The following is a 72,089-nucleotide window of genomic DNA, read 5'->3' on the forward strand; positions in this document are numbered from 1 at the left end:
ATCTTCAATGGGGACCACTTCTCACGTCTTCTCAGACAGCTGAAAACAGCAAGCACACAATTTTGATGTGATGCAGTGGTGCTGGATTGTGATCTTAAGAAGAAAATATTTATTTATATATTTATTTGATGAATGTTTTACGCCTCAATCCAGATTACTTATACGACGGCGGCCAGCATTGTGGTGGAAGGAAACCGGGCAGAGCCCGGGAGAACAAACCACATATACAGACTGTGTTAGAAAGGCCAACGTTGTCACAAATTGATTTCCCGAACAAGATACATAGACTGTGGTATCACCATTTGACAGACTGTGGTGTCACGGTTAAAACATGCAGACTGTGGTATGATAGACTGCGGTATCACGATTTGAAATGAAAGCTTTGGATTGATGATGAAGACTGAGTTAAAGTCAAAAGCAGCAATGTGAAAATGACTGTAGTAAAAGTCATTAACCCATCTTCTCTAGTTTTAGGAAATTCAAATTAATCATTTTGGACTCATGTTCATCGCTATATTTGTCAGTGCATTGAGGCGAAATTTCAGAATCCATCTATCAACTTTCCTGTTCATCAGATAAAAAAGCACACAAATCATTACAGCGCACTAGAGGTAATAATAACACCAATGGCTTATGAGGTGGCAAACGGCCGCTCGATGACTATGCAGAGGGCAGATTAGAGACCTTACCTAGGGTCAAGTGCTCGGCTGTTAGGAACTCCTCCTCCGACAGTACGTAATCCCCTGGAAAAAAATAAGATGCATTAATGTAAGATGATAAATGATATTATTCACCTAGAGCATGATGTTTCTGTGTACTGAAATCGGATGGAGAAGGCTTCAATACGCTCAGTGTTAGTAACTGTCACGGAGAAGGTTTGTGTGCATTTAATGTCGGTATCTGTCAAGGAGAACTATACACTTACTGTTAGTATCCGTCACGGAGAAGGCTTCAATACACTTACTGTTAGTATCCGTCACGGAGAAGGCTTCTATACACTTATTGTTAGTATCCGTAACGGAGAAGGCTTCTATACACTTACCGTTAGTATCCGTCAAGGAGAAGGCTTCTATACACTTACTGTTAGTATCTGTCCAGAGGAACGCTTATATACACTTACTGTTAGTATCTGTCACGGAGGAGGCTTATACACGCTTACTGTTAGTATCTGTCCAGGGGAAGGCTTCTATACACTTACTGTTAGTATCAGTCACGGAGAAGGCTTCTATACACTTACTGTTAGTATCTGTCACGGAGGAAGCTTATATACACTTACTGTTAGTATCTGTCAAGGAGAAGGCTTTTATACACTTACCGTTAGTATCTGTCAAGGGGAAGGCTTATATACACTTATGTTAGTATCTGTCCAGGGGAAGGCTTCTATACACTTACTGTTAGTATCTGTCCTGAGGAACGCTTATTTACACTTACTGTTAGTATCTGTCACGGAGGAGGCTTATACACACTTACTGTTAGTATCCGTCAAGGAGAAGGCTTATATACACTTACTGTTAGTATCTGTCAAGGGGAAGGCTTATATACAGTTATGTTAGTATCTGTCAAGGAGAAGGCTTCTATACACTTATGTTAGTATCTGTCACGGAGGAAGCTTATATACACTTCTAACAACAAATAGCTGCTTTCTGCATGTCTATACTTACTGTTAGTATCCGTCAAGTTGAAGGCTTCCTGTAAACCAGGTTCGTTGACATTTTGAGCCAAGGCGACGGCAAACTCTTCTATTTCAATAACCTTGTTCTCATTGCGGTCGTAGAAATCAATGTTTGCTGGCAATGGTGTCATGTGTACGTTAGGATCCAGGACCTGCCACAGCAAACAGCATTTATCATATTTATAAACTAAAGAATTTCAGCAGTGCCTGAAGAAAAAACACAGCCCCCTAATAGAAGTTATGAGAAGGTAGACGCGTTAGATGAAGAAGCTAAAAAAGAGTCGCCAGCCAGATAATCAGCAGATCTATTCAAGTTTGCCATATTCTTTGGAGTCAGTGGTAGGCTCCTCGTATCTTAGAGCATGGTTTCGCTCTTATGGTCAGCGGGTCCGTGTTGACGATAAGCCGTCGACGAAGCTTGTACTTTCCTTGAATGGACACTCGTCCTCAATCAATATGGTGTGCGCATGTGTACGTCACACGTGGAAAAGTTGGTCAGTACCTTGCCCACTGTGGGTGATTTACTCAGGGCACCCCGATTTCCGCCATCAATACAACTGACCGCCATTGGATAAGAAAAAATTCTTATAACATGGCCTTAAATAACAACCAATTAATCACTCTTGGAGCATGTTTTCCGCTAGCTTAATTCAAGGTCCGGAATGCAAGATTTAGCAAACTGCCATCGCAAATGCAAACATTCCAAGGGTCATTTAATCTCAATTTTGCTTGTTTGTAATATATAGCCTGGCCACAAAAAAAGCCTATAAATTCGTTGAGCCAACATATTCAGTCACCTAACTACAGAATGTCAGAAATGAATTTTTATGGATATGTACATGATAATTCATAATGCGCATATGTGCATATGGTGACGCATGCTTTCAATCTGGCTTTACTAGTCATACAATGCTCACGGTATATGTTAAATACTCCAGAACGTCAAGCTCAAATGATAAAATTGGCCGATGTTTTTGATTTCTGATGTTGTAAAATAACTTAGGACCTACCATACGTTTCTTTCTCCCACAAAGTTTTCCACATCCGAACTTACAGGCTTCTCCTAAGATTTTGGGACAAGCCCGAGGACAAACTTTTTTGCAGGCATCACCTAAGATTCGGCGGAGACGAATACGGATTCGGCGGAATCTAATAAACCAAGCGTCCATTTCGGCCACCATCAACATGGACACTAGCAGCAACACGATTAAAGCTTTCTTGTTCATCTGGGAAAGAGAAAAAGATATTTAAATTTAAGTGCTATACTTAATTGTTTAGGTCATCATACACGGGCTTCAACTGTTAATGCCAGTACTATAGCAATTTGTCCATCCGCTCCTACATGGCGACATTTGTTTTAAAGGCGAAGAGAACAAAGGCGAACATGAAGTCCATGCCCAGTAAAAGACCATTGCATGTGAAATGCATGTGATAGTTTGGATTCTAGAGTGGCCTTTTTGTAACAATATTGGGGCCAGTGACGTAACATCATGTGTTTGACACTTAACACATACAGACTTTTGGATTTCACTTTTGAAAATGCATATATAATCAGACTTATGAATACATTCGACTTTAAAAACGAGCTATTTCAAGCAATATATCAAAAAATATTTGATGTGACATCACTAACACTATCTGGTTCACTACAGACCACCGTAGAATCTGATGTTTTAAAACTATTTTAATCGGTTGGAAACATTCTAAAAATATAAATCGAACCGTTTTCCTGGACAATTTTTAGTGCTCTTTCATCTGATATATATTTCATTTTTTTTTAGCTTTTAAACATGCATCAAAATACCACTGGTACCACACCCGTCCATGAACATGGGCCTAAACTTGGAAGTACTTACAGGGAAACATTTTTATTTAGCTTTCTGCTCAACAAAATCTTAACAAAGAGTGGGTATAAGTGTTCTGGCCAGGCCAGGAAAGCACACGAGACTTCACTACCGAGTCGCGAAGAAAGACATCTCAGAATGACATTTTTGTACATCTCCACAATATATAAACAACAAAAAGTGGTTAGCATGCCAGAAGCATACACCGTCTTTTATGTTTGAAATATACAGTTAATCATTGCGGTTTACAGGCTACAAATATATTGCATGAACATAGTGGCATTGATGCAACAGGTATACGGCATGGATAGGAATGTCTTCATGCTACAAATATATCTTTCCATGCTACAAACATGCAAAATAAACGTGTGGGTCTTCCTGTTACAAAAATATAGAATGGGCCGAAGGGTTATAATGCTACAAATATACAGCATGGATATTTAATCTCCATACTACATAGGGGTCTTCTACGTGGGTACGGCGTAAAACACCAATGAAATAAATAAGTAAATTAACATAGGGTTCTTCTGTGAGTCTTACCTTGGCCAATGCTTTTCCCAATGCTAGTCGTTTGTATCAGTCTGAACCCCGGTCCGATGATGTTCAAACATCAAACCAACCCTTTATATAGTAGTCAGCATGTCCGGTCTTTCTCTCATATTTCCTTGTGAATCGAACGAGATCTGCAAGAAACAGGATTTTCCTTAATTACCAAGGTAACATAATTCTTGTGGCTGTAAACCATTTATTTCCTTGTATATTAATTTTCTTGTTTTATTGAAGGATATGAAACCACAAAAATGAAAGGAAAAACTGTTTCCGATGGATGTCATGACTGAGCTGTAAGTGAGAAATGAACAACGCCATCGAAGTAAAAAAAGAATTCTGATAAAAATCCACTTCACAAGGACGCGTTTCATTAGAAGCCATCGCACCACAACATACCACTAAAACACCTTTAATTGTAGGGAAATTTAGTTTCCTTAAGTACAAACGGCCAACTTGTTTCATTTAAGTCCGCAAAGTTCGACAGCTGACCATCGATTAATATCTATCTCATTTTTATTATACTGTTATTTCAAAAGACATTAGAAACTTGTGAAAAGAAATGTGGAGCGGGTTGGTCATAGGTCAATTAAACTAAACCTAACTGTGAATGTAAATATTTTATTTATTTATTTGGTTGATGTTATACGCCTGTCTCAAGAACATTTCACTTGTACGACGGCGCCCAGTATTATGGTGGGAGGAAACCGGACAAAGCCCGGGGGAAACCCACGACCATCCGCAGGTTGCAGACAGATCTTCCCACGTATGGCCGGAGAAGAAGCTAGCTGGGCTTGAACTCACACCGACTGCATTGCTGAGAGGCTTTTGTATCATTGTAAATAGGATGCTGAAACCAACACTATTTCTATATAAGTTGTAGCGCAAATAAATACGAAAGATTTGAATTTCTATGGTAACATATTATGTAAAATATCAGAAACGTGTCAGATATAACCAACAAGGATAAACGCTAACTCCAGAGCTTATACAACAGAGAGCTAGGAACGTACAAGAGAAGCTTGCTTTCGTTGCTCTTGGGGCATTTGGTGTCAAGCAAAAATAGACAGTGCACCCTTGTGTGGATTTACATGAAGTTCACCTGATCAGTATCAGTATCAGTATCACGTACATCACCAGTCATATACATGTTAAAGCACTTTGGTTTCCTCCACCAATATAAAATTGGCCATCAGCGTTATAAATACAAACATGAAAGCATGAATGGTGTGAAACAATACTCAGCTGTATGAAAAAAATTACAAAAGATTTCTGAAGATGTCATACTCTTATACTGATGCATTAATAGTATCATTAGTAGTGGTAGTAATAGCAGTAGTGTTTACTTCGTTTTCAACACAATTATTTCACTTTCACCACGACAATGGATACCGAAGCAACCACACTCGCTAATGAAAAGCCGCATAGCCCATCCAGGTAACCTGCAGGATTCGTATACGAGATGCCTTTGATAAAGGACTAGCACAGGGACTTTTACAGGGAACAGATATGTATAATTTCAGCACTAACAAATTACAGCAATGTAACAGGACTGGTTGATTTAGTGGAAGTTTATGATATGAATAGGTAAGGTGTCATGTATGGTGTCTTCTGCATAACACTTCAGTGGCGACGGCACTTGGCGGCATAAAACACAAACCTATTGACCCTTCGTTGCCATATGAATGAAAAATTGTACGTCGTAAAAACCCAAACATACATATCTACACACATACTTATGTATAATTTTACCAGTGCAAATGGACAGTTTGCCACAAACTCCAATACAAGATGCAAGTTCCCTGACGTGTGTATTAATTTTTCTAACAACCTATAAAAAATGCATGTGTGTATGCTTAGGGTTTACGTCGCATCTAACAATCATATGATGACAAGGAGTCAACAGGTGTGTCTACGTATACTGTGTCTTCTTGTGGCAGGGCGAGTCCATCCCGCCTAAGTGCTGCCGCTACATGTAAAAATGTGAGTATGCATGCACTTGATCATACAGACTGTTACATAACAGACACATGACTTCATTATAGCCTCAGGCTACTTGATAACACAAGGAGCAAGATGCGTCATAGATATACATTGAGTCTATCGAATTTAACTTTACTATGTGGCAAAATTCAAAGGTGAAAGGACTTCAAATATCAAGTTTTCATACAATTTCTCGTAAATGACGTCGCCTTAGCGAGCTATGACCTCATTACTTCATTCCTTAGGGAAACTGAACCCGTTTACGAAACTTTGTGAACGTGAGCCCTAGGGCCATTTTCATGAGGTAGGCACGTGTTAGTACGGGCAAAACCTTTTCTCTTGCACTTGCAGCATTTGCAGCATTTGCAACATTAGCTTGTGTTGATTTTAATCCCCACGCTAGCTTTACCTGGTGTGGTCTCCATGTTTAGCTAACAACTGTAGAGTGCATTTGAAAACGTGCATTTGGGGACCATGTGTTTCCTTTGGTTTTTTAAGCCTTGTATAATGTTTAAACCCCAATCACTCACTCACTCACTCACTCACTCCTTATATAATGTATCAATCACAAAGCTTGCTGTTGTACACGAAGAAGTTTTACTGGGAAGTAAGATGAAGTAAATTATCTTCGCATTTAATCAGAAGGGCACAGGAAATTGCGGAAAAAATGGAAAAGTTTTAGCAGTAATGAAGTGAACACGGAAATATCGATCGTGTGACTATTTTACGCTGCGTTGTCAAAAGACGCCAACGCGCACGTTACCTGGCAGTTTTCACTTTTCTCCGATTAATTGATAAAACGTAACATAAATAGAATAGCGAATGTATTAGGGTATAATACAGTTTTGGGAGCTCAGAAGCGACTTCATGTCAGGAAAATAAACAAATGATATAGCGAAGAGGGCAGATGACAATCATGAATCCAGTCGTAATGTTGGTACATTCCTTGAAGAACACTGCTTGCTAGGACGTCCTAATATGAAATATACAGCTACATGGAATTAATTTACTTCATTCACGTTGTATGACTAAGTTGTGATATATGTCATATTTGGGCTTTGATGCCCGGCATTCTCGTCGTCCCGATGCGGCTTTGAGCTTTAACAGCTTGTATGTAGTGCACATTCAGTTCATTGTGCAGCAGATTGGGACGGGATCAGATGCACTAGACCGTGACTGCCAAGGCCAACAGTTACATTATGACTGACATGGCGGATACTGATCTGCAGAAAACCAATAGGTTCTCACATCCAAAGGCCTCTTCTCACTCATAGATAAAATACATATCTTTAATGTTTAATAAACATTTTTGACGTGAACGTATAAAAGTTCACTGCATGTGTGGTTAATATATGGATGTTTACCATGTATACATTTGCATTGTGAATATTCGTCGTATAAATGTTTGCTGCCTGGATGTTTACTGTATGTGTATGTACTGCATGTATGTATATGTGTTTTATGCCGTAGTCAAGAATATTTAACTTATACGACGACGGCCAGCATTATGGTGGGAGAAAACCGGGCAGAGCCGGAGACGTAAAATAAATGTCCATTTATACATTATACAGGCATGTATTCAAACATTAAGGCAATGTTCACAAAGTAAAAACTAGCAAAGTAAACAGCCAAGCAGTATTGAAATGTAGTGTAAGCTTCACATAGCATCCAATTCATAGAGTCTGCATCCAAAGAGCAAATACCCAGAAAGGAAATATCCATACAGTACACATCCATGCAGTACACATTCAGACAGTACACATCCATGCAGTACACATTCAGACAGTACACATCAATACAGTAAACATGCAGTCAGTAAACACGCAGAAAGTAAACAAAATAACATAGTACAAATCCATGCATTACATACACATATTATAAACATCCAGGCAGTAAACATTAATATAGTACACATCCATGCAGTACATACACATACAGTAAACACCCAGGCAGTAAACATTAATATAGTACAATCCATGCAGTAAATACACATACAATAAACATCCAGGCAGTAAACATTCATACAGTAAACATCCAGGCAGCAAACACTCATACAGTAAACATCCAGGCAGTAAACATTAATATAGTACAATCCATGCAGTAAATACACATATAGTAAACATCCAGGCAGTAAACATTAATATAGTACAATCCATGCAGTAAATACACATACAGTAAACATCCAGGCAGCAAACATTCATACAGTTAACATCCAGGCAGCAAACATTCATACAGTAAACATTCAGGCAACAAACATTAATATAGTACAATCCATGCAGTAAATACACATACAGTAAACATCCAGGCAGCAAACATTCATACAGTTAACATCCAGGCAGCAAACATTCATACAGTAAACATCCAGGCAGCAAACATTTATACAGCAAACATGCAGGCAGCAAACATTTATACGATGAATATTCACAGTGTAAATGTATATATAGTAAACATTTGTAAATTACCCACATATGCTGTGAACATTTATACGATGAATATTCACAATGCAAATGTATACATGGTAAACATCCATATATTAACCACACATGCAGTGAACTTTTATACAATGAATATACAGCATGAATGTTAACATCGTGAATGCTGGCTAAATGGATGTATACTTTATGGAGGTTTCGTGTATGAATGTTTAATGTAAGGTTGTTTACTGCATGTAGGTTTACTTTATGACTGTTTAGTACATGAATTTCTTCGTAATGAATAATGAATTACTATATTAATATTTACTTATGAATTCTGCACGGACTATATGAAAAGAAAAGACGACACAACACTAAATGTAGACTCAAAAAAACAATCTGTTAAATTAATCAGAAAGCCTGGTGTCTGAGCGAATACATTCTGCTTTGCAGCATATTATCTTCTTAAATATAACACACATATTCTATTAATTCAGCATGAAGATTCTATTAAGCTAACAGAACATTATGTTGCATATGACAGTGTATCGTGTTATCATAATAGAACATATTCTAGCATCACTCGAACAAGAGGCTTTCTGTTAAAATTAACAGAAATTTTTTTTAGTGTCATAAGTATTGATAAAGTATCGCACATAATGTTTAAAATGCATGATTTTTTGTCTTGTGTTGCATAAATGATATTTCGCAGTTTAAATTCAATTTAAGCATGGTTCGCCTTTTAACTATATGAACGTGGAGTACGCGTCGGCATCACGTTTGCGGTTGTTTTAACACGGCACATCCCATGGCCTCATAAGAAGTCCACATCAGAAGTACATTCAAACACTAGACAGTCATATACAGTAAAATCGATATATTAACGTATGTGGGGAAGTTCGTCAGTGGCTTGCCAAAGGTTAGTGGTTTACCCCCGAACACTCCAGTTTCCTCCACCCTTAAACTGACCGCTAAGGTAGAAGTGCATAATTAATGGATACATGTGACCTTAAAATACACTCAGATATATCCATGGAACAAACATCTCCACAGTAAACATAGGGCTTACGCAGTTAAACCCTTGTCTAGACAAATGTAGACTTGTCTGTACCTTGCAAGCGGCCTTGAACGAACGTTAGACTGGGCAAACGGCCACACGAGCGTCGACGACCGCTTATTGTGACTAACGAACATCAATGATGTAGGCTTAACATTAGATCCACAAATTACCAGCCCATGGCCGGGACTGAACTCCCGCCTCACGTGTTCTCCCTTTGACTATTTATGTTAATATGTTAACATTGTCACCGATGTACAGTAAATGTCATTGACATTTTTAGTTTGCAGATTAAATCGACTAGGGATCTAATTCAGTTATGCGCCGAATTTGTCAGTGCCACATTATTTATTCCACCCATGCGTGAAATTGTAAACTAGGGAGCGACTACTTTCCGTGGCTTTTTTTGCCAGAGTCACCTCCCTTGGTTTGAAATTTCGATTTTGTGAACACATGGACGGCGATTGCCATGTATATGGCATGGGGGCGTCATTACGTGCATATCCTGTCCCCTGTATGATACATGATAAGTCAATAAAAACGATCTATAAGGTTAAACTGGCTTCAGAGTGGAGGAAAACCTGACACCAATTCGTGAAATTGACTTTTAGTTCGAATGCAAAGAGGTATTTTATTGGCTATGAAATATGAAGGCTGTTTCTGAACAGCTTTAATAAAGTGAAATACCCAGGAAACATTTTTATTTTACCACTGAAGGCCCGAAACGGTTGGGGGCATGTATTTTCGGGCGAACGAAATTTTTCACGCCAAAATGTATATTGCAGTACCTGTCCACTTTTCTCTTTCTCATTCACCTGTGTGATCAAAAAAAACACGTATGAACAACAACCGGCATGACTTTGTCAGAGTGTCATATTTTATCCTCATTCTTACAACTTGTCACCTGGCCGGCAGATGAGCTCTTTGTATTGGAGACAAAGGGGTTCTCCTGACAACAAACTCTGTTTTGTTTGTGGTTTTGATGGTGGCTGTTGCCTTTTCTGGAACTCAAATAGAGTCAGCCTGAACTGCTGCTCTGTTTCATCTACAACTACATACAGTTTGATCATAGATAGCATTAAACAAATTCGCTCCGGTAGTCCATACATAGGCTTCCGTAATGTGTACGGACGGCATTGAATGTGTCTGTGATTATCTGAACTAAACTATTCACGTTTGATTATTAGGAAAAACCCCTGCCATTACCACACATTGTTCCGAGAAAATGATAAATATTAATACATGTACACTATTCACTGATTCCCATGACAATTATGGTTTCAATATCTGCATTATTATTTTTTATCTTAATTATATTGCTTTTATACATGAACATTGGTCAAAACATAAAACATTATGAATGGGAGCTTGTCAAAGGTCATTGGTTTACCTAGGTGGCATTTACTAACCTTAACACAATAGTCACTTTTCTCCAGCTATGTGGATAGTGTTTATATTGCACTTGTTTCACAGACACTTCAGACAGACGACTCCGTCATGTCGGCCAATTGCGCAAGCGTACACTCTCAAAACTAATCTGTTAAATTAACATAACATTTAACATAAGATTTTTGAGTGATGCTACATCAGATTATTCTACCTCAAGACGACAATATCCTGTTGAACCAAAAAAAGTATTTTTTTGCAACAACAGAACAGGTATGTCATATATTGTATAATAGTTTGTGACAATAGCACAGTCTTTCCGCTCATCGCTCAGAAAACAAAGTACTCTGTGAATTTAGCAGCTTAGTTTTTAGAGTGTGTTGGAGTGATGAGTAAGTGAGTGCTTGGGGTTTAACATCGAACATAACAATTTTTCAGTCATATGACGACGAAGGAATCATGTAACGTGCCTCCTTGTTGCAGGACCGATTTCCACCGCTCTTTTATCTCGTGTTGCTTCACTGAGACGACTTACCGAAGGCAAGTAAGCTGTCTCGCCCGAGCCATTATACTGATAACGGAACAACCAATCGTTGCACTATGCTCTTCATGCTGGACGCCAAGCGAGGTTGGAGTGATGAAGACTGTAACACTAAGCACTGGGTCTTCCTCAAGGATATCACCCTGGTGCCAGTTGGTCTCATGACAAACAGATAAATAGTAATACGAGTAGATGCCGTGTTGTAGATGTCTAGAGTCATGCATGTCATGTGGTCGAACCTCCGAAAAGGACGGAAACAAGAATATTTTCAGTTTTTCGCCAGCTTGGTCATATCACGGCGTTGTATTTATGTACGAGGATGATTCCAGTATATGATGGTCTGTGTGTGTACAATGGTACATGTCGCCAGATATGCTGCCTCACTGTAGCACAAGCCAAACACAATGTGATACAGGTATCGTCAGTAAGCCCACTACCCTGTGTTGTTGGAGATGCCGTGAGTTTGATATGCCTGCTAATCGAGTCCGCACTACCTACCTATTGAGTATATCTATTTACAATAAGCAGTTTTGGACAGGACAAATCCAAGTCATATGGTTTGTGTATAAAGCCGTGTGTAACAATCACAGGGACATTTATCACCTCCAAGTTACATTTATTTATTTATTTATTTATTTATTTATTTATTTATTTATTTATTTATTTATTTATTTATTTATTTATTTATTTATTGTATATTCCTTTACATGTGTATCGTTGCTGTGCAACTTATTTTCGGAAGAAATCCCAACTGACCTTTTACAATCTTCTAAGCGTGACACCATATTATCCCTTGCAGCGATTGCTTGAGTTAAACACACCATCCCCTGGATGAAAGGTTTAAGGTGAAACTGTGTAGATCACCCCACCTGGAAGGCCTCACCGAACACATTGTGAACGTCCCATTAAAATCCCTCAGTACAAGACTATTTACTGTTCCAATCGTAGAGTCTGGACAAAGCTCATTTTACTCCACTCACTCACCTGCCTACCATCCCATGACTCTTAAGTAAGTACACGTACTAATAATGATGGTTGAAAGGGACATTGTTGAGCATGTTTTTATCAAAACATAAATATCAAATCAATAAGCTTTTGATGTGCCCCGGTATTAACAAAGATCTAGAATTGACAAGCTCCGCCTCGTAGGTAGTGAAAAAATACATTATCTGAAAGCTGTCTCCATCATACACCAGTTCGGCAAATTCATCAGCGTCTGTCACAATCTAACATCTAAGATCGACAGGTGAGCCAGAAATCAGAGGGTGTACATCCTCAATATTAATAGGTGCGTTCCGCGACAAACACACCAATAAAAACTTATACATCATAAATATTTACTTTACTATTTACTATTTGTATGTCCGTGGCACTAGCACTCAAAGGCTTCTGGGTATTACTGTATTATTACAAAGCGTTCTGGCTCCTTTAACACAAACCTGAACACTTCAATTTGTACAAGTATTAATGTTATCCACTGAACACCGACGTGGAAACTGTTCGTGAGCGACTACTCACCTAATTGCCTTCCGGATTTTCAAAACGCTTATAATAGTCTCAGGCAACAATTGATTTTCCCATTTACATATTTATTAACGTTCAGGGTCTCTGACAAGTCCCTAAATCTGCAAGCCTCAAACATTCTTAGCCTCTTGTTGACCAGCATTTCACACCTTTTTTTCCAAACTACTGATGGACTAGGACGGGGTGGGTTTTTAGCTTGAAACTCTAAGCACAGGAGAGTCAGAAGGTGGCAGTCTGATAATAGCGACGTGGGTTTTAGCCCGTTTCCAAGTGTGTTCATTCGCCAAGTGTGTTCATTCGCCAAGTGTGTTCATCCGCCAAAATATAACTAGCAGTAAAGTTCAAATTCTTTATTGCAAATGACATAATACAAAAAAAAACAGCGAAGAAAAATGCAAAAAGCAAGGTCAGGTCTAAAACTCTCCACCTAAATGCAAAAAACTTGCAGGAATAATATTCCCGAACCAGAAAATGTCAGCTGTGGTTTGTACTCGCTTTGTTGATCTATTCTGTGATGGGATATCTTAATTCTTCAACTCCTGTCCTTGTTATCGGCAAGGAATCGGCTGTACAGTCGCTAACTATTTGATCGAGATTAACATAACTGACATGATCGCTCAACATTTCCTGTCTACAGAATTCGGTTCCAAGCTGTGTAATGACACATCCTTCTCAGCAACAAAGCTAACTTTTCTACTGTACGGGCACAACACTACAAAAACAGTGACACGTACATTACAGAAGCGAACAAACGAACATACCGGTTAAACCCACTTGATTGTGCTCACAATTGGTACTGGATACAGTTAATGACAATAATTCACGGACTAAAATGCAAGCCTACAGTTATCAGCATTTAAAATTTCGTTTATATTATTAAATGTAGAGTCGTGTCGACTTTATTTCCTACATTTTTTTTCAATCATTCCTTCCGTCTCGCTGATTTATTTTTTACGATTGGTTTGCAGATAAGAAAGTAATCTCAGCAAGAGAACATGCACTCTCATAATGATGTGAAATGGGTTACACGCTCTGGCATTATAGGCCACAGGTGACGGGAGGCTGAGCAGATTGCGGCTGAGCAGTTCTGTTTTTTGATCCATTGATAATTGACACAATGGAGTGAGTAGGATGCCCCTATAGAGAATCAAGAAACATTTACATCCCTTTCCCTGTTGAGATCATATTATCATGACTGTACTTATGCTCGACTGGAGATTCCAAAAGACGTCTTGGTGAGTTGGTGCCTTTGTTGTTCCTATGAATAGAATTGCAAGGTCGTTCTTCTCAAGATAAGGAAAGGAGATAAAAAAAACACAATGTTTATTCTTCATGACGTGACAATTTTCCACACTGAACTTTTACAGGTCATATTTGCGATGTTAGAAACTATTCGACACAGTCTGAGGGAAAACGTGTTGCCATGGGAATCTTTTCCTGCTCGTAAGTATGCCACTGTGGATGTGACAGGTAAGATTTGGGACTTGTATGGACAGAGAACAAACACTGAGTTAGGAAAGCACCTTTCAGCCATGAGAAACTTTTCTTACTCGTAAGTATACCACTGTGGATGCGACAGGTAAGATTTAGGACTTGTACAGACAGAGTACAAACACTGAGTTAGGAAAGCACCTTTCAGCCATGAGAAACTTTTCCTGCTCGTAAGTATGCCACTGTGGACGTGACAGATAAGATTTGGGACTTGTATGGACAGAGTACAAACACTGAGTTAGGAAAGCACCTTACAGCCATGAGAAACTTTTCCTGCTCGTAAGTATGCCACCTTGCATGTGACAGGTAAGATTTGGGACTTGTATGGACAGAGTACAAACACTGAGACTGGAAAGCACCTTACAGCCATGAGAAACATTTCCTGCTCGTAAGTATGCCACAGTGGATGTGACCGGTTAAGATTTGGGACTTGTATGGACAGAGTACAAACACGGAGTTAGGAAAGCACCTTTCAGCCATGAGAAACATTTCCTGCTCGTAAGTATGCCACAGTGGATGTGACAGGTAAGATTTGGGACTTGTATGGACAGAGTACAAACACGGAGTTAGGAAAGCACCTTTCAGCCATGAGAAACATTTCCTGCTCGTAAGTATGCCACAGTGGATGTGACAGGTAAGATTTGGGACTTGTATGGACAGAGTACAAACACGGAGTTAGGAAAGCACCTTTCAGCCATGAGAAACATTTCCTGCTCGTAAGTATGCCACAGTGGATGTGACAGGTGAGAACTGGGACTTGTATGGACAGAGAACAAACACTGAGTTAGAAAATCACCTTACAGCCATGAGAAACTTTTCCTGCTCGTAAGTATGCCACAGTGGATGTGACAGGTGAGAACTGGGACTTGTATGGACAGAGAACAAACACTGAGACTGGAAAGCACCTTTCAGCCATCAGAAACTTCTCCTTGCTCGTAAGTATGCCACTGTGGATGTGACAGGTAAGATTTGGGACTTGTATGGACAGAGTACAAACGCTGAGTTAGGAAATCACCTTACAGCCATGAGAAACTTTTCCTGCTCGTAAGTATGCCACTGTGGATGTGACAGGTAAGGTTTGGGACTTGTATGGACAGAGTACAAACACGGAGTTAGGAAAGCACCTTACAGCCATGAGAAACTTTTCCTGCTCGTAAGTATGCCACTGTGGACGTGACAGGTAAGATTTGGGACTTGTATGGACAGAGTACAAACACGGAGTTAGGAAAGCACCTTACAGCCATGAGAAACTTTTCCTTCTCGTAAGTATGCCACAGTGGACGTGACAGGTAAGATTTGGGACTTGTATGGACAGAGGACAAACACTGAGACTGGAAAGCACCTTACAGCCACGAGAAACTTTTCTTGCTCGTAAGTATGCCACTGTGGACGTGACAGTTAAAATGTGGGACTTGTATGGACAGAATACAAACACTGAGATTGGAAAGCACCTTGGAGCCATGAGAAACTTTTCCTGCCTGTAAGTATGCCACTGTAGACGTGACAGGTGAGATTTGGGGCTTGTATGGACAGAGTGCAAACACTGAGACTGGAAAGCACCTTACAGCCATGAGAAACATTTCCTGCCTGTAAGTATGCCACTGTGGACGTGACAGGTAAGATTTGGGACTTGTATGGACAGAGTACAAACACTGAGTTAGGAAAGCACCTTTCAGCCATGAGAAACATTTCCTGCTCGTAAGTATGCCACTGTGGATGTGACAGGTGAGATTTGGGACTTGTATGGACAGAGTACAAACACGGAGTTAGGAAAGCACCTTTCAGCCATGAGCAATGTTTCCTTCTCGTAAGTATGCCACTGTGGATGTGACAGGTAAGATTTGGGACTTGTATGGACAGAGTACAAACACGGAGTTAGGAAAGCACCTTTCAGCCATGAGAAACTTTTCCTGCTCGTAAGTATGCCACAGTGGATGTGACAGGTGAGAACTGGGACTTGTATGGACAGAGAACAAACACTGAGTTAGAAAAGCACCTTACAGCCATGAGAAACTTTTCCTGCTCGTAAGTATGCCACAGTGGATGTGACAGGTGAGAACTGGGACTTGTATGGACAGAGAACAAACACTGAGACTGGAAAGCACCTTTCAGCCATCAGAAACTTCTCCTTGCTCGTAAGTATGCCACTGTGGATGTGACAGGTAAGATTTGGGACTTGTATGGACAGAGTACAAACGCTGAGTTAGGAAATCACCTTACAGCCATGAGAAACTTTTCCTGCTCGTAAGTATGCCACTGTGGATGTGACAGGTAAGGTTTGGGACTTGTATGGACAGAGTACAAACACGGAGTTAGGAAAGCACCTTACAGCCATGAGAAACTTTTCCTTCTCGTAAGTATGCCACTGTGGACGTGACAGGTAAGATTTGGGACTTGTATGGACAGAGTACAAACACGGAGTTAGGAAAGCACCTTACAGCCATGAGAAACTTTTCCTGCTTGTAAGTATGCCACAGTGAACGTGACAGGTAAGATTTGGGACTTGTATGGACACAGTACAAACACTGAGTTAGGAAAGCACCTTACAGCCATGAGAAACTTTTCCTTCTCGTAAGTATGCCACTGTGGACGTGACAGGTAAGATTTGGGACTTGTATGGACAGAGGACAAACACTGAGACTGGAAAGCACCTTACAGCCACGAGAAACTTTTCTTGCTCGTAAGTATGCCACTGTGGACGTGACAGTTAAAATGTGGGACTTGTATGGACAGAGTACAAACACTGAGATTGGAAAGCACCTTGGAGCCATGAGAAACTTTTCCTGCCTGTAAGTATGCCACTGTAGACGTGACAGGTGAGATTTGGGGCTTGTATGGACAGAGTGCAAACACTGAGACTGGAAAGCACCTTACAGCCATGAGAAACATTTCCTGCCTGTAAGTATGCCACTGTGGACGTGACAGGTAAGATTTGGGACTTGTATGGACAGAGTACAAACACGGAGTTAGGAAAGCACCTTTCAGCCATGAGAAACTTTTCCTGCTCGTAAGTATGCCACTGTGGATGTGACAGGTGAGATTTGGGACTTGTATGGACAGAGTACAAACACGGAGTTAGGAAAGCACCTTTCAGCCATGAGCAATGTTTCCTTCTCGTAAGTATGCCACTGTGGATGTGACAGGTAAGATTTGGGGCTTGTATGGACAGAGTACAAACACTGAGTTAGGAAAGCACCTTACAGCCATGAGAAACTTTTCCTGCTCGTAAGTATGCCACCTTGGATGTGACAGGTAAGATTTGGGACTTGTATGGACAGAGTACAAACACTGAGACTGGAAAGCACCTTACAGCCATGAGAAACTTTTCCTGCTCGTAAGTATGCCACAGTGGATGTGACCGGTTAAGATTTGGGACTTGTATGGACAGAGTACAAACACGGAGTTAGGAAAGCACCTTTCAGCCATGAGCAATGTTTCCTTCTCGTAAGTATGCCACTGTGGATGTGACAGGTAAGATTTGGGACTTGTATGGACAGAGTACAAACACGGAGTTAGGAAAGCACCTTTCAGCCATGAGAAACTTTTCCTGCTCGTAAGTATGCCACAGTGGATGTGACAGGTGAGAACTGGGACTTGTATGGACAGAGAACAAACACTGAGTTAGAAAATCACCTTACAGCCATGAGAAACTTTTCCTGCTCGTAAGTATGCCACAGTGGATGTGACAGGTGAGAACTGGGACTTGTATGGACAGAGAACAAACACTGAGACTGGAAAGCACCTTTCAGCCATCAGAAACTTCTCCTTGCTCGTAAGTATGCCACTGTGGATGTGACAGGTAAGATTTGGGACTTGTATGGACAGAGTACAAACGCTGAGTTAGGAAATCACCTTACAGCCATGAGAAACTTTTCCTGCTCGTAAGTATGCCACTGTGGATGTGACAGGTAAGGTTTGGGACTTGTATGGACAGAGTACAAACACGGAGTTAGGAAAGCACCTTACAGCCATGAGAAACTTTTCCTTCTCGTAAGTATGCCACTGTGGACGTGACAGGTAAGATTTGGGACTTGTATGGACAGAGTACAAACACGGAGTTAGGAAAGCACCTTACAGCCATGAGAAACTTTTCCTGCTTGTAAGTATGCCACAGTGAACGTGACAGGTAAGGTTTGGGACTTGTATGGACAGAGTACAAACACTGAGTTAGGAAAGCACCTTACAGCCATGAGAAACTTTTCCTGCTCGTAAGTATGCCACAGTGGACGTGACAGGTAAGATTTGGGACTTGTATGGACAGAGGACAAACACTGAGACTGGAAAGCACCTTACAGCCACGAGAAACTTTTCTTGCTCGTAAGTATGCCACTGTGGACGTGACAGTTAAAATGTGGGACTTGTATGGACAGAGTACAAACACTGAGATTGGAAAGCACCTTGGAGCCATGAGAAACTTTTCCTGCCTGTAAGTATGCCACTGTAGACGTGACAGGTGAGATTTGGGGCTTGTATGGACAGAGTGCAAACACTGAGACTGGAAAGCACCTTACAGCCATGAGAAACATTTCCTGCCTGTAAGTATGCCACTGTGGACGTGACAGGTAAGATTTGGGACTTGTATGGACAGAGTACAAACACTGAGTTAGGAAAGCACCTTTCAGCCATGAGAAACTTTTCCTGCTCGTAAGTATGCCACTGTGGATGTGACAGGTGAGATTTGGGACTTGTATGGACAGAGTACAAACACTGAGACTGGAAAGCACCTTACAGCCAGTAGCAAGTTTACAAGTACATACCACATTATAAATTATACGTTATTTTTGCGACATGTACATACAATGCACAAACACTGCACGAGGGAACAAGAGTTATAGAAAGCAACTGTGCCCATATTTTTCTTTACATATATATATATATATATATATATATATATATATATATATATATATATATATATATATCTGAATACATTATTTCATGGAAATTTTAATTAACGGTTTATATCAATATTGTATATAATTTTTATATATAATATAAAATATTATATCAATAGTCATATCAATATGTAAATAACTACACACAACAGCTTACATCGGCGACTTGAACATACAAATTGAGGGTGGGATATACTTGCAAGTATACTACCTGCATGCCACTGGTTAATATGCACCATGTTTGCAAAATACCACTGACCGTGTGAAAAATAAATGACCATGCAAACAACTGTTCTTCCTCATGTACGGCGGCATTGCACAACGATAAGCTGTATACTGGCAGACTACATCTGTGACATGTACAAAATGTTCGATTAAACCGCGAGACCAAAAGATAGTGCTATAAAATCATGGACAATATCCCATCCCCAGTACACATGTGTGACACGTATACCGTTTAGATTGATGCGGACGACATATCTGTGAATAAAAATCCTCCTGCCCATTCAACAACATTACGAATTATTTAAATTTAATGTTCAACACCCGCTGTATGGGAGGAATCATTTCATAAATACGATTCTAACAGTTTTCTCAGACTGTTTTTTCGGTAAGGCCTACGTATTACGAGCGCTATCTGTGGCTCGATATCAATGGTTATATCTTGTCAACACCAAGCAGTAAATCAGGGTACGCTACATGTTCTTAGACCTAACAGACGCTAGATAAATGCTATCGCCCCTACCACACCCCGCTACCCGGCCTAAAAAAATGCACAAGCAGTTAACTTGACAAGTTCTATATAATTATGAAACAGTATGGTAATAAAGACTAGACCTGTATTACACATGTTTGAAACTTAATTTGGTCAGTATTAGTCAGGCTTAGGAAGAACCCTGATTCGCTTCAGTATTAGTCAAGCTGAGGAAGATCCCTGATTCGCTTCAGTATTAGTCAAGCTGAGGAAGATCCCTGATTTGCTTCGTATTCTGTACAATAGATGATTTGGTAAGCATTAGTCAGGCTGAAGAAGATCTCTGATTGGCTTCGTATCTTGGTCAGTGTTAGTAAGGCTGAGGAAGATCCCTGATTGGCTTCGTATCTTGGTCAGTGTTAGTCAAGCTGAGGAAGATCCCTGATTTGCTTCGTCTTCTGTACAATAGGTGATTTGGTAAGTACTAGTCAGGCTGAGGGAGATCCCTGATTGGCTTCGTATCTTGTTCAGTGTTAGTAAGGCCGAGGGAGATCCCTGATTCGCTTCGTATTTTGGTCAGTGTTAGTCAGGCTGAGGAAGATCCCTGATTCGCTTCAGTATTAGTCAAGCTAAGGAAGATCCCTAATTCGTTTCGTATTTTGTACAATAGGTAATTTGGTAAGTATTAGTCAGGCTGAGGAAGATCCCTGATTCGCTTAGTATTTTGTACAATAGGTAATTTTGTCAGTATTAGTCAGGCTGAGGAAGATCCCTGATTGGCTTCGTATCTTGGTCAGTATTAGTCAGGCTGAGGGAGATCCCTGTTTCGCTTAGTATTTTGTACAATAGGTAATTTTGTCAGTATTAGTCAGGCTGAGGAAGATCCCTGATTGGCTTCGTATCTTGGTCAGTATTAGTTAGGCTGAGGGAGATCCCTGGTTCGCTTAGTATTTTGTACAATAGTCGACAAGAAGATTATGCAATCATCAGCCATTTTCATATAAAAAAAAGGTCATTAGGTAAAGAATTACACGTTTGTTTTGGACATCGACTGGATGAATTATTGGTTGTTTATTTAGCGAATAACAACGCAAAGCATTCTACTGAGTGACGCAATGCCTTCTCTGGGTCTTTCCAAGGTGGGTTGAAACTGCGAAACATGCGGGGTAATGCGTATCATTGTGAGATTAGCTTTATGGCATGCTGTAACAAATCTTGATCTATGAAAAAAGATAACCTCATAAAGCATGGATGATAAAATCTGAACAGAATATTTGTCTCGTATACAGATATGAATAATTTATTACATTTAGTGATGTAATACTTTAACATTTAAATATTTAATTAACCTTGTCGACATTGCAAGTTTAAAAATCTGTTGTCAGGGTTCCATATCTGCAAACCACGTCTGATATGCGTATCGCTATCTCATATGCGGAATAAATCAATGATAATATCATAGACAGTGAAGGTTTATCTACTATTGTAGTAGTATGCTGCTATCTCCATACATCCTTCCCTGATCACCAATTTGTTAAATACTTCCTGTGTACCAGGTTCAATAATTCACCGTATTTGTTTCCTTGTTCATATTAATAGTTTGGCAGAGTGACTGGCAGAATAATTGTCTTTGCAATGCCTGCAGATATTGAACATGTTGACTTGTTGTTCTGATTGTAGTTCGTTTCACATCCTGAAGTCAGCTTGATAATTTCACTTTAGCCACTATACTAACACTCTGGGACATGTTCCCCACAATATCACAAATTAACTACCAATTACGCATTATAACAGTATGCACAGTATGCATTTTAACAGTATGCACAGCTAATGAAAAGTACAGTAATGAAAAAGAAAAGTTATCCTGCTGTAAACAGTGCTGCTATGAGACATTCAACACGTGGCCCTTTAAAGGAATCCACATATATCAGCTTTGTTTTAATGTTATTGTATGTTAAATGCGATGACAACACGGCCTTTTGGGTATTTCCAGAGCAGTAAGGCCTAATAAATTGCAATTATCATCACGGCATTTCTTTTACCTAATTCTGCTGAAGCCATCCTGCTCGGGGGCGTGTGATTTACTAATATTTGAAGATATGGACGAACAGTTAGAATAACACCCTAACTGAGGTAAATTGACAAGAGGGCGTATTTCTCCGGTTTCGTGTGGCCATTTGACAGCCACAACACTGTCATCCTTGCTCTGGTTTACCCTGTGTTCTTGTACGTCTTCGATCCTATTTAATACATTTTTCAAGTAGAAGGATGGTGACGATGCTTATAAGAATGGCGTTTGGCATTGCTTTGAAGGAATTTGGTTACACCATAACCAGGCTGTGTAAAACTGCTATAGTTCAGAGAATGATAATCTTTAAGTTATTACCACATTAATCTGCAACAGCCACCAAGACCTGTGCCTTATTATTTCCTACCAAGTCACAGAGCATTTGACCTTGTTTCCGTAAGCCCTATACTTGGTCTTAGTCCACCTTTAATAGTAGATAGTGGTAATTTCTCATGCACTTGACACGTGTCATAGAATCCTGTAGGATGGAGTTGGATTTGACAATGGTGTGAACATAAAGGACAAATTTCCACGTTGTCCCGCGCAGCGTCTTGTTTCCTGCTTGACTGCTGGATGGAGGGAAGTCATATTGATCCCCGTATAGAATGATAATCAGTGGCTGTCATAATCACTTTGCCGTAAAGAAAGATACATCTGAGGCTTTTGATATCATCCCTCCACATCAATATAATTAAAGACGTACAGCATAGAGGGTAAAAACAAAACAACGACGACAGTGTGAGAGTTGGCAAACGGTCACGGCCAAATCGCGTAACAGGTGAAAAACGCTCTCTCAGCAATTTACGTCAGTCTCTTCGTTGGCTGAAATCCCTACATGTGCTGGAACCCATGTCAGACATATGTCTATTTCACTCAAAAATAAAGTAGTATTAAAATAAAGATATCAAACAAAACATGATGACAGCTATGTCACTAAGGTTTCAGTTGACGACAACGCAGAAAATATGGCTACCGTGATTGGACGAAAATCAAACATCACAGACGGGTCTTGGTGCTATCGCTGAAGCAAATCTTACATATCTTATCCCACTGCTTTATCCGTTTATTACGGGGCCAAAAAAGGGACATGGCAGTTTTCTTCTCTTTTTTAACTGAGTTTTCTTTTTTTTTTTCACTTTTGCAGTCAAAGTTTTACTTTTTTTAAGCAGACTCCAAAAAAGTAAAACTTTGACTGCAAAAGTGAAAAAAAAAAGAAAACTCAGTCTAGGGCCCCGAGATAATCAGCCTATCGGATTACAGCTCAATTCGTGGTGTTGTCTAAATAGCGATACCTGCGGTCAAATCATTGGTAGATTATCTCGAGCCCGACTTAGTTATCTCGAGCCCCGCCGACGCCAAACGTAATCCGATTGTTTTTTATCTTTAAAAAAGGGAAAAGCGTGCTTAAAAAAGGGAAAAGCACAGTTAAGAAAAAGGGAAATCGACATGTCCCTTTTACGGCTCCGTAGGTTATTGGGCTGCATTAGTTCTTTCATTTCAGGTTTAAGAATGGCATCTTTCTACAAAAGAAATATTTCAACATTGATCTCATTCAAACCCTGCAGAGGGCGAATCCTGAAAAAAGAGAGTAGTTCCAGTCTAATAACTAAATTAATTTCAATCCAATTAATGACCTTTGAGCACTTTACGTTTCATCTTCAGGTTGCTGCACATGAGGATAAGACCCATATTAATACTGAGTTACTTACTGCTAGATTGACATCTGAATAAAGAATGGATCATTCATTATGCATGCTTAAAGGTCTGCATTAAGAAGATTCTTCTATAGTATCCTACTTTATTTTGACGGACTGATTTATCTGATTGATACTTGCTCAATACTATTACCGAAGAATTTCTAAATAATACAGGCGGCCAGTGTTACGTATGGAAGAAGGATAAGGACACTTTGTTTCGCGCTTCGCGGGTACGAGGACGGTGGGCCGGACGAGATGTCCTCAACCGGCTTCCATAATTATGGGTGGGGTAAAGCGGAGAGCCCATACAGTACACAGGTCCTCTCTAGCGACCAGGGGTATAAATGATGGTTTAACAAAGAGGTGAGGACACGTCCACAGTCTTAGCAAGCCTTCCATAATCACTGTCTCCCTCGCCGCTCCATCCCCAACACTTCTCTGAAAGTGATCGTCAGTTTCATGGATTACGCATGCGCAAACGGAGGCGTGTTTGAGCTTTGGATACTAACGCAACATATACATGTAAACTGATGATTCTCTGTTCAGTGCTAATGCCATCATGTAACATTTATGAAAATTAAAAGCTTGTTTGCCCCTAGCCCCCTAGGACAAATGATGATTAGTGGTCTCTTTCCAAGATTAGGCTAGAGAAGGAAAGAGATTTTTAAGCTTAGCTTTTGACATGGTGAACACAAAAGTGCTAGCAACAGGATGGAAAGTTTACATATATATATAATTCGGGATTTACAGTGTACAAATTTTACTAAGTAACTATCAAGACGTCGTAATCAGAGTGTGTAAGAGAGAGGTGGGGATTACTAATTGAAACAAAATATATTCCCCATCCATTTTCTGACAAACAGCTTAAATATGCAGTAATCCCAAGTTTGTCTCGCAATGTTTAGCATTAGCATTATTAGAAACATTCTTTGAAAGATAAAACAGTGATGAAACGTGACAAAATGTTTTATATAACATTGACCAAGATAGATATCTGATGTGGGACAAACGACAACAAAGAAGTTAACATGAAATTATTGTATAACCTTAGTGTGGTTTTGCACAGTTTAGGCAAACTTGGAATTATTCAGTCAAGCTGTAAGAACACGTTAGAAATAGAAATTATTTTTAGGGGAAGCTTACGGAGTATGAGTTATAGACGGAGCAAAGTCGACAACCTGAGCTACAAACAGGGTCCTATTCTAAAAAGTCATTTTTGACCAAAATCAAAATTTGAAACCCTCTTTATGGGCTTATTTTTGGGGCTTATATATATTTTTTTTAATTTCAACAATGTTATCTTGACACAAATGTGCCAAAACGTCAACTTCAAGCGTCAAAAACTAAACATTTTAATGAGGTTTTATATTTTGACTCGTCAGAAATGGCTTTGATCATGGATGTTTCTTCATTTCAAAGTCTTTATTTTCTTCCAAAAAGTAACCAAAAAGTTGATTGGCATGATTCATCAGTCAATGAAATCATTATTACTAATAGTCTGAATAAAATACGATCATACGGAAAAAGGACAAGAGCAAAGTCAACATCGATGTTTATTGTATAACTACAGACATTCAATTAAGGTATTAACATTCAATTCACACATTAAGGTTTTGTAGACCAGTATTACAACAATTAACCAGAACTGTACGATGCACATGTACGAAAATAGAGATTTATATTATATAGGTAATAACAGGAGAACGTGGAAAATAGATTGTCATATCTGATAAATACCCTCCTGTAGCTGTCAGATCTAGAGAGTATCTGAAGCTGAGTGTTGTAATACTGAACATAAAACATTCAGACATCAAAGGGTTTTTCTTTAGAGAGTATATCACATGAAGGCCTCAAAACTGTGGTCAAAGATATTGACCGAAATCCTGTTCTGACGGAATTAGCACCGTAGCTCACATTTATGAGTACCATTAAACATTGTTGATTAGAACGTTTCATGAGAATTCACCATCTGACATTCTGCCAATTTATCCATAATACTCACGCCAAGAAAATAACAACAACAGCAAAAAGATGACCTCAACAAGTAAACAAGAAACAACAACTTACATTTACAACCTTACTGAAATTATGAGTCTTGTTCCGGTGGGAAATGTTGAATAGTGTTGTTTAACGCACGTGTACACATAACACGACCCCCCACCTCCCATCCCCACCCGACCCCGCTCCTAAAAACAGCAAATGAATATGGTTATCATTATTGCTCATAAATTCTGACTACCGCTTTACAATGTGGCTTGATTTTGAATTTCACAATGTTGTAAAATGGTCATATTATGATTACATTTAAGAAATCACTATTGAAGCTATACATTTATAAAAGCTGTGTGTCTGGATAAGTCGTGAGATCACCTATTAAATAAACTTAGAGATAAATGATCACAAATGTGCAATAAACCCCATCAGCAGTTAACAGTATCATCCATTTTGTGACTGACCTGACAAAACCAAGGTGAATAAAGATAGTAATTCTTAGAAGAGAAAGCTATCATCAGTTCGCACAGCAAGGATTTTAACTACTTTGGAAAACATTAGTTTCCGTATTCAACGCGAGAAAGAAGTAAATCATAAATAACGAATCAACAATAATAACAACAACATGTATTCACATAGAATTTGGTTATGTCTCTGAATTTCAAATTCTCTGGAAACACCTGTTCATATTGAATATTTCATTATGCCCTTCGCAACATAACATGAAAGGGCTTGTTATTTAGTTACATGTCTAATCAGCCACACATATCATTTTGTTCCTGCCACCTACTGACAATGCCATTCTTATGTCGTAAAGACCGAGAAGAATTGGCTCTTGTTAAATACACTTTATTCACTATCATCACAAAAGCACAGTTACGGAGGCCACAGCAAATATGAATTCACCACACCAGATTTTCATAAAAGAAGGAATTGTCCATGCCTAATTGGCAATGCTAACAGTTCACGTGTCTCTGCGATGAAATGCTTTGGAACGTGTGTCAAGCAGTCAAGCAGAACTGTAATATACAGAATGAAAATACATTCGATCATCTCAAATCCTTGTTCTCAAATTATCGATTGGATCAATGATGAGGCGTTTCGTATTGTACACATCTGCAGTCGAATAATTGTGTAAAGGTTTGTTCCATAGTTCAGACGAGTGTGGAACACTGAGGGCTAAAGCAGTTCAATCGTCAGTTGAAATGGTCGTCTACCACACTCCCTAAACCTGGTTAGGGCGTCAGAAAACAAAACATATTAGAAAGCAACGCTGAATCTAATCCATACAAGTGAAATACACTACATTGAACTGTGCATGTCATTAAAGACCTAATCGTCCCTCGATTTTGGTCTCACAGATGGACAATATTCTAGGCATGGAGTCATATCATATTGTAGGCAATGTTTTATGTCTGATATTTAAGTGCATCACAGATATGAAATGTGTTTCATCCGGGTGGTGATTGCAACTGTTCCTTAAAGCACAATACAGATATGTGTCACACGAATCCATTGGCTGCAGAGAAAAAACTGACAATGTGACTAAGAGGTTACGTGTCTGTTGGTGGCAGGAAATTACAGCCTGTATTATTTACCGTTATCTGTTACTGACTGTTTGCCATCAGAGCGTTAGAGGCAGAAATGTTGACAGATGACGAACGTGAGCATCATTAACACAGTGAAAGGTTACTTTAGCCCAAAAGCAAAAACGGCAGTGTCAAGACAGCAGATGTCCATTGCTTTAAAACTTTGCAATAATAACTTGGAGTATCTATGTAAACATCTGGTCATTACTTTGGCCTTACTTTTAGCTTGCAATATTATAAACTACACAGATTTTCAGTCTATGAGGACGAGGAGTCATTAGGTGTGTGTATATATACTGTGTCTTCTTGTGGCAGGGCGAGTCCATTTCACCTAAGTTCTGTCGCCACTGAAGTATCATGCCGAAGACACCAGACATGACACCCCACCCAGTCACGTTATACTGACACCAGTCAGACCAGTCATGTTTCCTTGCTCTAACCTCTCAGCGCTGAACGTCAAGTTAGACAGCAACAAATACCTTTTTTAAAGTCTTTAATATGACCCGACGGGGGTTTTATCCCGGGTCTCACCACTTCAAGGCCGACGCCCTAATCATTAGCCCACCGAAGCGGTAGGGGAAACAGAAATCAAAGCCATAATAAAATATTAAAAGGTCAGCACATCAAACATTTAGATTATATACAAGGCATCCTGTATTGTGCAATGCTACGAATGAAATAACCTTAAATAACCTTTATTTAATGAATTACCTTTATACAATATGTCATACGTTTGACTATATTCTTCTGTCTTATCCAAACAATTGGCAACATTTCTCCATTCTTTGGATACAGTATCACTTGGGATAATTATTTGCGGAAGTTTCTTTTATGTATGACAGAAAATATATTATTATTTATGAAATAAAATGTGATTGACTTCTCGTGACTGGGTATTTTATTATGATGGGTTTCGGTGATTTAATACAGAGTTATCATTGAATATGATTGTGAATAATGTCTTATCAAAAATACATATCTGGCCATCACTTATGTCGAACTCTGAATATGATGTTAGCGAGTAGCGTGAGATCGTGAAGGACATATTTTAATTAAAGATTAGTAATTTAAGAGAAAGCGCTAATCCAGCACTTTTTATAATTATGATGTACGTGAGCACAGCCTTTTTTTAACACTAACATCAGTTATTTTATGAACCATGTACCTAATCATAAAATTCGTGCTAAGATTATGTTGTGTCCATAATACGAAGAGTCTAGACTTATTCTTCAGACATCGTCGGCAGAATATGCACAGCAGCCCGATCTGTCATTATACAGACAGTTTGTCACCGTCTCCAGGTTTCTGGAAAGGCTCTACGCTGGCAGCACAGACAAGATGGTCATTCATCATTTACTATTCAGTTCTAAGATCAGTGTTTGGCTACACCCGAGGGCCTTCTGCAGTGGCGCCTCTGGCGACCTCCGTGGAGGAAACTGGGGACCCATCGCAGTGGCGCCTATGCTGACTTCCGGGAAGGAACATGGGAACCTCACACAGTAACGCCTCTATTGACACTATTCCTCGGTAAGGAACCCAGGGACCTTCGCATTTGCGCCTCTGTTGACCTCCAGGGAGAAACCCGGGGACCTTCCGCAGTAACGCCTTTGCTGATCTCCAGGAAATTTTAATGGTCAGTGAAGAAAGAATACAAAACATTTAACAGACTGTTTTAGACATTTCGTGACAAGTGTCGTGACAAGTGCCATGTCAAGCGTGGAGATGCCAAAAAGTCATAAATACAAAGTCTATAAGAAACCTGGATTAAAAAGCAACCATTGTCGTACAACAGGAAATACCCTTGATGGAACTGCGCACCAGTGCCTAAAATTCTTACATACCAAACCATATTCATTTAAACAAATATAGACTGGGTTTACAAGGGGTTCAGATACACAATACGGTGAAATCACTTTAATGGCACTTTAGTTTTGCTCTTCAGTTTAGATATGTTCCTGACAATGGTTTAGCAAAGAGATAAACACTTTTACATAGCACTAAATGATTCACACCGTTTCAATGAAGTAACACAGGCAAAGTTAAGTGACCGGTTTCCACCTTGTTGATTCACCAGATCTGATGTAGGGAGCCTGACGGTGAGTAATAGTCCATGAATCTTGAGGCAGCATGGAATCTCAACCCGGCTAGAAGATCAGAAGAGACAACCGGATTAGCATGACGGCAAGGGCTATTACAGCTGGCTCGTATCTCATTTTCACTTCAGAGACGTTATTTCCACTTGGTTGGAGAAACTGGATCTCATATCTACGGACATTATTGTTTCCACCAGTGGTAACATCTGTTTGGTATTCATGGTCGCCTTTAAGCTGCTCGAATCACTCTGTTCAACACGTTTGATGGAGTACCTGCAGGGAACAATTCAGTACCGTATACAGTAGCATTTATGAAAAGTAAAACGTCTCAATTTACCTTTACACAGAATCAACATGGCAAACTGGCACAACAGATCAACAAAGATTATAAACGCAAAGAGATATATTGACGAAATGCATGCGACCACGTAAGATGGACATAGAAAAATGCATTTATAAATAATAAAAAATAAATACAATAATAAAAAGAGATTTAAGAGAGAATAAAAAGCAAGTTCAACATGAGTATGGCCTGTAACTGATGAAGAGACTTAAAATATCAGCCTCTACGGCTGACTCCAGACGGGGGAGACTAGGGTTACCTCGTCGGTGGATGGCGGCTACTGCATCAGGAGGGACCAGGGCATCCCTAGGCATAAGTTGGGCGTGTCCCTCTGATAGAACCATATCACACACGTACCTGAGAAATCCCAAAACAAATATAAGCACTATACCATTAGGATTTATGAGCATTGCGTTAAATCCCTCCGAGTGTTTAGTCTGCGGGCCCCAGCGCAAAGGGCAGATCTACCCAGATCAACCCTGTGTGATCATATCTGATGTAAGCTGGACTCGTTTGAGTGATGAATGACATTGCATTTCCAGTGGCTGTCTTGATAGAGAGCTTGATAGAGGTCACATGAACAAAGTTAAATCAGAATCCACACATTGCGTATCTGGCATCAGTGACAGCAATAAGCATTTCTCTGACGTAATTTGTAACAGCGTTTCACTAGCAACTGTCGCGCCTTTTGTAGAATAGTGCACATAATAGGATTTCCCCCTTTTTATCTGCTTTTGAAAAATCAGTATCTCTCCGGCTGTACGTGGGAGGTCTTCAGAAACCTGCGGATGATCGTGGGTTTCCCCCGGGCTATGCCCAGTTTCCTCCCACCATAATGCTGGCCGCCGTCGTATAAGTGAATATTCTTGAGTACGGCGTAAAACACCAATCAAATAAAATCAAATCAATCACTCAATATCCGAATTAAAAAAATAATCATGCAGAAATCTTCGCGATCAGTTGCACAAACAATCCAAGGTTAAATCTTACAGCCGTAGTAGTTAAGCTGTCTTCTTTAGAAACAAGGGTTGTTTTTTTTTCTGTGCCATAATCTACGGGGGCTATTTTCTACGGGGGGGATTTTGTGCGCAGGCATTTTCTGTAGGGGTGTGTTACTGGAACATTATCATGCAAGCGGAATCAATATGTAGCGTTCAATAGGTTGTGTGAACTGGAGAATTTCGGTTACAAAATTGTGAGAAATGAGCAAATGGTTATTCTGTTTTTCTGTGTAAAGTCGTGTGCACTGCAGGGAACAGCAAAGAATAACTCGTTAAACAGTACAATGCATGTGAGGAATGGTAACACCATACAGTAAGCAGAATTTGTGTTACTATTCCATAGTAAACTAGTTTAATGAGTCAATGTCGCAAAAAAGGCACTAGAATTAAGATGATATCATCGAATGCAGGAGCAGTAATATCATTGTCACAGCAGGCATGAGATGACGAGGGCAACTGGAAAAAAAATAGAGTTCATCTTGGTTTCTAAAAGAATAGCATAATTTCAAGTATATCATAAAGCAAACTGAGATGCATGGGTGTGGAGGTGCAGCTTATTCCACATTGCTGGCGGTCAACGTCTCAAAATGGACAGAAGACGACTTTACCCTCAAAACCCTGACCCAGGGTCGAAATTTAGACTCAGAAGGCAACTATTCCCCAGCAATATTGTCGAGTTGGCGCTAAACCATAATTATTAATAAGCTTCACCAACTGTTATATGTGGTTTCAGTAACTGAACTGGCAAGAAAGAAGAATTTCATCTGAGGATCTGAAAACCGATTTATAAGCAAGCAAATTGTTCACGGCCTTTGTTGACACAAATTACGTTTACAGGAAAAATAAAGGCCTGTAGTTATGCCAGCTTTGAACTGCCATTGCTATAGTTTATCGAAGCAATGCAGCTAACGAGTGCCTGCATATTGATGAAACATATTTCCAGAATATGTTTGTCAGCACGTCAGCTATAGTTATGCGATGGGTATAATCAATAAATTACATAAAACATGGAAAGAGAATCAAAACATCAAAGACCAGATATTCTTTTGTTCTCTTCACAACAGCTTGTAACAGTAACGAATATTCTAAAGCCAATAGCTAATTCCTGCACAGAATGTACTCTAATAGTTGCTATTCATGAGTACGTGACACGAAATATAACTAAATATGCCTGACTACAGCCAAGCCGACTGATTGGTATTCAGATTTGGTCCATAAAAAAACATGACATCACTGACTGACTTGATCAAAGAGGAAGCCAAAGCATTAATACCATGCCTATGATAACAAAAAAATTACCAAAAGTGCCTCCAATTTTTTTTACTCTTGCCCTTTCTATAAAACAAAAATATAACAAAATAAAAGGGGTAATCAGGGAATGTTATTTGAAATGTGTTCTGCCTTGGCCTATGAAAATGTTATCTTTATTCACAATTCAACCACTGAATGGTACAAGTACTGTTTGCTCTATGGTGACTTGTTCGGATCATATGTCATCCAGAACCAGACCTTTTACCACGAGGATTGGGTAAAGAGTAAAATAAGAGCAGTGACGTGGCAAAAGGTAACACGCTTGTCATTTTACATCGGTTGGGGTCTTATTCTAACGGTAAATGCTGAAATAATAGCATTTTATACAGCCCCTATCGCCGTATTAAAGAACAGCAAAGAGATAGATGCAGCCCCCAGGGGTTTCTTTTCCAGCCAGTTACTCTTTAATGCAATTTTATTCGTTACATAATCCATTGTTTGTAACAAGTTTGGCACTTTACCTCTTTTACTGACTTACTTACATGTAATTGGTGAATAATGAATTCAAGCAAAAATCAATTAGAGTAAAATCAGATAAACGACTTTAGTGTGACAATTGGCAAATGGTCACACGAAACTGGTGAAGTTCAGCCTCTTTTCTCAGCTAGGGTATTTTTGTAAATGATCATGTAAATGTTTAAATATGGCTTCAAGCAGAATTAGATTTAACTGCAATTTATTAGACGCCACTGGTCTAGAAGTACACGTTTTATGCTGGCCTACTGGGATCATACATTAACCAGAACTACAAGTTCTGCTGTCGGGATCGCACATTAACCGGATCTACTTGGTATATGGTGGCCTACTGGGGTCATACATTAACCAGAACTACAAGTTCTACTGTCAGAATCGCACATTAACCGGATCTACTTGATATATGGTAGCCTACTGGGGTCATACATTAACCAGAACTACAAGTTCTGTTGTCAGAATCGCACATTAACCGGATCTACTTGATATATGGTGGCCTACTGGGGTCATACATTAACCAGAACTACAAGTTCTGCTGTCAGAATCGCACATTAACCGAATCTACTTGATATATGGTGGCCTATTGGGATCATATATTAACCAAAGAATTAATTAGAATGTTTACAAGGGAGATAAATGTGATTAAACGCTGTGTCCGTCAAATAGAATTAATTTACATAACCTATATAAGGGGTTATGTAAAGCGTTTTATATTTGAATATGAGTAACTACTTACATTCCACAACGGTGTATTGTCACCTACACGTAACTGATACACTCCTGTTCATAACGTATTACATTTAATGGGCGCTAAGTGTTTTACGCAACTTTATCAGTATTTCATATATATTACGGAGATGTAACCTCTGCGCATGTTAGTAGAGGGTTATAACCAATGATTTATTGAACTTATTACAGAACATGCGCAGTTAATGGTTTGTCACCGACAGTGTAAGCTTAGGTGACTTTACTGGGAATAACAGCTCTCTGGAGCAATGGAGCCAACGCTGCTGAGTACACGGAGCTCAGTATGACAGTCCATGTAAATCTCTTATTACGTGTATTCAATTGTCTTGGTGTCCTTGTGAACACCCTTTACAATGTGGATCGAGGGCCACGACCACGCGATCACTCGTCGACCACAGAACGGATCACTCCAGCCAGACTGAGAATCTGCGGAAATTGAGAATAATAGCCGGCCAGATTTCAAGGACCCATTAGTAAAGTAACCCCCTGGCCCCAGGGATAATGGATTGTCATCATAGTCACCGTACGCAGTGTTCAAAACCACTGAAGGAATAACAAAACCCAGTCGTAAACCTGCTGAAAACATTCGAAATATTCGGATTCTAGTCCGGATTAACACCACTTGTTAACCTTTTTTCATGACCTCCAATACCATAACACTACACTAGAGGCAACACGATAAAGCGGTCGACACTTATATCTTGAAAAGATTCCGACCTTTGTATGCATACATAACATGCCACTTTCTCGTGCAGGGATTTGGTTAAAAGCCCTTGACAAACGAGTTTTAGTTGGATGATTTATATTGCGGGGTTTTAATAAAAGCAAACACAAGGCTTTCATCGTGGATGCACGGTGTAAAGATACAATTATTTATGTATTGTAATGCGTGGAGGGCAGTGAAACAAAAGATGATGTCAGACGAACCTCGGTCTCAGTATAATCCTAATCCGATGAGTACAGCTGGTACAGCTAGTAGCAAACAATTTCAGTACAGGATGGAATACCTGTTAATAACCAGTGATGTAAAGAGCTCATAGACTCTTGGTAGATTCATTTGATAAAAACATTTGAAACAAAATGGCGATGCCCTTGTCTGAACTAATACTTGGTATTTGGTTTCAATGAGCTGCACTTTTTCGTTACAGACAACATATCAACCTTACTTGCTTACAGATAACTAGTGAATCTCACTTTTTCGTTACACACAACCAGTGAACCGCACTTTTTCGTTACAGACAACAAATCAACCGTCCTTAGTTACAGAGAAGCATTGAACCGTCCTTAGTTACAGAGAAGCATTGAACCGTACTTGCCTACAGATAACCGACGAACCTTACATGCCGTAAACCTTATTTTTGGGTTACAGACAACTAATGAACCGTACCTTCGGGTTACAGACAACCGGTGAACCGTACTTTTGGGTTACAGAGAAATAATGAGCCGTACTTAGTCACAGACAACTAGAGGCCACTTGGTAATTGCTATACCAGTGTTTCATCCTGACAAAATATCCAGGGAATACATGGCAGACGAATTAGGTCAACCTACACCTCGGCGCCTTTGAAGCGCGAGTAACATGTAATGGATGTGCGTGACTGACCAGACCGATTTGATCGATCTGTATCACAAATTGCTGGTAATCTAACGTCTTCTAAATCGAGAGCCGATCGCTTAACTCGTCTTAGTTAACACGAAATAGGATCATCGGCGAATGGAACGGCGTTGTGTTTTATCATCGTTGGATGGGCCGCCCTATAAAAGTCAATGTATCACAAGTAGAAGGTTAACAGATGTAAGAAAACCGTGTGTTATACAAACGGTGGAAAGTGTCGTTAAGTGTCGTTAAGTGTCGTTAAGAGCCGGAGTGTAAATTGCTGCTATTTATGCACTGACATGAACAGTTAGAATAAATCCCTGGCTGAGGCAAATTGTAGTGAGTCGTATTTCACCGCTTAAGTGTAACCATTTACCAGCTATGACACATTCTCAAAGCACTTCTCTACAATATTCCCCACCAACCCACTCAAGAACGGTTGACTGTAGTATTTACAGTTATGTTATTTTGTTGGAATCCATGCATCAAAACAGACATTCGTATTTCAGCCGTCAACCATTAAGGACGTTCAAGGTCAATACTCGCAAGGCCAATTCACAAAAACGACGTATAAGACAAACCACCAAAGAACTAAGAATTTACGAAAATGGCACGAAATCATGTAAAGAGAAGCAGTCAACAGTTTTCATCGAAAGTGTCGGGATATGTTCTAGGCGACTGAGTGAAATTCGTATTCAAATCGTGTCCCATGCTAAAATATCAGTTGTCGATAACAAAATATGTATCTCAGTTACGCTTTGATTGCAACTCTTCATATATCCAACGTGTCGATCTAGTTCAACACGATGAACATACCGCCCCTAGTCCCGGGTTAAGCGGAATTAGACACAATCATGAAGCAGAGCGCCAGAGATTCTGGACGCTCTGCCCATATTTACTTACAAGAAAATTATACTCATTGTAAAATCATCAGGACTGGTGAGGATTGATTACTCCTTAATAGTTTCTGCACATAGTCGCATTCGTACAAGAGCAGGTATAAGTAGGACATATATGGTATATGGTTTCCCCGAACTTCACATAGATGTTATTTATGAGAAATTCAAGCCACTAAATGAAAATGGAAACATTCCATAAATGGTAACCTCTGTATGTAATGGAAGTGAAGTGGGCCTTGTTGCCTCGGAGTTAATATAGCGGGCTGACCGATTTTTTAAACACCGAAACAATAAGTAATGGAATTCCATCCATTAAATCCGTAAGAGAAATTGTAGTATAGAGAGTGGAGAAATCCCAAGTACACATGTCCTTTTACGGTATGTATACAGCGTCTAGTTCTTCAGTAAGACGTTTGGAGTTTTTAAGTATCCACATACAGCTGACACCTGAATTTTTCGCAAGTGCACAACAGTACTTATTCCAAAATGACAGTACTTCTTGCAGAGCTTTCTTTAAGAGAGTTGATACAAGTTTGGTGGTACAGATTCTCACGTCACTGTTACATGACACCAAACCTTAAGTGTTCCTTTGAGATTACACAGCTTAAATGATTCTATACTGATTTTGTTACACGCAAGGCCGTTTCCTAAGGTGAACGATGATGTAGGAGGCGGATCAACCTTTATGCCATCTACAATCGCGTTTGGCGATTAGAGAATCTCCCTTTTAGGTCATATAACTTATTAGCAAATCCAAACAAAGTTACATTCTTCTTCAATCAAACTACTCAAAGAGAATCCAAAGATACTATTTGGCGCCTGTAGTGAGGCAAAATAATGGTCTGTGATGGTGATTAATTTGTCCCGTTTAGTAAGTGATTGACTGATTTGAAGGTGTGTATATGCCGAGCCATGAGCCATAACTCCCTGACACGGAAACCAAGCAACCAAACATGTCGGTGTCCAATGGGCTTGATGTAACTATAAAAATTATATCGCCTTCGGGTTTCCTCAATAACAGCCCATCTTCTACAAAGACGAAGTGAACTGACGCCACCAGGAAACTGATGAAGACATAATAAAGTCTACATGCATCAGTTTGGAATGTAAAGTAAACATTCCGCCGCCTACACGAAAACCTGTAGCCATAAGTCATAAATTCTATTATGACGCTTAAGTCAATCGGTTGTTTTAGTGCCATTGCATCGGCTTTAATGACCAGATATAAAGAAGTGGGATTCCCATGACAACAGGTGACAGCAAAACACTTTGGTTGAAAGGTCTTTATCAAGCATTACACCCAAGGGTTTGGGGCTACTGTGGAATTGGTCAATCTTTTCATCTTTCCCGAAGGTTTTATGGTTCACAGTGTTTGCTAAATCTTTCCTTGATTTGCGAGAAAAATGTTTGTTTAAGTTCCAAGATAACAGTTAACATGATTAAGAATAAACTAAATCACGGGTTGCCTCAAACAGACACCTGTAATGAATCAATACTGATTCTGACCGTCACGTCCGAAATTTGTGTACCAGTGGCTTTCCAAGCCAATAATAAGACCCATTTCCAAACACAACGTAAAGCACCGGTTCCCAAGGGAATTTGTAAAAAATAATACATGAATAACAACATGTGAGAGACAAACAGGCAACGGTTTTCAATGACTCAAGGGGGATGACTGAGTTAATATACTCAGGTATGACATCCAATTCAAATTTCAAACTTGTATTCTGTGAATACTTTCCACGTCGAATACATGAGCTGAATTAGATATACAAATATGACACTGATCACCAAGGTGTTGAACGCTATGTTCATATTTGCCAACCAGAGTGTTATTCTTACTGTGGAATTTAACAAACGAGTGGCCTCCGTGGCCGACTAGGAAAAACGTTTCGAGGCAGCGGACTGACTGGGGAGCCTCTCACCAATGCGATCCCTGAGAGTTCAAGTACAGCTCGAGCTGGCTTCCTCTCCAGTAGTGCGTGGGAAGGTCTGCAGAGACCTGCGGATGATCGTGTGTTCCCGGCTATGGCTGGTTTCCTCCCAAAAGAATACTGGCCACCATCGTACAAGTGAAAATATTCTTCATTCCGACGAAAAACACCAATCGAATACATTACTAAATTTAAGATACTTTAAGGCCGTCCAAGGGTACTAACACGAAATATATGTAAATGTGTGGTATCAGGATCAAGGATGTCAAATATAAAAGACTACAGCATGGACAGTAAAACGAGAGCTGTGGTAGTTTCTAAGTAGTTCATATATTAATCAAAAGACACACAAACAAAAATTTTCATCTTTGGAATGTCTTGACTTGATATGGAAGCTGGGAACCCAGCATTGCAAAACAAGCCCATGTAGTCATTCTTACAAATGAGAGAGGCTTTATACAATTGTCAGTCAGGGATAAAAGTTCCCTGAACCTGGCTTTTGTTTTTATCTCGTCTGAATCAGGCATGATTTATATCTGTAGAGATATTTGCCGGAGGTTTTACTTCAAAACGACTTCTACGGCACTTTAATCATATACACACAGGTGGAAGAGAGCATCCATGGCCTAAACCCATCACCAACCGTTTGTCCCCGGGACCAGTTTGTTAACGAGACAGTCTCCATACAAGCCATGGAAGAGATCAGATTCCGTCTGGAAGCCAGCCACAATTTCTCACAAATTCCCGTCTCCAGAGAGACTGGGTACCATAAAAAGACACTGCAGATTTTTTGCCAGAGACGAATTATCGTCATGGTGATGCCACGTGATCTGACACGCTGCCAACATTCGAGTCCTGAGTTAGCTGGTGATCAAAAGCAGTCCCACGTTGCGTGTACAAAAGTGAATGGACAAAAAGCAATTAAGGTAACATAGTGCTCTAGCAAATGAACAAATGAAAACATGAAACCTTTCGCAGTCCTACGGATTCGGGTAAAATAAGGCGAGAAAAGGTCAACGCTAACGATTTATTGGTTGACATAGTTTGCTCTTTCAGGTAAACAAGCGCACTTCATAAAGAGCGAAAAAATGGTGTTCATTTACACAACTTGATGCTACTTCATATAACTGCTTTACCGTTTCCGGACACTGGTTGTCCTTAAATTATTACATGTGACGTTATCTCCAAAAAAATAGACAAGTTTGCGCATTTGTGGTTGGAAATGGTAGAATACCTTGTTTATATGGGTGTTTTCATGCTTAGATAAAAACTCCTGTCTGAGAGACATATCTTGTTTATCAATACAATTTTCCTTCAAAATGTCCCAACGGACATGTAAGTTTATTCTGGCGTAGTTAGAAAAGACTGTGTTAAATGAAACCAACACTGGATTTTGTGTGCACAATTGAGTATTTGTCACATTGTCGTCGCTGATCTAGTTTTAGTCTCTATGCGGTCGTCTGTGATATTGTCATAGAGTCAAAGTCGGTACTCATGTTCTTATAAGTACGATATTCATTACCTGTACATCTGGCATATTTTGTAAATTAATATAACTTTCTGATGAGTCTAGCAAGCGTCGCGTCAGGTAAGTTAATAAAAAAGAAGCTGAAAATTCTAACGCCTAAGTACAATGCCTAAGTATAACGTTAGTCTCATGTCGCCACCACGATGAATCCGTAAATTTCCACATAAACATCTTCGAAAATTTAAAGCAAAAGTGTTTTCAGAAATACTAGACCGCATGCTTAGTTTTGTATTTACCACAAGATACTTCGGCAAAAGCTTTACCACTTTCGTTTCCATTTTATTGGCAATGGGTGCGCTTGAAACATTTACAAGTGATGTGCAGGCTTAAACCGAGTTCCCAGTGACAGCGCGTAAATATAAGCATAAATGTAAAGCAATGTCACCTAAGCACTATTTTAGAAAAAAAGGAGACCTATGTCCCAATCCGTTGCTGAATGTTAATGCGATCCAGAGTCAATTTTGTGCCAGAGATATCGCAGAGCAACTCAACGCTAGTTTTTAAATTTCACAAGGGTACATCAAGAGTTTTTTTTTTTGGGGGGGGGGGACAGATGCTTTTAGCAGACCCTTTGTTCTTGCCCCCGTGTGACCTTTTCACGAATAGTTTACCACAGCACTATTGGTTGAAGTAGTCAAAAATTTGGAGTGTCCTCGTTCTTTCAGGGTTAAACCAACAGATGTTGGTCCTAGCGGGGAAACCAAACGCACACCGATGTCAAAAACGCGGCATCTCGTAATCTAAAAAGCAGTCTTTCCGCTTATTTGCTCTCGGCATATAAATGGGGTTTTATTTGCTCGAAAGTGTGGGCCATTATTTCACCTTTACCAAATGGCGATGGTACTCCAACATAATCAAATAAAAGCGAGTGAGGAGGAATAATTCCACACTTTTGAGTAATATTTTACTGCTGCAGATTTAAGCACTTGTCCAGCTTAGTCGTTATTACGGCTGGGGTCACTGATGGATTTCCCCAGTGATGATTTTCTCGTGATCAGAATGTTTGGCCGGCGGGAATTTCCCTTTCTCTTCTGTATATTAAGCTCAATTAAATTTTGTGTGCTAAATTTCCTCTCCGGAAGCAGACGGCACTTAGCACAATCAGGTCGCTGGAGACTGAGGACATTTTTCCTCTATAAGAGTTATAAAACACAGAGTGCTCTACTTCATGCCACGGCTGACTGAAGGTTGGGTATGAACCAGGTCACCTCGATATTTACATGATTAAAAAACGTAAGAAAACGCACAACGTTCTTGTGATCTACTTGATCTATGAGCAAAATTGTCAAAATTTAGCGCTTGCATTGACCAGCAAAGTTTCGGCAAAGTCAACATAACCCTTGACAAACCATTTTGGCGACGGCTGTTGAAACATACATGTAATTATAAAAGCCTCACAGGGACATTCTTAGGGTACAACCACTGTCGGAATGCGGTGCTTAAGCCTCACTGGTTTGTGGCAAGAAAGGGTGTGTTGACATGCACATTATCTCATTGCTCCAAACAGCACAGTATCGAACCACATGATCAATGGTCTCCTACATTAGGAAGCGGAAACAAGCAGGGTCTATAAGTTTATCGTTGTCGTGAAGTGCAGTCGAGCTTCAGGGGTGGTTCTCAGACACTTCGCCATCAACATGGCTGAGTATGATGAAGGGAAGATGATCGTCATTCACCCATACACATGGGCCATAAGGGGCAGTGCCCTGAGGGGCAAGTAGGAATACGTCTGATAAGCCTTACAAATAGACAGTGTTTATATTTGCAGGCAAGCAATCCTTCTCACAAACATGCTGGTACTTATCGTGCAGAGCATACCAACATAGTCTAAGTCTTATTTATCTAGCTGGTCAGGCGCTCTATACACTCCTAATCAAAAACAAACCAGTAATAACGTGGTCAGACGTGGAGTGAAAAAAGAAATACTCTGCGCTAGGTAGGTACCAAGCTTCCTAATTGCTGGGCCTGTTCTGCATTCGAGCCTGTGACCTCACTGTTTAATGGCCGAACGGCGGAAGGTTTAGGCAAATGAGGGCAACAACACACATGTATCACCTAAGCTAGTGCACTTTTAACGGAGTACGACATGTAGTGACCTCAAGTGACCTACAAGTCTATTTATATATACATATTTCTTTAGTTATAACAGATGTAGAACATGCGAAATGGCATGCGATTCTTAGCATTTGTCTTATATCGCACCAGTGTTCACACATAGCACGTTGAACACTTGAAGTGGCAACGTACTGTAAACAATCTCACGCGCCTTAGGCGAATAGACAGTCAGTTAAGGTGTCTGTGTTTGTGGTAGCCATGTGCTAGTGGTTTGGAGTTGTCTCGGGAGGAGCTCTTTCGTTACATATAATGACGTTAATTATTTAACACTTGTATAATAATGTTTGGATGGATTACGGGAAACAAAAACAAAAATAACTTCTAAGACAAATAATGAAAATAACTTCGAAAGGTTATATGCGTGGCTTAGGGCTTTTCCATTTACACAATTGTCAATGCGTCAATCGATGCCAAGAGATTACATGACCAAGAGTTTAAACAAATGGCTGGAGATGCGCTCCAAGCTCCTATAATTACTTCAGCGAAATCAATATACAAGACTACAGCGCAGAGAGCCAAGACAGAGCAGCGACGACTGCCATTACTGATAAATGGTCACAAGTGACCGGTGAGTCCGGCCTCTTGGCGATTGACCTAAGTTAGGGTTTTATTCTAACTATTCTTGAAAATGCTTCACATCCTCGCTGGTACCATGATGTTAATTGTGATTTTTATTAGATGTCACTTGTATAGAATAACTCAGAATGATGTGATGCCATCAGACTTAATAAACAATCACATGAAAACAATGTAAATGAACCAGTCCTCCGGGATGCTTAGTCCACCAGCAGAATCCTGGTGCATGCAGGGGATGCTTAGTCCAATAGCAGAATCCTGGTGCATGCAGGGGATGCTTAGTCCACCAGCAGAATCCTGGTGCATGCAGGGGATGCTTAGTCCACCAGCAGAATCCTGGTGCATGCAGGAATGCCATATAAAAGACTACAGCATGGGGAGTAAAACCAGACGACATTGTGACAGTTGGCAATAATCACACGCTGTTGGGTGAAATACATGAAAAATTACCACTAATAGACGCGTGGTTTCCATTTCCTTATTTTCACCATAGCCCACAGAGTGTTTACTAATGGGTGGTCAGTTGTTCATATTATTGTTTGGGGAAAAAAGTGTAAAAATACATTACGGGTATTGCATTCAGGCTGCATGTCGTGTAACGAATGTTTTGTTTGGGGCATTTTGAAGCTTGGACAACTGAACAGCAGTTAGTTATTTCTACCATTCATGTCATAACTAAGCAACCAGAGTAAGTTTTTGTCAGTCTCAAAGGATCCTTAAAGAACAAGCTGAGGTAGACTCCACCATCCAATGCAAATCCAAGATGACCAATAACCTGCTGTTCGGCTACCCGGACGAGGTCAGATAAATTCCCTTCGAGGGGCATATTTAATGAAGAAGTGCACAATGACATTAGCCAATTCCCAAACGGAAGTGCATGAAAGGTCCTCTGACAGTTCGTTTTCACAGCTGATGTCAGTTAAGTAATTCCTTACCAGAACATTGCCTGAAAATGACAGCTACGTTAAAGAACAACAAATGCTTGAAATAAAGAACAGAAGGGCTTGACAAGACACTCCAGCCAAATGGTTCGTTCCATAAAAGATGTCATATCAAAATAAATATCAGGGGCATATGACGGCGGATGGAGTGGAACAAGCGGGGGGTGGAATCCAAGATATGAATTATTGATTTGGTTAATTTTCATTTAAGCACATAGACCGAACAACATCTTCGAGTTTCACCTAATATACCATACACATAAAAAACAGTCCGCCAAGAGAGTTAAATTAAGGAAGTGCAAACAGAGTAATAATTGACATTATAAAGATTGCAGGTCAGCAATTCCAATATCATCTGAGCCAGATTTTGATTCTGCCTGATGTTTGTCGTACCATTTAACAACCACTCAGCTGACAAATGAATGAGTGAGTGAGTGCTTGGGGTTTAACGTCGTACTCAACAATTTTTTTCCTTGTTGCAGGGCGGATTTCCACCGCTCTTTTATTTAGTGCTGCTTCACTGAGACGACTTACCGAAGGCAAGTAAGCCGTCCTGCCCGAGCCATTATACTGATACGTGTCGTTGCACTATCCCCTTCATGCTGAACGCCAAGCGAGGAAGTTACAACTTCCTCTTTTAAAGTCGTAGGTGTGACCCGATCAAGGATTGATCCTGGATCTACCGGTCCAGAAGCGGACGCTCTACCAACTGTGCCATCCGGGCCGGTAGCATGAATTGAAGAAATACATTTGGCCGTATTTTGGCCTATATAAAGGTGAATGGTTCTGATAGTCACCACATATACTCACACTCAAAAGAAACTTTACAGGATAATAATTTCATGTCCTGGAGAAAATATGAGACGGTCAACAGCATAAATTGCAATTAACATCACCTTTTTTACCTAATTCTGCTTAAGCCATAATGTTAAGGGGCGTCTATGTGCCTATTTCACGAATCTTAATTAATTATTTACCCCCGTTGAAAAAATTATTTCTATGAACGTTGCAGTGGCAATCGTAACTGAAACATTACGAATTTTATCTCACTAAGACACGTTTTTAGGCCACATTGACGATTGTTGAAATGTTGTTAGAATGATTTTGTCAAAAAATTAATCATTTTAAATTATTCCAAGATGTCATTTCAAGTGGATTAACAACGAAAATAACTGAATCAATGTTTTTGCACGTACAATTTTCACGTTGTTTGACTTTCCCTGTGGTTTTGACTAATTGTGTTTGTGGATGTATGTGCGGGTGTATTGATGTATTTGTGGATGTATGTGCGGGTGTATTGATGTATTTGTGGATGTATGTGTGGGTGTATTGATGTATTTGGGGATGAATGTGTGGGTGTTTTTGTGTTGCTTTTCACTTCATTTATTAGTCCCAAACCGGTACTCAGGGGAACTGTGTTTGCACCCCATCTGCCCGTGTGTCAGTTCATCAGCCCATCACAAAAGCTTTCCACAAATTTCTTGAAAATGGTTCTTGGCATGGCTTTGACCATGACAATTTATAAATCGAGTTTGAGTTTCAGACTCCTATGTCCAGTTTTGGGCAACATTATGTACGTTTTCGTCCTGTCCCTCCTCCGTTCAAATTGGATACACTTACGATTTTTTTTCAAACGGTCTGTCATATTGGAATGGAACTTGGTACATTGCTCTACCGTGCAAAATGCACAGTTCATGTTTGAGTTATCGACCCTTACGTCCAATTTGGACAAGATTAGAACTGTTCATGTCCAAATAGTTTACCGGACTATTTTTGGAAAAAAGGTTCATTGCACCGAGTTCAATCTTTGTATAAGGCTTCATCATACCAAGTCATCTTTTAGTTTCGGGCCCTACATGCAACTTGAACACAATTGGCCGATTCTACAGCTTTGCTGACATTTTGTTTTTAAAATGGTTCATCGCATTGTTCTCTTTGGTTGTATAAGCCACGACTGATTGGCGGTTGGGAAGGTTTGAGCTTTGGTTTTATAAATCACCACTGATTGGCCGTTGGGATGGTTTGAGCTTTGGTTGTATAAGCCACCGATGATTTGCGGTGGGAATGTTTGAGCTTTGGTTGTATAAGCCACCACTGATTGGCGGTTGGGAAGGTTTGAGCTTTGGTTGTATAAGTCACCACTGATTGGCGTTTTGGAAGGTTTGAGCTTTGGTTGTATAAGCCACCAATGATGGCGGTTGGGAAGGTTTGAGCTTTGGTTGTATAAGCCACCACTGATTGGCCGTTGGGAAGGTTTGAGCTTTGGTTGTATAAGCCACCACTGATTGGCGGTTGGGAAGGTTTGAGCTTTGGTTGTATAAGTCACCACTGATTGGCGGTTTGGAAGGTTTGAGCTTTGGTTGTATAAGCCACCACTGATCAGCGGATGGGAAGGTTTGAGCTTTGGTTGTATAAGTCACCACTGATTGGCGGTTTGGAAGGTTTGAGCTTTGGTTGTATAAGCCACCAATGATGGCGGTTGGGAAGGTTTGAGCTTTGGTTGTATAAGCCACCGATGATTGGCGGTTTGGAAGGTTTGAGCTTTGGTTGTATAAGCCACCAGAGATTAGCGGATGGGAAGGTTTGAGCTTTGGTTGTATAAGCCACCAATGATGGCGGTTTGGAAGGTTTGAGCTTTGGTTGTATAAGCCACCAGTGATTAGAAGTTGGGAAGGTCTGAGCCTTGGTTGTATAAGCTACCAGTGATTAGAAGTTGGGAAGGTTTGAGCTTTGGTTGTATAAGCCACCAGTGATTATCCGATGGGAAGGTTTAAGTAACAGGAAGAATTCAAAAAGATCAAAAAAAGCACTGAATGTATCATGGCTTTGTCCATGAGACTTAACGTGCCACGCCAGAATTTATAGGTCCTTTTTGAAATAAGCATTTCAGTAATCGTTGCAAATGTAACCGCTATGGAAATATTATTCCAATATCATGCCGTGAACACCAGACATAACACATTTATTTCAATGAGAGTTACAACATACCTATTATTTAAGCATTTACGGTTTTATACAAAATGTCAGAGTTTGCAATTTTTTAGGGAGGCAGGGGAATCTGCAATACTTCATGCAAAGTTATGCCTCTATGAAAGTGTTAAGTTTCAGTATAGACATGACTAAACACTGGGAACCATTTTTTTATAAATGATAGTATGATGATGAAAGAGAAAACTACATTTATTTTATTTATCTAATTTATCGGTGTTCCACGCCGTACTAAAAAATATTTCACATATACGAGGGCAGACGTGTTAGGGTTGGGGGGAACCGGGCAAAGCCCGAGGAGGGGTGGGTGGGCATGTAGGACATTTAGTTTTTAGTAACAATACGATAAAAATGTCTTGTTATTCATATCTTATAGAAGATTTAACTTTAAGCTGTGAAATTCGAGTACGATGTTTTCTTTTAAAAACAACGATGTTAACAATGTGCTCTACACAGGTCTTGAGCCCTGAACTCCGAGGACATCAGAGTAGAGAAAGTCCACCTCTTTTCATGTTTTTCTATGATATGTTTTCCTATTATACATCGGGTCACCGTGCCCACAGTCATAGCGTATAAATTATACAATGCCCTGATCGATCCTCAATTTACATACATCCTAAAATTATTCTAAGCCCGATCAATAGATAATCCCACAATCCAGTGATAGGTATATTTGTACGATGTTACAACTGAATGCACTGTCATGGACAATTCCCAGTGTCCCCCTGTGTCAGCCTGTCGACTTAATATGATTTCTAGCCAACAATGTAACAAATCGCAACTCTTACAGGCCTACTGAATTTCCAGATCGAGACATTTTAAACGACCATGGTTGTAAAAAAAAAAATAGTAATTGTTGTTTTGTCTGCTCTAGACCAGGTGGAAAGGTAGCAGATTAATTTTTTAGGCTTTGTAAATGCTTCTGTCTAATTGGAATAAAGGAACAAGCGTTATGAAGCTACATCTATTATCACACATTGCACAGTTGCAAACACGATCGTTATTGTAAACGGAGTAAATAATTTCTTCATTTACGTTACATGACAACATATATACTTTTCAATGTAAAAAACAGAACATAATGTCGATCCATGTACTTCAACGGTTTGTTTTTACCAGACTAGCCTTGTTATGAGAACAATTTAGTAAATGAAATTAGGGGTTACTGTTGAAATAAGGGGTCATTCCTGAAATACTGTGGAATAAAATAAACGGATGTCCTTTTTCTTAAGGTGCATATATGCTGAAGGCAGAAAGGCAGTGTATAAGATTAAAGTCAGACAGAAACATGCACACAGGCAAAAGACTTCAGAAGTGTTTACATTACATTGCACCCAAGTTGTACACAAAACACACATAATGAGGTAAGAAATACATGCATGAAATGCATGTTAGCATACATGCAAACTGGGTACCAAACATGCTTAAACGAATCACCACAATCACAGATGTTTTGCCCGAGTCAGTGATTTGACTGCATTGGATTGATACGACCTTTCTGACAGGACAAAGTAACTTTGTGCATGTTGATAAATTGCATGTAACTGGTATCTTCTAAATACCAAACGCTCTATATAAGCTTTTTAAGGAAAAGTTTAATTATAAAATAATTTTGTCCTTGATACAAAAGAACACTTTGCCAGAACTAAAGTTTACAGGAAGCTTTGAAGCTTGAGATACAAGTTTCTCCTTAAGGATGGCTAAACAGTGAGGTCTATTCGTGAACAGCATATTCAGATGTCCTTCAGACATGTTCTAAAAAAGGCGATAAAACAAGTTTAGCTTAACTGGACTCGGGCACACAGCTGGTAGTGTAATGACACGAAGAACACTATAATATGTGTTTTACAAACAAAGCAAATGTTGTCAATCCTCATGCAATTTCAGTTAAATTAAACCTAATTATTTAGCAATGTTGTGCGAATTGTGGAAAGATCAGCATTCGGTGAGAAGTAAGATCTGTACGCTTTTTTTTCATTGGTAACTTCAAGAGTAACGTATGTTCTGTCCCTCTGGTGTTGTACTGACCTTTCTGAGCGATGACGGACGAGATTCTTCAGGGCCTGGCGGAATTGCTTGGCTCTGAGACAGTACAGGTAAAAGTTGGCCGCGTAGTTGATGTACTGGATGAGGCAGCAGATGGCTCGCGCCAGATCCAGCTGAGCGCTAACTTTGTCCGACTTGTTCTCCTGATAGAAGCTGTCTGTGATAAGGTAGACGCTCATAGGCAAAGTGGTGACCAGAAAAACAAAACTCACAACTAACAACATTTTGGTGGTGGAGCTGACATGGATGGGCGATTCGTTGGGGAATTTCAGACCAGCGCTCATGTCCTTGTGGCGCTTCTTCAGTTTGAGCAGCGAGCGGATGATGAAACAGTTGCAGATAAGCATGGCGAGAAATGGAATAATAGACATGACGGTGAAGTCGATCCATACGAATATATACTCATCAAAGAAGAGGTAGGCCTCTGTCAATGAACCACACTCACCGTCATTGTTGATGCCGTTGGTCCAGAAGAAGTGGGCATTTATACCGACTAGGCACACAAAAACAATTAGCAGGGTGGTGCGAGCTCTCCCTATCGTACACCATTCCCGCGATTTCAGCGGAAAATACACTCCAACAAACCTCTCCACAGAAACACACACTAAAATCCAGGAAGAGAAATCCATAGAAAGATACAGGACAAACAAATGTATCTTACATCCCCAGTGAGAGATATCCCGAATATCCATATCTGACACGGATCGAATCCAATAGCGTAGCAGGCCTGTGTACATGACAAACAAATCTGTGATAGCCAAAACACTGATGTAAAACAGGGTTGTAGATTGGCGTGGCCTTTTACAGCCTAGAACCAAGATTACCAGCACGTTACCTACGAGTCCTAACAAAAGCAAGATGGGTGAAATAATCTGAAACAGCCTCCGAGCTACGAGGGACTCGACATACTCGGTGTCACTGCTCAAACTCTGATTGTCATGGATAGTAAGCTCGGTGGAGTAACTGAACATCAGTAACTGGGCATCCACCGTGGAACCGTTGTAAGTCGGTACAGTCTGAGTAGCCAACATTTCCATGGCTATTTCGGTCACGCTGTCAACAAACGCTTAAACTACCCCAGAAATGCCTCAACTGGTCCACCCCACCTTTTCCATACCCATACAGATATCCACATAAACACAGTGCGACCGACTGTCGAGTTTTGAGTTTACCTAAACCAGATACATAAATCTGGGCTACTTAATCTATGCAATTGTCGTGTTCTTACAACTAGAAATCCATGCAGGCACAGGGCAGGAATGGGTGCATTTTCACTCTCCTTGGTTCTCATGGGTTATTTAAGGCACTAGAGCATTTCAGGTCTATGTAGGAGTGGGCCAGGCTTATATTTTCTGTATTACTAAAGCACAAAGACAAGTGGGCCAGATCAAGCCCAGTCAAGCACACAGTTCACTGGTCGCTTACGCTGTGTTACGGCAGACGATTATACAGGTAGATACCTATAGTCTAACACACGCTCTCTCAATAGCCAGCTGGAGGTGCGGCGTCCATCCAGAACACGTGGTTAACTTTTCCTCATGCACGCCGACATGTTATTGCACTCGATCTCTGGTATGTGAACATTGTGATTTGTTGTTAGAATGAGGTATTATAGCACTCGTCCCTGTTCGTGATGATACCTCGTCACACCACTTAGGCCTATATTTGTCCCGCTAGGGTTAACGCAAGCGAAGACACAGGCCCTATACTTTACCCGTTTAGCCCACAGCGTGCAATAATGCTAGTCTGTAACGTTCTTGTGACCGCCAGGCCTGTATAGCTTGTTGCTCGTAAAATCAGAAGTATATGTGTAGGCCTATAGCTGATCATTAAGTCCTGCGTCACGCCCCTTGATTGAGTAATACCATTCCTCTGCTCACTTCTGTTTTTCACATGAAAAACCAGCCAGCGTGAGTGGTAATGTCCGCTGTCAGTCTCGTATCGTTGTGTGCCTATGACATACCAGCCAATACGCTATCACCGCCCATATCTGAACGAAGCCTGCACTGGCTGGACGTCGGTTGTAGGACTGAGGCCCAGCCGATAGTTCACTTGGCTCTCTGCCGCTCACACTGCAGACAGCCTGACTGAAAGCGGTGGTCATTGATCGATAGCCAGTCCTCCACATAAAACTTACTGGCTAGGATCATTACATACATTATAAAGGGATAAAAAGGTGTTCAGCTTTTAGCGTTGTTCATTGCGTGGGAAGAACAGGTGAATGGCGTGTCAGAAACCGACAACAGAGCGTCAGCAGGTGCGGGATCTTTCAGTTTCAAATTCTAAGGTGTCAGGTAGAGGTTGAATGTATGATATCACTCAAAATCCCTTTCGAAGCCCATAATGTCATAATGACGACGTGACCAGAAGATGTCCTTTTCTACACTGTTTTTTTTTTTCAGGTAAGCCAGCGTTTTTTTCGTCACCGCCTTTTTCTGCTTGTGTCTAAGTGACAGACAAAAAGAGGATGTCAGTAGAAATCCATCTTAGAACTATACTACTGTCAGAAATTACCATTACGTTTTTCTTCAAACGGTTGAACATTTATAGAGGCAACGTTGTTTTCAGGTATGAAATTATATTTTTTTCTTATTCCAAATGTAAGGAAACCAAATGATTTTTTTTTTTTTTTTTTTTTGATTGGTGTTTTACGCCGTACTCAAGAATATTTCACTTATACGACGGCGGCCAGCATTATGGTGGGTGGAAACCGGGCAGAGCCCGGGGGAAACCCACGACCATCCGCAGGTTGCTGGCAGACCTTCTCACGTACGGCCGCCAGCATGAGCTAGACTTGAACTCACGAAACCAAATGAGGTCCTTTCATTACCTCGATCGTCCTATATTGCAACTACTGAGGTAGGGAAATGCCCACTATTGGCTTTCATATTATAGAGATGAAGGGATAAACCCGCATTATGTGTCGTTGATAGTCTGGTTGTGGAAATCCTAAAAGTGTAAAATCCAAAAATTGTTTAAGATGATGACGTAAGTGAATTCTGACTGTCCAAATATAGGTCTTAGTTCGTGATCGAGTTTATAGTGAAGAGCGGGGAAACTCGGTCTGCCAAGAAATCATGCAGCGGAGAGTCAAGCACATAGTCTCGCAAAACATGTCTTGTTCACTTTACCAGGTGTCCGGAGATAGTCTGGTAGCGGAAGGCTTCGTAATCTCCCTTGTTTGACGACATGCTTGAATTTCAAGTATTCCGTATTCAGTGACACTGCACCCCTTATACTTCCGCCAGGGATTTTCAAATTTTTAAAACAAATGCATACAAGTCTGTTCTGGGTTCCTTCCTAGACACAACAACACAAAACAGCAGAAAGCTGTGAACTGTTTTGAATTGCCGTTATTGACTCGAAGAGGCAGCAGAAAGTCATTGTAGGCCTTACTATCAGGCAATACTGGTGACTGCGGAAGAGGTCGGCCAGTCGATGTTGTTGTTGCTGTTTTGACACTGATTTCTATCATACCTACTTTACCCCAGAATTACCGTCTTAAGGTAACCTTTTTTAACAAATCCATGTACAGGGAGTTAATTTTGGCGCCAACATTCGCCTCACCGTTTATAACAGATCTATATACAGAGAGTTATTTTTGGCGCCAACACTCGTTTTACCTTTTTTAACAAATCTATGTATAGGGAGTTATTTTTTGCACCAACACTCCTTTTACCTTCATAAAGCAAATCTAAGAACAGGGAGTTAATTTTGGCGCCAACAATCGTTTTGCCTTTCTTTAACGAATCTGTGTACAGTTATTTTTGGCGCCAACACTCGTTTTAGGTATACTGTGTATTTATTCAATACACTGCATACTTGTCACTACAGCAACTTTCCAACGGCATGAACTTGTCAGGGCATTGAACAAGTATGGATAACTTGATTAAATAAAGTTGGTTCTCACAGGTGAGTGTCCATTAATTGCAAGCATTAAGGGGATAGAGTAACGACTGTTTAACCGGTGTCAGTATAATGGATTGGGTGGGGCGGCTTTTTGCCTTCGATAAGTCGTCTCAGTGAAGCAGCATTGGATAAAGGAGCGGTGGAAATCCGTCCTGCAACAAGGAGGCACATTACATGCACTCTAAGGATTCCTTCGTCGTCATATGACTGAAAAATTGTTAAGTACGACGTTAAACCCCAAGCACTCACTCACTCACTTGACCGCTTGAAGTTTGCCACTATGGCACAATTGAATTGCTCAGTACAGTACTATCCAACAGCAGTCTAATTTCCATCATCACGCAACTGCATGGCAATCTTTCACAAAGCTTTTGCACTCCTACGTGACGTGACGTAAATGTGACGTCATTTACAGAGACAAAGCCTGCACGGAAAGTCAACTGCGCAAGTGTTCGCACCCAACCGACCCTTATTGAACACTGACCTTTTATCGAAAATATTTACTTTGATATGAATAACACTAGGTAGTTGGGGGGAGACCACAGTAACGTGCCAAAGACCTTACTTATGTCTAACGGAGTTTGGTGTTTGGATACCTCCCCAAAAATGTGTGAAGCCGCCAGAAACGTGGAGCAAAAGCTAGCAAGCGAGAGCTATCCTCGGTCTGGGTGAACATTATACCGGCGCCTACATACGTTTGGTGCTAAGAGGCGTATAAGTTTTATAAATTACAGATTTAGGGTATACATTTCTAATTCTTTTACACATTCAGGAAAAATAAGACGTTCTTTGTGTGTCTGCAAAGTAACTCCAATATTATGTATCCTTGGGGTTTTTACATTTTAAAGTCCAGTATTGGAATGAGAGGGCATTTAATATCGCAGTCGTTCTTTACATCCCGACATCTAGTCCAAACAAAACGTAATTTAGTGGACAGATGATCACTGGCCTGATAACACTGCTGAACTATGCAGCCATGACTATAACCTGAATAACTTCTGTACCGTACTCTCCCGAAATATCCTCCTGCGGAAACCATTTTTGTGACCTACATTGTCGATAACATGGCGGTGAGCTGTCGAAGAACAATGGGCCTAAAACAGCTGCTCATCACGTTATACCTTTTTCTCAATATCTGCTCCTGTCATGTCACTACATCGCTCTTAAGGCACAAATAAAGCTTAAACTAAACGTAGTTTATATAGACTTACCCCATACTCAAGAATATTTCACTTATGCGACGACAGCCAGCATCACGGTTAGAGGCAACCGTGCAGACCCAGGAGAACGATGGAGCAAAATATCATTTATTTATCATATAAATAACACAGGGATGGTTGGTATGTTGTAGACTGCATCTGAAAATCATCATATTACTTCACATTGCCCTTCGTTTCAATAGGAGTCCATGTCTTTAGAGCATACAGAAATTGTTACTAGGCAACTCATTATATAAGCAGTTAGGACGTAAGATTTTTGAAGTGTTAATATATAACGGTTATGATTATCATTGTTTTAATCTAGTGCAACGGGTGCTTCCTGTGTAGTCCGATATTATGCACAATGTACCGGTTGTCTCCAATCGTCACGTTTACACCTATCACCTACTGCGTGCAGGATGTGATTATGTGGCCAGCATATCGTTGTCTGGCTGTCATCTCTTTATGACCTATTCAGTGCCTATTTTAGTATTGATATGCACATTTGTTGTGTTTGTCGTCAAATTGCACAGATACTGCTGTGTCTAGCAGCGAATACACAGAAGCACCCTTTCGACCACAGAGGTCCCTTGAATAAACTTTTGTTAAGGTAATACAGACACTTACCGAAGTTGTACTTCTATGCACCCGGACTCAGCTGAATTATAGTTTAGTTAAATACAATAAACCGCATATATAAGCCTACGTATGTGCTTCCCAAACGTAAGGCATTATGTAAACTTTTACGTGAACAGTCAGAATAAAACCCCAAAAGAGGTAAAGTGACAAGAGAACGACCGGCATTACCGGTCACGTGTGACCTCTTTCAGCTATCACACTTCACACTTCCAGCTGTTCGACAATCCCCCTAAACATTACAGAACATTGTACCCTAGCCCTTTAAAACGGGAGACGCCGTCTTTTTTCGCTAGTGCACAATGCAGTCGTATTGAGGCTACACAGTGTTGTACGGCTATGAACTTCTCAGTATAATACGATTGCTACACAATACTCCATGAATCACACATGATACTACACAGTTCTCCTTAAGCAGCACAGGACACTACACAGTACTCCATGAACCGCACATGATACTACACAGTTCTCCTTAAGCAGCACAGGACACTACACAGTACTCCATGAACCGCACAGGATACTACACAGTACTCCATGAACTAAACAGGATACTACACAGTACTCCATGAACCGAACAGGGTACTACGCAGTACTCTATGAACCCCACAGGATACTACGCAGTACTCTATGAACCACACAGGATACTACACAGAACTCCATGAACCGCAGGGGATACCACACAGTACACCATAAACCGCACGGGATACTACGCAGTACTCTATGAAGCACAGGATACTACACAGTACTCTCTGAACCTCACATGATAATACACAGTATTCTATGAACCGCATAAGATGCTACGCAGTACTCTATGAACCGCAAAGGATACTACATAGTACTCCATGAAACGCACAGGATATTACACAGTACTCCAGGTGCCGCCCAGGATACTACACAGTACTCTGTGAACCGCACAGAATACTACACAGTACTCCATGAACCGCAAAAGATACTACACAGTACTCCATGAACCGCACAGGATAGTACACAGTCCTTCATAAACCGCACAGGATACACAGTGCTCCATGAACCGCACATGATACTACACAGTACTCCATGAACCTCACATGATACTACACAGTACTCCGTGAACCGCACAGGATACTACACAGTACTCCATGAACCGCACAGGATACTACACAGTACTCCTTGAGCCACACAGAATACTACACAATATCCTGTAAACCTCACATGATACTACACAGTTCTCCTTAAACCGCACAGGATTCTACACAGTACTCCATAAATCGCACAGGATACTACGCAGTTCTCTATGAACCACACAGGATACTACACAGTACTCCATGAACCACACAGGATACTACACAGTACTTCATAAACCGCACGGGATACTACACAGTACTCTATGAAACGCACAGGATATTACACAGTACTCCATGAACCGCACAGGATACTACACAGTACTCCATAAACCGCACAGGATATTAGACAGTACTCCATGAACCGCACAGGATATTACACGGTACTCCATGAGCCGCACCGGATACTACACAGCACTCTATGAACCGCACAGGATGCTACGCAGTACTCTATGAACAACACAGGATACTACACAGTTCTCTATGAACCACACACGATAGTACACACTACACCATGAACCGCAAAGGATACTACACAGTACCCCATGAACTGCACAGCATACTACACAGAACTTCATGAACCGCACAGGATACTACACAGTACTTCATAAACCGCACGGGATACTACACAGTACTCTATGAAACGCACAGGATATTACACAGTACTCCATGAACCGCACAGGATACTACACAGTACTCCATAAACCGCACAGGATATTAGACAGTACTCCATGAACCGCACAGGATATTACACGGTACTCCATGAGCCGCACCGGATACTACACAGCACTCTATGAACCGCACAGGATGCTACGCAGTACTCTATGAACAACACAGGATACTACACAGTTCTCTATGAACCACACACGATAGTACACACTACACCATGAACCGCAAAGGATACTACACAGTACCCCATGAACTGCACAGCATACTACACAGAACTTCATGAACCGCACAGGATACTACACAGTACTCCATGAACCGCATAGGATATTACACAGTACTCCATGAGCCGCACCGGATACTACACAGCACTCTATGAACTGCACAGGATGCTACGCAGTACTCCATGAACTAAACAGGATAAAACACAGTACTCCATGAACCGCACAGGATGCTACGCAGTACTCTATGAACAACACAGGATACTACACAGTTCTCTATGAACCACACAGGATACTACACAGTACTCCATGAACCGCAGAGGATACTACGCAGTACTCCGTGAACCGCACAGGATACTACACAGTACTCTGTAAACCACACAGGATGCTGCACAGTACTCCATGAACCGCACAGGATACTACACACTACTCCATAAACTGCACACGATACTACACAGTACTCCATGAACCGCACAGGATATTACACAGTACTCCATGTGCCGCACTTGATACTACGCAGTTCTGTATGAACCACACAGGATAATACACAGTACTCCTTGAACCGCACAGGATACTACACAGTACTCCATGAACCGCACAGGATATTACACGGTACTCTATGTGCCGCACTTGATACTACACAGTTCTCTATGAACCACACAGGATACTACACAGTACTCCATGAACCGCAGGGGATACTACGCAGTGCTCCTTGACCCTCACAGGATACTACACAGTACTCTGTGAACCACACAGGATGCTGCACAGTACTCCATGAACCGCACAGGATACTACACAGTATTCTATGAACCGCACAGGATACTACACAGTACTTCATAAACCGCACAGGATGCTACACAATATTCCATGAACCACACAGGATACTACACAGTACTCCATGAAACGCACAGGATACTAAACAGTACTCCATGAACCACACAGGATAAAACACAGTACTCCATGAACCGCACAGGATACTACGCAGTACTCTAAGAACCACACAGGATGCTACACAGCACTCTATTAACCTCACAGGATACTACACAGTTTTCTATGAACCACACAGGATAGTACACAGTACTTCATGAACCGCACAGGATACTTCACAGAAACTGCTCCTATATTCGGGTATGAGCCTACCAATTTCATGCTAGTACTGTGCAATCCCGAAAAATTTTTAACCGCGTGACATTAAATTTCTGTTCTGCGCAGTATGAACAGAAAATCTGTGCAGTTCATAAATCAATCAGAAACAGTCTCTTGCAGTGTATTTTTTTCTATAAAATATAGATCTGCACACCGATGCAGGTACAATTTATGAGGTCATGTATGACAAGAAACAATACGTGGATAATTAACATTAAGGGGTAACAATGTACAAATTACCGGCAACAACTTCATCTTTGTCATGCTGTAACTAAAACAGCAACCCCGCCGAATCCCATCTCAGACCCTCACGAGACCAAGTGGCGCCTACATGTTACGGTTTTACGTCATTCCACTCTTAACAGATAGATTGCCAACTACAGCACCGTTTTTTCTGATCTAGTCTTCGTAACTGATGGATCTATGCGTCAAAACAGTTAATAATCGCAACGTCAATAGGCCTGCTCTTAATTACATCTCTTGTTACACGACAGCGACTATGGCGTAACGCGAGATTAGTTTTTGAGGCGTGAAACTACGAGAAGTGGGACCTCGCCTACCAAAGCATGCAGTACCCTACGTAGGTTACACGAGTGCATTGGTTTTCCTTACTATTTATGCAGATTTTGAGCGGTGGTTTGCTGGAAGTGAAGTCATACCATTTTGCTACCTTGGTAGCCTCCAGGGGAGAGGTAGGATGTAACACTGGAAAAAAAGGTTTCAGTTCTATCCAAGACAAAATTCTGATATATTTTAACTAGGTGCAAACTAACAGTGCAGAAATTTGTAGTGCATCAACAACCTATAATGTCTGTATGGCAGTATTACCCAATCAGTGCTCCTTCATTCTTCAGTTCGTCGACAAATCTTGGACCCAACCGCCTGAATTACGCACGTGTAACCTGTAGGTTACTCATGGCAGACGAATATATCTAGGTAACAGAATGTAAAAAACATGATATCGAGCTTTGAGAGTCGTAGAAGTGTCCAAAGACCGCGTCTGAACTCCATGTAGTTCAGCATAAGACTTTGCCTTAGATGTTTATTGTATTTAGCTAAGGCCAGGATTTTAAAATTACCTCCGATAATACATAACATTTATCTTAGGCTTTTCAAATGAGTTTACAAAATTAAAATCTGGCTAAACTCTGAAACTTGCAATTATCTATTTTCTGAGGTCCCACCTCGTCACGGTTTGCTCCTAAAAACGCACCTTTTGAACGTGACAGTGACCTCAAGGGAGGACAATGTTCAACACTAACCACCAAAAAACTAAGAAAGTACATATAGCTCAAAAATAAGACGGATTCATAAAGCGAGAAACAATCCGTAGTTTGAAGTGATATTGGAAAGACACAATGAATGTTCTAGGTGAACGAGTGAAATCAGTTTCCAGACCGTGTAACATGGTAGTTTGTGAGCTGTTGATAATCAACATATGCATACATCCAACGTGACATCAAAGATGTGGCCACTGCCACCGGTTTGCAATGCCCATGTCACACTTGATAGTTCGGCGCTCTTCCATGAGCTCAACCGAACCCATCTGAAAAAGGCACTAAATCTCTCAGTCACAAATCACATCTTCAAATTCAATGAGGCATGTTATGAACAAATTGATGGGGTGTCTAGGGGCTCACCCTTGGTTTCGATATTTACTGACATATTTAAGAACAATTTCTTTGAAAAACACATAAAACCGAAAGCTATTGAGTTCACCATTTCTCACTACAAGCGTTTTGTTGATGACACTTTTGTGGTGTTTGAAAGTAATCGAAATGTTAACAAATTCCTGGACTACATTAACACCACACTCGCAAACATACAGTTTACCTACGAAGAAGAACACCAACGATCCCTTTCTTTCCTAGACATACAAATTACAAAGACTGATAATCATATGAAAACTAACATCTACCGAAAAACTACAAGTACAGACCTATATACGAAATGGACAAGCTGTGTGCCGTTCAAACACATGATAAATGTTATTAAAACACTTGTCAACAGAGCATGGGGAAGATGCAGCACCTGCAGATAAATACCATTTATTTGTTCACCCACGCAAAATTACAGCAAGAAATTAGAGAGTTAGTTCCATGTGCTGATATCGTCTTCTCTTCGCAAATTCCCAATGCTATTGGTTCATATTTCCCTTTCAAAGACCGTGAGGATGAATTAGTCAGGTGTAATGTCGTAAATCAGATAAACTGTGGAGAATGCTCTTCATTTTACAGTGGGGAAACGATTGACAGAACATAATCCTTCAACACGTTCCTATCACGGGTCCTGCTTTGTTTTACAACATGTCATAACCCAAATTTTTTCCTCGCACAAAATTCTTGACTTTTGTCGTTTTAACTACAAACAGCAAGTGCAAGAATCTTTGTATATCTCTAAGTTCAGGCCAATCCTAAACAACAATGTGGCTTGCGTCTCACTAAAACTGTTCACCGTGTAAGTCATTATACTTCCTTATACTCACCTTGTATTGTATCATATGCATGCTATGGCCCAACTTATGACAGGTGTCCATAGAACAGTGCTCACTTTACATATGTTTGTTTGTTTTGTTTTTTCTGTGTTTCCTATGTGTGTGTCACTGTGAACATTTTCTACACAATGTGTATAAATGAAGTGTATAATTGTAAACCGATTGCAGTAGCCCCATCTTTGATGATGGGGTCAGTAGTACCTTGAAAGTTCAGAAATATAGAATTTATTTATTTATTTGATTGGTGTTTTACGCCGTACTCACTTATTACTTTCACTTATACGACGGCGGTCAGCATTATAGTGGGTGGAAACCGGGCAGAGAGCCCGGGGGAAACCCACGACCATCCGAAGGTTGCTGGAAGACCTTCCCACTTTGCACTTCCCTTCCCTGCCGGAGAGGAAGCCAGCATGAGATGGACTTGAACTCACAGCGACCGCATTGGTGAGAGACTCCTGGGTCATTACGCTGCGCTAGCGTGCTAACCAACTGAGCCACGGAGGCCCCCTCAGAAATATAGAGAATTAAAATGTATACAGTTGTATTGGTCGTTCTTTACAACGTAGCGAATTTAGTGAAACCACTCCAAAGTTCAAGTCAAGCTCATGCTGGCTTCCTCTCCGGCCGTACGTGGGTAGGTCTGTCAGCAACCTGCGGATGGTCGTGAGTATCCCCCGGGCCGCCGTCGTATAAGTGAAATATTCTTGAGTTTGGCGTATAACACCAATGAAATAAATAAAAAATTAAATAAATAAATAAATAAACCACTCCATACCAGACTGTATCCACTTCTCCACTTGTTTTGGTAGTAATAACTTGTGACACTGTTTGACATCGTCATATTAACACATAGGATTAACAATTGCTCCAAGGCGAGATATGTAGGCCTACACATCATAGGCAGTATAATAAAAAGTTATACAGCACAGAGAGTTTAACCAAATCAGCGACAGACACACTAACCGGTGAATGTCGCCCTCTTGTATGATTACTGTTCATGCAAATGCTTTAATAGTAGCGAAATACACGCAACTTCGCACTATGGCACCATGCAGACATTCTTTTTTTTTTAATGCAGTGATGTTAACTGTAATTTACTAGGACCCATCGGTATACTGATATTTACTTGATTGGATTTGAGTTTTACGGGTATACCGTTATAAAAGTCAGGATAATTTACAGTGTCAAAATTTAAACTATCCCCCTGTGGGAAAGCAGGCGAGAAGTCGGAATCATAGCTTTTCTTTGGCAGCTTAGTTCGATTTATTTGATTGTTGTTTAACGCCATACTCAAAAATTTGCATCTTAGTTAATTATTGCTCTTTGAGAACCACGTAAATAAGGTAATTTAATACCGATTATCTTTACAGTTCTCTGGCATGACAGTTCTGTCACCATGATAATATAATGAAGACGTACAGCATAGAGAGAAAATTAATCCAGCGTCGACAGTGATAACAAAGCCGTCTTCCTACTCATTCGGTTCGTCTACCTTTCGATAGATCGATTCTATCTGATTTTATATGGTTTATCCTATATATTCTGATATCAGTGCTTGTAGAATTTACCATGGAGATGAATATGCCGTGACAACAAGACAAGGGTTATGATGAATGGCTATTACATTATTGATTAGAACATGTAATGTTACGTCGACATGTAATGGATTGCAGCACAGTGGAACACAATAAGTACGGTGGGTGATTTGCACCAGATTGTCACGTTTTACAGTAATTAATCCAAAGTTTCTCACGTTTCACTGAACTTGGTAATCTGCTAGCTTTAAACAATCCATATATAGTGCCCAAGTTCGCAAGATTTGAAGGAAACTACAAACTGAAAACGGTTTCCTCTCTCTCAGATTTTATGACAAGTGGGGTACTTTCAATTTTGTCCATTGTAATTTATCCATGATAGTTTGTCCATTGTAATTTATCCATGATAGTTTGTCCATTGTAATTTATCCATGATAGTTTGTCCATTGTAATTTATTCATGATAGTTTGTCCATTGTAATTTATCCATGATAGTTTGTCCATTGTAATTTATCCATGATAGTTGGACTGGCCTTGAGTATGACGTTTACGTATTCTGGCTCAAAATTGCACAGACAATTTCTGTCACGCTGTTTCATGGATGTGTTTAAATCCTCCTACTCCGTGGATAGGGTTGTATGTTCATCGTGCTGAATTGGATTACCACGTTACACATATGAACAGTTGGAATTAAAGCGTAACTAAGATACATCCTTGTAAATATAATTTATATGATTCTGAGAACGTACGGAAAACATATACTTGCGTAAATTAAGACCAGAAAAAGTATCGCCTTTACGTAAACGTCTAGAAGGACTAGTAAGTCGTTAATCTTATGCGGATAAAAAAAGCTTCCAGCAGAGTTGATAATTGTCCAATGTTTCTCCTTTATAGACGTTACATGATTTCATTTCGTGAGCTGGCGGTAGATATAGATATGGAAGATAGCAGACATCCGCATACCAACAGTCAGCATTGAAGACCAATTCCCAAAACTTAGGTCAATGATTTTACAGTTGAATGGTACTGAAGTCTACGGTCATTTTATTTTAGTCCGATTCTAAATGACAGATGTTACATTAGATCTCTGACTGTTTTCAGTAAAACAATGCATTCCGTCGGTTTTAAGACGTTTCGGATGTCAATGTATGGGGCGCGTGACGATTTGGTGCGTGTCTCGCCGAAGTTGTGCACGTTGTGAAGGGGATTATGACTAAAGCGACTGTCCTACTGTCGAGATGATGAAATACTGCAACCGTAAGGGAGATAATTCATGATACCGCTGCGTTCGGAGACTGTCCAATACGTAAGGAAGACAACAATGTACGCTTTCTGAAACCTGTCTAGACATCCTTATGATGTCAAACATTACATGTGATTCGTGAAAAATCACTGCCCAGAGGAAGTAATGCCAAAGATTCTCCAGTATGAGAAGAGAAGTATTTCCTCTTGAATTCAACAATAACGAATCTGGTTATACATTCTATCAGGCCATGTATAACCATCAAAACCGTCCACCCGTATTAACCAATATCAAACTTCACATGCCAGCTATTTCAGGCTACACTAACTGATATAGTATTGTTGTTTTGGGGATTCACTTCTTTTGGGAATAAAACAGATTCTAGTTCTAAACACTTGCTGACATTAAATCCGAGTTTCGAGCTAATACATTAGGCAAACAATCGCAAGTTGTGCGTGTCACCCATCTAGACCATTTGATCAACAAACATCCCATAAAAACAGGATGTGTAAGTAACAACTTCATCGTTATTTGGAATTTGAGCACAAATTCTTGCGCTGAAAATTGGCTGACCACTCCGGGTTCCCAACCTGCAACCTCACAGTTAGGAACCTAACCGCCAGCATAGCAACACTTCTGACTAGGAGATTCTCTTTTGTGAGCTCTGGCATGAATCTTTCTGTTAAATGGACCCATCAGCGGAACAGGATATCCCAAACGGTGTGTCTCTGCACCTCCCAAAATCACGTGTTCAGGGAGAAAGCGCTGTTTGTCCCTGTACTTAAGCTAGTTAAGCCAGCGTCTGGCCTGGCCTATGAACCAGACGAAACTCTGGCAAGTGTCATGTGCAATCTGTTGGGGCGTCTAGCTAATTATGGGTTAAAAAGGTCTCCCGAAGAAAATTATCTGTTAAACCCTGCTCACTGCAAACTGGGTGTAATATAAGTCCCAAGTCCGACATTTGTATATCACCCTTAGACCATAAAGGGGTGTTCGAAAGTTTTTAAACCTTCCACCAATATGTCACAGGTGAGAAGGTTCTCCAGTAACCCGCCAATTGTGAGTGGTTTACACTGAGCAAGAGTAAGATGAAATTAAATACGATGGTCGATATCAATCGAATGTAGGTCGGGGAATATTCCATGCTTTACCTTGAGAAGCGAATTAAATATGCTTCACACAAAACAAAAATTTAGCGTTGGCCAACACGACTTTATAAGGTAGACTTTTACATACCATTGCGGCCTTTCACCCCAAAGTAGCGCTGGCTTACACTCAAAAGTAGTGCAGACTGAGCAAAACATATATGTATATAGGGTTACACTGATATTAAAGAAAAATATTGATGCGGGATACCACACTTAAGGTCCAAGTAGTGTATAAACTCGACACTGTCCAAATGTGAAAATATATGTGCACATTCATGCATAAATATTGTGTCACATTTAATATAATGTATTAACAAATATACAGTGTTTCAGGTATAGTCGCTTTCACACGGGTCGAGTCGAGTCGTGTAATCCTACAGGACATGCATTATTTCTTTGGTGGCTAATGGACTGATTGTACTGAATCCTAGTTTCAGCCTACTTGTCGAATTTGACGGTTTCATTTGACAAATCACATTGTGTGAACGCGGCTTATCTTTACAATATACACGTAAGCAGACGTCTACCTTCATCAAGAGTCAGGGTGTGAAAATCAGGGGGAGACAACCAAGGAGATGTTTATACCTGAGGATTTCTGGCAGATTTTCACCTCTGCGGCCAAAGATTTTAATAAAACTTCTAAGAGCGGTCCGAGATAAGAGAAGATCTCATTAAAAATCTTAATAAAGTTGTGGTTATTTGAACACATTAAAACATCACATCTCATGTGTAGAGAACTGAACATGATTATTTGACAGTTTACATTGTAGAAGTTGTATGGATGAATGAACTTGTGGTGACTGGGATATTTATATATTTATTTATGTATAGGCAGAGATATCACAAGATAAAACACAGGGGCTGATTCAACAAAGCCATTTCAAACATCAGTCAAAATTTAAAACCTTGTCACAATGCTTAGTATTAGTACCCGATGTTGAGGTCTGGGCCCAAGTGTTTTAAGATAACATCTGTTAGGTGGAGAAACTTTTATTTCTAAGGTACGACAATAACCTTTAAAGCTGTATTTTAGATAATGACTCGATCCAGAAATGGTTTTGTAGAATCGACCCAAGTCTTGTACTACCATGCAGGCTCCTCTGTTTGACGGGATCAAGGAAAAACAAGCCTGCAGCTTAATATATCTTATTGATATGTCTTAATATGTTTTTCCTGCAGAGTTCAGAATGCTGACAGGGTTCTCACAAACAGTGTCATGTCACAGATTAATAACTGAGTAGCAGGGTATAGGTTAGAATATGTATTGTCAGATGTAAGTAATACAAAATGAGTATACATGATTCATCATGTCAATGTGATGTTCACTCCATTCCATGACAAATATGATTTAAGACTCACATGTATATAACACTATGTATTACTTATTCTGTGTTCTCTCCTGACGATGCCACAAAATCAAAAAGCGCTAAAATTTGATCTAAGATACTTACTTGCCACAGACCTCATCATCAATGCTCAACAAATATGGCAATTTAATATAAAGAAGTACAGCACATAGCCAAGCCAGAGCAACTGTGACAGTGTGATAATTGGCTAATCCTCACATGCAAATGGTAAAAACACGCCTCAATTTATCCCAGTTAAGGTTTTATTCTAACTATTTATGTAAATGCCAAAACAGAAGCAAATTGCACGCCCTCTGGCACCATGGCTTAAGCAGAAAAAATGCAGTGATGTTACCTACAATTTATAATTAATTACAGTTGCATTCAGACCATTTGACAAGGATTTAACTCTCCCCCAATTCTTTGTGCTACAGTTGAAAGGATAGTATACAAACCATGAACAGCAAAAGGGAATCTATCAAAACTGCTACCTCATGAAACTGAGAACCAGCTACCTCGTATAGCCTCCGGAAGATTCCGATCGACTTCTGATATTCCTTACTGGGACCTTTGGTAGAAAACACCAGCATTGCTGTAACTGTGCACTTTCATAGTCCTCGCCTCAAAACGTTTTATTTGGATATGACTCGATAAAAACACTACAGCATAGAGAGTAAAATCAGAGCAGCGGTAACAGTGTGCTAGTTGACAATGGTTACGCGGAACCGGGCTCATGTAAATATCAGCAAAGTGCTCTTTCCTCTACAAATCATCATCTACAACTTTATTTATAAAAGACTACTGAATGGAGAGAAAACCCAGTACAGTGACGATATGGTTATAGTTGGCAAATGGTTCGCACGTCTATCTATACCAAACCCTCGGTCGGACGTATCCGAAGAAGAATTTAAGTAGTTCTTAAACTCTTGTATACAAAAAAGATTCTGAGTTATTCGTCTTTGATGAGCCGGTAGTGCTAAGAGCCGCCTGCTCCCCTCCGTTCAAATTCAGCCCACAAAGTGTTAATTTAGCTCAACATGCTGAAAACCTGTCTGGACTGGAGGTGTCAAGAGTAGGCCAAATTCCCGCTGGCCATCACCGAGGAAATCAATAAGTGACCCCAGGCAAAATAAGCGCCAAAGTGACATGCTGAACGAGTACCTTAAATTTACAACTGCAAAATTTTTTTCTCAAGAGCCAAAATGTGGAATGATTCATCGTCACTCGCTGGTATTTGCTTATGTTGGAGTACAATCGCCATTTCGCAAAGGTGTAATAATGGCCCAGACTTTCGAGCAAATATAACCCCATTTGTATGCCAAACACAAATAAGTAATAAGAGGTATCTCTTTTTTGAAAACACAATGGTAGAGGTGGAACATTTGGCATCAGTGTGCATTTGGTTTCCCTCGTGAGTCATTAAACTGTCAGAGAATTAGGGCACTCGCTGCTTCCAAATATTGAACTGAACTTTAACAAACAGTGCTTTGGTAACCTTTTTAAGAACTGTCCTATGAGACAGAAACAGAAGACCTGTTAAAAGCATCTGTCGCAGAAACTCTTGATATGCCCGTGTAGTATTTCCGAAACCAATCGCTGCTGTGCGACATCTCTGGCACAAAGTTCAATCTAGGCCACAGTAACGCTCACTAATGAATAGATCATTGATCTTCTTTATGGTGCTTTAGTACGTATTAATGCCTTACCCACTAATGACTAGGTTTACAAACATCACCACGTTTCCTATCTGTCTCTGGAGACCCGGTTTGAATGTTTCAAGCACAGCCGTTGTCAATAGAATCGTGAATTTGGAATAGTAGAAACACTAAACTTAACATCGCCAGAGGTGCCTTTAAAAAGATATTTCTGAAAATACACTTGCCAAAAATTATTATTATTAAAAAAGATATATATGCTTGAATATAAAAAATCAAAGTAGGTATGGTGACAGCCTATCGTAAAAATTCAGTATCAATCACAGCTGTAGCACTCACAGCTGTAGTTGAAAATTGTTCAGTTGTTTCTTTTGTTTAATACACCATCAGGAGGAACGTTCTCCAGAATCTTCTGAAAAATGATAATTTAAATAAAATGTAGCCAAAATATAGCCACTTAATAAATAGCCACTTAATTAAATAAAATAGCCACTTAATGAGATAAAAGAATGAGAGTATTCGCTATGAATCTGTCCAAGATTGGTTAAGACACATATAGCTGTGTTATATGGGCAAACGTAGAAATGCTCTAACACATATACTCTAACAGGCTGGACGTTTGCCAGAATCGTCTGGCGAATGACAATAATTTCAATAAATTCCAGGGATGTAGCTACTTAATATCGCAACTGAGACCGGGGTACGATGATTCACTTTTAACTAAATATGATTGGAAATACACAGAATTCCATTTTATCAAATACAAAATATACTGATTTACTTATCAATGCATCCATAGGGCGCCATATGTTAAATTTAACTTGAATAGTTTTGTATCAGATGCAAAATAAGCCAGAATCCCGATGTCCGAAATACCACCCTTCCATCCACCAACATCTCAAGGAACAAATAATTAAACTTAAGCCTGTACATGATACGGAAGACGTATGGCAAAATTCATGGAAATAGGTGTAGTGCTTTAGAAGAGTTGCATGGACTAAATGTGAATACATGGAAAAGCACTATTACGCAGAGTCCTAGATGGCGGTCATTATTTATTATCACCCGATTATCTTTAAACTTAAACATGCACAAGTTCGGATTATAGACAAGATGTATGGTAAGTTTTAACAAATTCAGCGCTGTAGTTTGGGAGGAGATGCGTGGACAAAATCGTGTCCACAGATAGACAGGGGATATACCCCCCCCCCCCCCCAAGTTCGTGGAACGATTATAAAAATGGCTTTGTGGATGAACTTACCCCAATTTCAGCTGGGGTAAATGGATTCATAGGTTAGGGTAAGTTGAGCCATCACGTAAAAAGCAGTCATCCTTTTTTCTGTCATTAAGTGAGTTTTATCTGTTTTATTTCAGTATTGTTACATTTGCTGAAGTGCCAACATTTTCTGTTTGGTTCCTGTATTTTCTGACTCGACTAGCGTTGTAATGCAAAGTCTGCAAAGTTGTCAAAATGACAGAAGCAAAAATCACTCGGAAATTTGAGCAGAGTAGATCTTCGGGCAGATCCTCCAGCGGAGACAGCTTCTGAACAATGTTATCTATCATGAAACATGCTTCGTCCTATGCCGAAAAGGACAAGGGAAACAGTGTCCATTCGCCCAAACTGCTCCTGAGGGAAAACACTTTCATCAATAGGCCTATTTTTCCCTTTTCTGCTTGTCTTACACTTATACTAACCAGGCATGTATCATAAAAAGTGTAATCTCTATTGACGATAATACGGTAACCAGGCATGTATCATAAAAAGTGTAATCTCTATTGACGATAATACGGTAACCAGGCATGTATCATAAAAAGTGTAATCCCTGTTGACGATAATACGGTAACCAGGCATGTATCATAAAAAGTGTAATCTCTATTGACGATAATACGGTAACCAGGCATTAACTGAAATTATACATATTACAGCTAAACTCAAGGAATAACTATCTACGGGTATATTAATTTTTACGTCCATGTGACTTTCAAAATGAATGAATGTTTGACTAAAGAAGATAAAAATGAAGCTGTATGAACATGTTCCACAAATATCTGAGATATTAACATCAAAATATGTCAACAACAACCAGTGGGTAAATTGGTCCATGCCTGATCTTACATCATGTTGAATGGCTCAGCTTATCGCGCCTTGCCACACAATTACTTTTTTCCTTTGACCAACAAAATTAGTAATGTTCAAACAGATTTTACATTTCAAACTTAATGTTTAAAGCAGACTGGGAGTTTCACTCGAATTTCAAGTGTATTCATTTTTTTTATCGAGAGAATGTCACTGTCAAGCGCGTCGTCCATCAGAGGATCATCAGATTCATTTCTGAATAATCAGGGTTGGACATGTTGGAAAAGACAAAGCAATTCTATCAGTTAACTAAACTAAGATATCATTTAGAAAGTAATTATAAGTAAAACCTTTGTCGTTATACATATAATGGTCGTATTTCTTGATATAACACAAATCACTCGCCACTCAAATGTGGGCTGTCCTTTTCGTAAAGATGACATATCCACACGGATAATGAGTGAGTGTAGGCCAAGTAGCCGCCTATGGTAAGCCGGCTAAGCATTAGTTTTACGTTTGTGAAACAACTTCTTAAATAGTATCTTGCTTACTGACTAGCAGACCTTTGTGAAAAAGGTCCCTGACATGCAGAAGATGAACAGTTTTGTCCTTGTGTCTACGCAGGAAAACAAACCTACGTTACTGCATTTCATTGTTGTGATTTAATGAGACAACGTAACATTTCATTTTTGTAATATCATTTGTAATAATTGATTAGAACCCAAAGAGATAAACTTTAACGGAAATACTTTTCTCGCATACCAACGAAGAGCCAGATGTACACTTTGAGCCATAAAATGTTATGGAGATGGAAAAATGGATTAATCACACATAAAAAAAACTCGTGGGTGTACTGAACTTCAAAAACATAAAGCGAGAAATACGATCGTGAAATTTAGCACCTGATAAAGAGCTTCAGCGAGAGTTTAGTAATCTGATCTGTGGTCGAGGCAATCAAGATGATTTGTTCTTGCGTTCGGTTTACAAATGGGTCTTTATCGTTTGCAACTTGACAACATAACGCCATTATTGTCTTATGGGTATATCGAATTACTTGTTTTTGTGTAGGCGGAGGAAATATACACATTTTAGACAAAGGCATGATGCCTGTGGATTTTCCATTTGTATTTAACGAGTTTATTTGTTGCTCCCAGTTTAGCATTTCAACTTCAGAAAACTCGATTACCTAAAACGGTCTTCCAAACCCCATATGTGATTTTAGATGTTATACGGCTTGCGACTTCGACTTAAATGAAGCTCCATGGATGTAACACAGTCAACGTGTTTCTGTCTAACTGTACATTTTCTACAGGATGCCTTTAACTGTTTTATTTCAAAAGAACACTTGGGATTTGGAACCAAGCAACAGTAACGTTAGAATCTTAATGAATTTTATCGAATTAGCGTAATTGTAATTACAACAGTCAACTGTTCTTAACTGGGCTGTTATGCGTTAAGATGGAGGAATGCCATGAGAATAGAAGGACAGTCGTTCTAACTGGCTGTTACTCTGTTTGCCGTAATCCCGGAAACATTAGTGTCCAAACAGGTTATTTTCAGGCATGCAGTTGTTTCAGTTCAGTACAGATTTAAAAGTTCTTCTGTGAAAGATATTCTGTCTTGGACTAGGTGTTTATTGGTGTATGGATCACCATTTTGTGATTTGTGGGACGAGAGAGCAATGTGCGACTTAACTCAACTGGTCGTTAGGTGTTAGTCTTAGTCACCTGATGACCATACGACTTCAAGATTGAAGGACATTCATCTAACGACTCGAATGCAACTCCAGTTGAGGTCGCTTCGTTATTTCGCATACACGGACGCTTAGGTCCCGAAGCACCAGTTAAGTTCATTTGCGTCTAAAGCTCTCGTTTTACAGACCGACAACCCATCCAACGATAACAGTATACAACAGTCCCATTCAGTGTCGTGTTAACTGACAGACTCTGTACAGTCTACCCGAGCGATTTCGTCACACCTTACTTTCCACCGACGTCAGATTATACCAGCAGTGTGTGATACAGATCAGTCTGGTCAGTTAATACCCATGTACTCATGTTACACACGCTCCAAAGTCGCCCAGGTGTACATTGTCCTAACTCGGCTGCCATGTATTCTGCGGGCATTTGGCCAGAATGAAACCAGTACTGTAGTAACAATTGTCAAGTGATCGGGTTCCATCGGTTATTTGTGATCAAGTATCAGTTCATATGAGATGGTCGCCATTTTTTTTAAATCACTGCTGAATGAACAAATATATACGTAGAAAAAAATTTATTATGTGTTGTTTATATCAGTGGCCACGTGCCTTCCGATCTATTTTGACACTTTTAGCTACATTGTCCAGTAATACACCATCTCTTTAAATCTTTAAACACCTCTTTAAGAAAATGAGGAAATCTTATTGAGAAATAGTGACTCTTTATTTAGTCGTTGCTGTTGATTTAAGACCGTTAGATATGGAAGAGATTTTAGAACGAGGCGCCGCAGGGATATTGACTTGTTTATTTATTCGGGCGACTTAATGAATTTGATTGAAAAGTGAGATATACCCCCACAAGTTTGACTTGCCACCCAATATCAAGTGTTGTGACGCGCGTCCTGACGCGACTATGCAAATTGTCAATATTCAGTATCTAATGAACTTGTAAACATCGACACTGTAATAGCTAAACCTATAGTGTGGTGTAATGACAGTGGTGGTCATGGGTTTAAGGTAAAGGCCAAAATTTAAGGCAGAGTCTTCATGACATCATTTAATCTGGTGTTGAACATGTGGTGTTCAAAAGTCGGACTTGGATGCAAAGATCCCCAATGTTTTCAGCAGGATTTTGTGTCCTGTGTAGATGACCGTTTCAAAGACAGGGTTATTTATTCTTTCAGTTGTCTGGAGCATTGTCTCTTGTGATGAATGTTGCCTGGTGATTTACGGTGACTGATGGCAATCCATTATCCCTAGGGACCTGAGGTTAGATTACTAATGAGTCCGTAAAATGCGGCCGTCAATTATTCTCAATTTTCACAATTTCGCAGTCCGGCTGTAGTGATGTTCTGAGGTCGACCTGTATGATCACATTGCCGTGGCTCTCGGTCTTCATTGTAACGGGAGTTCACTAGGAAACAAAGACAATTGAATACACAAAAGATGAGATTTACATTCCCATTAAGTTCCGTGTACTTAGTAACCAGTCTTGAGTGATATAGTACAAGCCTTCCATTCTCCCAGCGAGCTGCTGTTCCCAGCAGAGCTATAAATCATTGGCTCTGGCCGTTTACTAACATGTTCAGTGGATAGTATGCAAATACATTGTCGTGATATAGCCGAAGAACTGCTGACTCGGCGTTAACTATTTACCATTCATCCATTCATTCATTCATCCATTCAATATAATGTAAAATCCATATTTACGCCTTTTGGGGGAAATACTTTGACTGTTAGTGTCCACCATTACCCACAAAAAGCTTTCCAGTCATTTGACATTTACTATGTGAAAACGGCAACCACATTTAGATCACTTAACACATTTGAACTGACTATATGTCATGATTAGACACTTTTAAATCGACTAACTGAGATAAACAGACACGATGATTTTGGTTTTCACTGTTACACTGACGTCGCTGCTCAAGTTTATACCTCCACGCTGTAGTCTTTGGTATTATGTAACACTCCGCGCTGGATCACATTTATCCCGGCTGTAAACAGTCTCTTCATTCTATATACCAGAC

General features: G+C 40.0%; 1 protein-coding gene across 3 annotated transcripts; it reads right to left on the reverse strand.

Annotated features, from left to right (window-relative positions):
• Positions 1-4,069: 4,069 nt before the first annotated feature.
• LOC135472572 (thyrotropin-releasing hormone receptor-like) lies at positions 4,070-49,357 on the reverse strand. Of its 3 annotated transcripts, XM_064752129.1 has the most exons (3): positions 47,966-49,357; positions 30,089-30,186; positions 25,436-29,759 (listed from the first exon to the last, which is right to left on the reverse strand). In XM_064752129.1, exons 1-3 carry the CDS (start codon positions 49,018-49,020, stop codon positions 29,716-29,718), a joined length of 1,197 nt encoding a protein of 398 aa, XP_064608199.1. In that variant the 5' UTR covers positions 49,021-49,357; the 3' UTR covers positions 25,436-29,715. The 3 variants fall into 3 exon arrangements, with proteins under 3 accessions (XP_064608200.1, XP_064608199.1, XP_064608198.1); XM_064752130.1 differs by lacking the exons at positions 25,436-29,759; positions 30,089-30,186 and adding an exon at positions 4,070-4,199; XM_064752128.1 differs by lacking the exon at positions 30,089-30,186.
• Positions 49,358-72,089: the final 22,732 nt, after the last annotated feature.

This window comes from Liolophura sinensis, chromosome 8, assembly GCF_032854445.1.
Source record: "Liolophura sinensis isolate JHLJ2023 chromosome 8, CUHK_Ljap_v2, whole genome shotgun sequence".
NCBI lineage: Eukaryota > Metazoa > Mollusca > Polyplacophora > Chitonida > Chitonidae > Liolophura > Liolophura sinensis.

What these genes read in the sequence shown, in the direction of transcription:
- LOC135472572 (XM_064752128.1), bottom strand. Translation starts at nt 49,020, where the DNA reads ATGGAAATGTTGGCTACTCAGACTGTACCGACTTACAACGGTTCCACG. An exon ending in GTCCGTCATCGCTCAGAAAG is followed by an intron (nt 29,760 to 47,965) that starts GTCAGTACAACA and finishes TGTTCCCTGCAG; the next exon opens with GTACTCCATCAAACGTGTTG.